Raw genomic sequence first — 72,089 nt, 5'->3', positions numbered from 1 at the left:
CTGTGGGGCTGATGGGGTTCATCCGTCAGAGAAGATCAAATGTTATCTTCAGTCACAGGCTTGCCAAGCTGGTCAAGAGGGCTTAAAACTAAAGCTACCAAGGAAGCAGAACCTCAATTCATAGTGGGCACCTGCTACAGGCTGCCTGCCCAGAAAAACTGTGTATGAGGCCCTCTATGGGCAGACAGGAGCCCTGTGTCCATGTTCTCAAGCCCTGATCCTAAGGCAGGACTTCAACCACCCCAACATGTGTTGGAGGGACAACACAGCAAAGCATAAGCAGGACTTTTGAGTTTGAGGACTTTTGACTGTGCCTTTTTGTCCAGATATAGGTTAGTCATGAACAGCCTTACTCTCCAAGTCAGAAGCCACTTAAAAATCCTTCTTGCTGCTTGCCAAAGGATTTTGATTATTGCCTGCCAGAAGAGATTATTGTCTAGTGAGACTGCATTTAGTGTCACCACACCCCCAAACAGCCCTGGAACGGAAAAAATTTCATTCCCAAGAACTCTGTAATTCCACTTCAGTAAGACTTGATGACAGTTGTCAGCTCATCCCATGTCAAGGCTGCTGGTTGCCCTCCATTTGTGAGTTTACTCAGTGACAATGATTGTTAGGAAAAGAGTAAGTTAATTCTATCTACCAAGATAACTAAAATATATTATTATCATTATTATTAATATTAATCATAATAAAGCAATTACATTTATTTTGCTAAATATTTAACCACAAATAACTAGTCCAATAAATTGCAATGGAAAGATGTTTTATTAAATGGTGTTTCTGTCCCAATATTAGCGGTATTCATTTGTTAGCTCAGTATCTCTCTACAGTGGTATTTTTGAACTTTTTAAAGCAAGGATGGTGAATGCCAATCAGATTCCTCTGCTCTCCAAGCACTTTCCCACAGAGAATGCATCTTACAGAAATGGTCAGAGGCTCTCTCGGCTTCTCAGAGTAAGGGAAGTTATTTCAGCAGATTCTCTCCAATGCTACTCTTTGGATCTCAGCCTTCTGTAAAGAGTAAGTTCAGTTGTAAGTGCATTAAAAATTTAGGTGCCTGAAAGGCTCTGGAAACATAACCAGTGCAACACTGGGAGTGGGCTATGAGGAAGCATTCTCTGAGAGCAGAATTTTTCTATTATACAAAATGGCTATTGGAGATAGTATAGTTTCAACACCCCAAGATTCCTTTCTCTTCCAATTGCTGAAACTTGAATGAAGCAATATTTTCAGCACTGGACTTTACTTTCTCTATCTAGGATGAAGACATAATGCAGAACAAGCAGAGAGTGATGAAATGAAACCTGACACATAACATTCTACCAGAGAACAAGGTGTTTAGGGGTGCAATATCCAACTAATTTGTACGACTCAAGGGATCCACCAACAATTACTCTTAGTATTTGTAAGGCTGGTCCTCTTCTGGAGATCTCCAAGGAGAAGAGCCAGAATATTGTTACTTGATTTTAGAAGGGAGAATAGTTATTATTGGCAAGGTGAAGTGTATCGTATCACAGATAATGGAAGAGCCTGGTTGGCTGATTCCCATGTGCTTTTATGGAAAGCTGTCAGCAGGAAGCTTGGGAAAAACTTCCATGGCACATATAAAGTCCAAGAAAATTAACAGCAAGCTCAAGAACAAAGTATTAGCACTCTGGTCAAATGAAGCTGTCTTGCTTTAAGCTCAGATCTATGCTTTCTGTAGTCTCCTGCCATGCTAAAACTCTATTCTGAAGTCTGTGCTGGAAGTATATATATAAAGTATATAAGAGACAGTGCTTTCTCTTGTTTGAAATTTATATCTTAACTTAACCTGTACTAGCTAATCCATGCAGGCATAAGCAAGGTAAGGAAGGTACTGGGTTCCTAATTTATTAGCTAATGCTTTTAAGTATTATCTGTTTAATGAATATTGGAGATAGAAAAGACTGCTTGAATGTGTAGTCTGCATCTGTGCTTAAGATGGAATATAAACACTCTTATCAGTGTTTTGTCCAGCTTCTGTACTGTTGGAAGGCAAGGACTGTAGATAGGTAGGGTACACTTACAGCCCTGGTGAGAGTGACTGTGGATGCTCCTAGCTGTGGAGGTGGAAGAAACAATGAAAACCCTGCAACTGGTTTGATTTGCCTTCTCAAATTTATTAAGAATAATAATAATAATACATTTTAGTTTTAGATGCTTTTAGTTTCGTGCTGGAGAGGGACTATTCAAAAGGGCATGTAGTTATACATTAAGGCTATCACTAGGTTTCCTTCAAACTGAACAGGCTTGCAACGGAAAGACAGCAGGCGTGGATTAAATATTAGGAATTCTTTTCTGTGAGGGTGGTGAGGCACTGACACAGGTTTGCCAGAGAAGTTGTGGATGCCCCATGCTCAAAAGTGTTCAAGGCCAGGTTGGATGGGGCTTTGACTAATCTGGTCCAGTGCAAGGTATCCCTACCACAGCAGAGAGATAGGAAATAGATGATCTTTAAAGTCCTTTACAACTCATGCCATGCTATGATTCTGTGATTCTCTGATTCCATGACTCCACGATTCTATGAAATGTGCTTTTGGAAGCAATTAGAGACATTCTTACCTCTACATACAGGTAGAGTTTAATATTGTCATTGGCTTTACAGCCTTATTCAGGAGAAGCTGAAGAGTATGGTACTTCTTTAGCACCCACATACTTTCCTATGGAAACACTGCGGGAATTATTCTGAGATGCTACAAAATACAGGACCACTACAGCACTTTATGGGAGCTTCAGCAGTATTTTTTCTACTCTTTGCTGGGGACCTGAGAGAATCCACAGACTCTGCCGTGTCTCTGCCCTTCCTGGAGCTCTGGCTGTGGGTGCTCAGACCAGCTCTGAGATGATGTGGCTGGGCTGTGTGAGCAAGAGCAGTGGGAAGCCAAGGTCCCTCCACTTAGGAGCTGTGCTGGAGTTGGAGCCTCCAGCTGCACTGTGGACAAACCAAGGATTGTGCCCAGCCATGGGCCTTGCTGATGCTTCATTCCCTGGCTTTGCCTTGGGAGTGCCTCAGCACACAGCAGCAGCTGAACAGGAGCAGGGCTGTGCAGAGCCAGTTCTCCAGGGCTGGTCCGACCCACTGGGCACTCCCAGCATTTGGGCCCTCAGGTAGGTATGATGGTACCGCCTCTTTTGTTCAGGTAAAAGCAAAGAAAATATATTTACATGGTCTTTACCTCCTGGAATATATCTCTTCTATTTTGAAATACAGTAAATAAACACATCTTTCATATGGGACTGTGGAGATCAAGCTGATAAGGCGAAGGAATTTTCCCATTATAACAGGAGAATGAAAATAAGTAATATGTAAACTCCTCAAGGACAACATTTAATTATATTGCATACTAAAGAGGCCACTCAATGCAGCTGCATGATAGATGGCAAAGCTGAATGAGCTCATATTAATTCTTATGTCTTAAGCAAATTTGGTGCAATGATTGGCAAAGTCCATTGTGTTGCAGGAAAAGACAGCAGATGAAATAATCTTGGATTTGTAAATTAAGCAGCACAAATTTTCAAAACAATAGCTCAGTGTTACGGTAAATGAAAGGATGTATTTGCTTAATTATGACTTAACCAAACAGTGAACAATAGGTTCTAAAATAAATGCACATATACGGTAACCTGACAAATGGAAAATGGCCAGGGAACAGAAAGTGTAAGAACAATGCTCCATTTAGTCAGAGTCTCACAATTTCAATGTTAGGTGAGAACCTGTCACACCTACTTTCAAGTAACCTATTGGGCATTAAGTTATGGAAAGCAAGGAGGAAGAATTCAGTCCAGAAATCATTTGGAGTTTAGCTTTTCCAACAGCACTCCTGAGCCATGCTTAGATATTGCAGGGGATATAGTATGAGCCTCTGTTTACTCAATTACTGAGTTTCATTTGAATCAACAGTCTTGGAATTGCCTTCTTCTGAACACGTTTTTGAAGAGAAAATAGAATCCTTCATGTTCAGATCACTCAAATGTAGAGACAAAAAAGGGATTGATGCTTGTCTCACTAGACTCAACTGAAAATTCACTTCTGCATATTTTACTTCTTATTTTGAATAGTTGGTATGTACAGTGGAGCTTCAGAGGTATTCAAAGATATACACTGACTTAAAGGCTCTGTTTGACAACACATGTTTTCATTAAGATATATTTAATGAACTTTTCACTATATTTGACTCTTCAAACTACTTGATGAAATACATTACTGCAAATAATTTCTGCCAGCTGTTTACAAAATAAGACCCTAACTTCCTTAGAAAATGTTGTAGAATGTGAATCCTAGTGTTAGTTGGTGCAATTACATTTCCTTTCACAGGTTTTGTAAATTAATACAGCAATCAGACAAAAAAGAGATCCACAGAGAGGCTTAAAAGAAGCCCTTCAGCTATTTGGATGATGGCTGCTGCAGAAGACCTGACAGAGGGTAGAAGAGAGCAGATGTTGAATGTGTGCTTTGTTTCCTTCCTAGGCTAATTGTTTTTATTATGGAATTATTTTTTTAGTCTAAAAAAAAAAAGCATTAATATTTTTAATGAAATATCTGCGGAATTTTTTTTGCCACTCTGCAAGAAGGGGCATCTTTCCCTTTTGCTAATGAGAAGACACTCATTTAATTTAATTAAATGCATTTAATTTGGTTTATATAAGAATCTCTGTGAGGTTGTAGCGTCTTAGGAGGCTATGACAGAGACACAAAGACCTATGCATTGTATGTCATGTGTAAAAAAGTGATTGCATACATATTCATTACTTTGTATTTTTACATAAGAGGAAAAAATTCCATCTGTCCCCCCTGCCGCAGTTTACTTTCCCTGTTTTATATTCTCTATTTTAAGTGAATAGTGAAAGCAACATGCCAACAGTATAACACTGCATAGATTGAAATGAAACTATGCTGCATAAACTAAACAAATGTAAAAGAGAGTGTTTAGAAATAGAAAAGCATTGCTGTTCTCTCCTCCCTCAAGCGACTCATGCTGACATAGTAACATCAGCTGAATCCAAGTGCAAGATTTTATGCAGGCTCCTTGGAGCACACTGTTTTTCACTTTTTGAAATGTTCAAAGGTCTGACGTGGTTGTCCCCTGAGTTTCCTGGTAGCTGTGTTCCTACAGCGACAATGAGGATTTGACACAAAGTTTAATACAGAGTCCAGAGAACTGCTGTGTGGCTGTGCTATAATTAGAGGACGGTTTCACTAAAAATTAATACATGCAACAGCAGCCCTGAAGCACCAGCCAGTTTGAAGGCCTCCTAAGAATGAACTCTGACTCAGCATAAAGGCAGCACTAGTAATCCCCACAGCACCAAAACAATCACAGACAAAATGCACTTTATGTTATTGACTAAAAAAGCCAGCTGTTCTGTGTATCTTCCTTGACTGCCTCGGGACAAGAACCAGAGTGAAAAAAAAACCAAAACCAACAAACAGTACAATGGTCCATTTAATTGTATTTGGTTGAAGATTGGTACCCAAGGCCAAAATTACTCTCTTTAAAACTCTGCTTTGCACCTGGAATAATTTAATAGGCCTCTGACCTTTTATTAATTTACCTTTAAAGTTCAATTCCCTGATCAAAGGCATCACACACTTTCTTTGCTTGATCTGATTGCCTGTAACATTTACCCTCCGTGCTGTCTTTGACAAAATAACCAGTTATAGAAGCAAAGACCAGTTAATGGTATGGCTAAGGTGCTCCCTTGTCAATGTTGTTCCTCTCCCTCTCTTAAGTCATTAAATTTGATGCCTTTTTTTCACCATGATATACCACTAAGAGGGAAAGTAGAAAGTGTCCTTCCTTAATTTAAATAACTTGTAGCACAATACTACAAAAGTTTTTCTAGAAAGATATACGTTAAAGAACAGCAGATCTGATTCTCTCAGTTCCTTGTCAAATGTTTAGTGGGCTCTTTTCTGAAAGGGAGAGCAATTTTCACTCCAGACTTGCCCTCAAAAGAAAGCAGTTGCCATAACCATGTTTTTGAAGCAGGATAATCCCTTGTCTTAGGAATGCTCCGAGAAGACTGACGTCTCCTTCCGACAGATCCTTGTTGCACACCAAGTCAATCTAGGCACTGAATTATTTAACTATGCCAAGGTTGCCTTAACCTGGTCACATAAAAAAGGGAAAACTCTATGCACCAGAGAGACTAGGAGTTAATAAAATGAAATAAAATGTGTTTCTTGATTGAAGACTAAGCAGCTGCCCTTTGGGTGGAGGAAGAAAAAAGGAGTTCAAATTGCAGTTTTGAATCTGGTGCTTACCTTTGGTATAAAAGCATGTGTCCTGTTTCTAGATTTTATACAAAACTTTCCACAGGACAAATTTCAGGGGTGAAGACCCTGCAACCACAATGACATATGAAGAAACCAGGTTCCATCTCCAGCTCTGATCCAAATCCAGCAAAAGCTCTTCTGCCTTTTTATGCCTCTGACATAAACTAAGAAAATAAACAAACAGAAGTTCACAGGACCTGTGGGAACAGCATGATGTCAGTTTGGTGGGATGAGCTTTTCACACCTTCAGTCAGTACAGCTGTCTGGGCTGGCAGCAGCCCTGTGGTACAGCCTTCCTTTCTGCTCTCAATAGGCAAGATGATTGAGCAGTGGCTCAGGACACAAAGCAGCAAGAACTGAATGAGCACAAGAAACAGTAGTGAAGTTTTTATAAAAATATGAAAGAAAAATAAGATGAAGAACCAGCCATAATGGGGAGTGCTTCTGGTCATGCTTAAGTGACTACATGTAGCGTTGTCCTGAGCACTGCCTCTGAGAGCCAAGTGGAAAAGAAGGAAATCACATTGTCATTCTGCCTCCAGGCAAACAGGATTTAGGAAATCAGTGAAATTCAAATGTAAGAAAAATCCATTTAATGGTGTCCGCTACATGCATCAGGGATTAGGAAGGGCAGAGAGGAAGATAGAAATCAAGACTGACACTTTGAAAATGTATTCAGGCCATATAGGCAGTGTGAGGAGAGCTAAATGTTATCTTCAGCTAGGATGGCTGTGCAAGCTTAGGCTGAGCAGTAATCTCCAAACAGTGATCCATTGGCTGTCCCGTCATAACAGACAGACACCTGCACACACACACGCTTGACAGTGAACAGGAAAATAATTCATAACAGGGAGGTGGAAACTGCCAGATCATCCCAAATCCTACAGCTGTTTAAGAAGAGGCGCAAATGGTGAATTTCTATGATTGGAACAATGATCATGGCCAGCAGTCCTGACATCTGCATTCTCTCATGCTACAGTGGGAAAAGAAGACACTGCATTTGAGCAGTAAGAATGGGACAAATGAGAAGTGACATGCTCTAGAGAATGTATGCATGTATGGGCAAGGTCATCAGAGCCCTCCTGCTTATCCTTCCTCAGAGCTTTGCCCCAACAAAATTGGCTGACGCCACATTCAAAAATGGTGAAAGGAATGTGCTCATATACAGTAGCACTAACTTGACTTTGAAGCAGAGCACAATGGTATTTCAAATGCTATTGCAAGACTTAAAAAAGCATAAAATAACACAGGAACCAGCTTAAAATGTCTGGTGAATTCAAACCTTTATGCTCCTTTATGCTTTATATATCACTCATTCCTAGGTTTAAAAAGATGCTCCCCTACATATATTTTGCACTGTTGTCATATTAGACTATTATACTCTTATGATAATACATTATATTGTGATTACAAATTATTATATAGGGAGCTATACATGTACCCTTAGCATCTAGGACAGGCTGGATATGCTACTCACATTAATTCATTTGCCTTTCCCTGCATTTGTTCTGCATTTGACTGTATACACGACAAGGTTTTCACAAAGTAAAAACCAACAGCAGAAAATGAGTAAACAAACAAAAAGACTAGCTTCTCAACTTTAGGTTCAAAATTAGACCATTTTCATTGATTCCTGCATAGCAAAATTTTCTTTCTCTTTTCTCTTCCTTTTCCTTCCTTTTTCCTCCCCTCCTCCCCTCCCCTCCCTCCCTCCCTCCCCTCCCTCCCCTCCCCTCCCCTCCCCTCCCATCTTTCTCAAACATTTGGCAGATACTGGTAAACTTCAAGGAAAAGCCCAAGTGTCATACTGTTATATTTAAATATATTTCAGGATTCAACTCCTATAACACACAAATATTGCTTTCATACCATGGTATTTGCATTTGCAATACTCTTAAATGTCAAAGCTTCATTAAACATGATTCTGCAAATGTTGCTCAGCTTTTACAAAGCCAAGAACAAGGCTAGGCATATACTTAAAACTAACAAAACTAATGAGGTTATACATAGAAGAGTTAACCTTCTTTGATGTAAAAGAGCATAGAAGGATTCAAAATGCTATCTGAATATTAACAAATTTATTAGTAATCTCTGGATATAACTCAGATTTCTTGCAAAGAAAAGGGTTACTCTCAGACACAAAGGTTTAAGTAAAATATTCTGCAACATTGCAGATGTGCTTGGGAAATGCTGAACATAGGGCGTCTGTCTTGGTCGTGCTGTTTGCTGTCTCCATCTAATCGCATTTCAGAAGGTCAGGGTCCCTTGTACAGCACCTAAAACTGAAAGTATTTGTGGCCACATTTGCCCATGAATTCAGTGGTCAATACACTTTCAAAGGCATTGTGGCTCTCCTTAGTTTGAGTTCATCCTCTTACTTCTCAGTGAAAAGTGATTCTCTGGTTTGAGAAATGAAGATTTCCTTGGTTAGAGAAGTTCTTCAGACCACCCAAATGTAACCTCTACAGTCAGGATCTGAACACAGGGCACCACTAGCCACTATCATTGCTTGAATTCACAAGACTTAATTTTAAGTTAAGTAACAAATAGCTTTGCTTTCAACCCAATCCATGCCAATAATTTGACAATTAGAAGAGCTTCCAAGGAAACACAAGACTGTGTTTGGAAACCAAATGCTTAGAAGACACTAGAGGCTAGGGATCTTTCTTCATGTATGAATGCTGAAATTACAACACATTTAAATAACAGTTGGTATCACTTCTTCCACCTGTGCTTTGTATTAGAATGGAAAGCCCTCCTCTCCACCAGTGAATAAAATATACTCTCAGTCTTCATGTGTTGCTGCTGCTGGCTGACAGAGAACATCCTGCAGCCACATTGCTGAACACTCTCACCATCAACAGCAGGGGCACATCCAAACTTCCATTTGGAAATTATCTATGGATGGTGTTAAAGCTCTAACTGTACCCAGAAGCTGTTGAAGACACGGAATGGCCACTAGCATTGGCTAAAACTGTGCCAGGTCCATCCTAAGACATCAACGGCATAGGTTAGCAGCAGCAGCAGCACCTAGAAATGTTCCCTAATATAATTTTTTGTACTTCTGCAGCAAAGCCTTCAAGGACAATTTGGAAATGAGAGATTTTAGTATTTCTTCATTGTCTGTAGAGAGGGTGCAGGAAAACAAGGCTTAGTGAGGTGCCTATTTTAAAGGATTATGGATCCAGACTTGGCAGACTACTTTGGGACAGGGGGCAGCAGAACAGGACATTACAGTGCACATGGGGCTTCTTAAGATGAAACACCAAAGAATTTTTGCCTGAAGATTTTTTACTTCTGCTTATACTTGGACTGGCCCGGGTCTCAACTGGCCTAAGCACACCACACACTTGGATTCAGCTCATGACTGTGCTTTGTCAGATTCAGAAACTACCTTCTACCAATGATTGGATTTGGCAGATGTTTTCTGAAACTCTGTCACATGCCCAACATGTCAACCCTGCTGGCAGGTGCTGTTTTCCCTCCAGGACAGGTTTTGCAGCCTTTGCAGAGCTTTGTGCCAAAGCAGCCAGCCTGCAGTCCTGTGACTGCAGCAGAGATACACCTCAGGGGAGCCACAGGTAAGATGCTTTCCTCCCCAGTCTTATCCATTTATTTTACTAGACAAATGGATTAACTAACTCTGAAGTACTAAAGGTCTCCTTGGGTAGCAAACTGCCCTTAACTTCACTGGTTTCTATGAGAACTGACATTGCTCAGTAACTCCCCAGTTTTGCTCAGCACCTTGCAGTACTATGTCCTAAAGGATTATCATAGATGTGAATTGAGTACAAACAAAGCAAGGCCCATGACATTATGGAAATTCTATCACAGATATATCTTCTAAAGGTGTTACAGAGAAAATGCAATCCATTACAAAATATGAAAGAAAATCAGATACTTTGTCTTAACATTCATTTCTGTCAGAAAAACCACACATGGGAAGAACAAATCTCTAGCTCATATTGACTAAGTTATGAGCATTTTGTTAATTATAGAGAGATAACCTTCCTCAGAGCCACACTGTCTTGTCTTGAACATCTCCAGGGACATATAATAATTTGCCCAAACTCTTGGGACAAATTATTCCAGTGCCTCACCACCCTCATATTACAGATTTTCTTCTTCATGTCTAATAAAAATCTACCCCCCTTCAGCTTAGGGCCATTCCCCCTTATCCTACCACTACAAGCCCTTTCCAGCTTGTAAAAGGTCCTTCTGCAGCCTTCCTGCAAGCTCCCTACAGGTACCACAAGGCTCCATTGCAAGATTTTCCCAGAAATTTCCCTCTGCCTTTGACTGACAGAGAGTGATCTACATAGCAAGATCTCATATAATTATGTCTTTATTCCCTTCACAAGGTAAAACAGGACAGTTATTAGTGTAATCTGAAGATTTATAAATAAAATATTTATGAGAGCTTGAGGAAGTTTCCTATTTATTAAATAATAATAATAATAATAATAATAATAATTTTCAGGCTAATTTTGAGGCCAAAGGCCTCATAGTATATTAGAAAAGGATAGGATTAGTAGTGGCAAATTATCAAGTAGCAACCTCAACCTATTACTAAGATGAAATTTTAATTAAATAATCAATTCCAAAGATGTTCAAAAGACTTGCAAAAACGAGCCAGCAGATTAGAAAGGAAAAGCTTAACACTTAGTTTAAAATCTATTTTTGGGCTTTTTTTCAGTTGTTCTTGTCCTATTTTCTTCAAATTTTCTGTGTGTATTTTCCCTTGCCTTCATTCTCCTAAGTCCATTCTTATTTCTCTACTCAGCTTCAGCCAGGCCCTTTCTGGCCCAGGAAAATGCAATATATCTGGACTGACTTATTCACTGAATGTGCTTTCTTCTAAACCTTCTCCTAAAGCTGTCTGCTTTCACCAGTAATCATGCAAAGCATCAAGGCAACCAGGTTTTCTAGTTTCTTCATAACACCATTTTTAGATACATAAAATGAAAATGACATGAACTTTCCTTCATTATTTATCAGCTCAGCTGGGACATAAGGGCTAGAAGATTTCCAAATCAGACAAAATATGGCCAAAGCATTGGTCACCTGTAGATGCCACAGTGCTGTAAAAAGAACAATCAATATTATTAGTCTCAAACACCAGGTCAAAGCTGGAAGAACAAAGTGGGAACATGGCTTTTCAAAAGCCATGCTGAAGACTGGGGACAGGGTCAGGAACAGGGTACTTGACTAAATCATCAGGCTAATTCCTTATGCCCTATATCAAATAGCCTCTCCTGGCAAAAGTGCTACTTGCTTGGTAGAAAGGCTCAAAAAAGGCCAATATGAGTTTTAACTTCTCAAAGCCTGCAAAAAAAATTGAAGAATGTGGCAGTAAACATATACATATACAAGTATGTGTTGTGTATTATTTATTATTATGTATTTCTCTCTTTCCCAAAAATTTTGGGTATTCTAGATGAAAGGAGATGAAAGATCAGGAAATACCTTACATTGGGAACACAGCCAAGTAATAAGAAATTTCAGCATCTCATAGGTATGAGATATTGAGTACATGCATTACATAAAGGTGGCATTACAGTGAAACATCACGCTTTCTCTAATCCTCTCTCAGCTCTCCCTCCAAATCCAAACATTGCTTCAGGAAAAGCTGGCAGAGGTGTGTATTTGTACAACCTTCTTTTTTTGACTGTCCTGGACAATTCAATTAAATATTACTGATGATGCACTTAAACAGAAATAAATACAGTTTATTTCTGGACTAGGTTACACTTGTGTTTTGAATATTTATTTGCCTTTTTGCTGATTTTCAATTTTTAATCATGTCACATTATTTTAAGAGGTTCTGCTAAACTAAATTTATTCTCTTCTCTGCATTCTGTTAAATGAAAAATACCAACAGAGCTATCAGAACATTTTATTTGTTAGAAAAAAATCTGTATGTTTTGCCTGTGAAATTATATTAACTAAGGTGCCCAAATATTTTTAATGGTCCAAGTGCTGTCCGAACTCCTATATAGCTCCTGTAATTTATATTATGGGTACTCTTGCTTATTTGGATAAAAAGCTATAGACTAGCTATGCTTTTTAAAATTATTGTTATATAAATTAATAGGAAAAAGGGAATATAAATAATTTAGCCAAAATGTTCTGAATTATGAAGCAAAAATATAATAAATAAATGGAGTATTAGCAAAATATTATGTAAAATAATGCTCTAGGTATGGCATGATTTTGTAATTAAAACTGCTGGCATGTCACTTAACAAGGTCAATTTAATGCAATATATCTATGTTAAGTCCTAAATAAATTGCTGAGATTTGTACAGACTATAGTTTGAGACATTAATTGAAGAAATGAAATAACAAATTCCAGAAGAAATGAATTAATATATAATTGCCAGAAGAAATGAATTAGCAAATAAAAATGTTATTGCTGTCACCCTAGGAATGGTGTTGGAGCATTTGTCCTTGATCACAGCTGCCTTTCGGTTTGCACTGGTTTCTGGTCCTGTTCTGTACCTTCCTGGCCTAAGTAGCCATTGGTGGTGCTGGCCCCATTCTTCCTGAGGGCACCTGCAGGAACTGTTTTGGAAGTGGATATAAGAGCACCTAGCTGCCTTTTTGGAGGGGTCTCAGGCCTTTCTCCTCTTGCACCCTAGGACCAGCAAAGAACTGGCATGTCCTGGGAGCCCTGGAGTTGCTGAATTTGTGTGGGTGGCTTGGTGCTGCTGAAGTCTGGTTGTTCCCCTGCACACCACTCACCCAGGGCATGTGCTACAGCTCAGCCCTGCACACATGCATTGCAGTTGGTGCTTCTGGGGTTCACAACTGTTTTCCTGCTCCTCTGCTGAACAGCCTTTAGCCCAATGCTTTCGACAGGTGACCAAGTCATTGCTTGTATAAAAGTCTGCTGCCTCATGAATGTGCCATTTACACTGTGATTTATTGGTATAAAGCCACAGCTGTGCTGCGCAGGTGCAGTGGAGTTATCATATGGAACAAGGTAACCTGCAGTATGCAGTTCTCTCCTCTGTGAGATTGGGAGATTAAAAAATGAGCTACAGCTCCAGACTAAGTTCCATCCGGACTCAGTAACAAAACCTGCAGAGCTTGTAAACCCTTCAAAATCATTTAAATCCATTTAAAACAAAAGAGAACTGAAGCACTTGGTTATCATTAGAAGGTGAATAAAGGGCTCAAAGGGATGCAATGAATTAAATGCATCTCTACACCTACATAAAAAGCCTATGGGTATAACTATCTATGTGTGCATAAAGCTACTCTATAGTTACAAATTAAAAACTCATTCATTTAAGAGCTCTATGAGGAAATCGACTCTGGTTATCCCACACACAACCAATGAATGCTTACAGTATGGAAAAGAGAGCAATGTGCTAGGGATGTCTAAAAACACATATCCAACAACCAAGCCACTCATAACCTAAGCTGGGAAAGAAGAAACACACTTGAAACTGCAAGAAGGGTTCATACAAACTGCTCTTATACTTGTGCAATAGTTCTGACAGTAACGAGCAATCCACAGTGACTCATCCATTTAGCAATTTGAGCAAAAAAGCATAAAAGGAAATGGAAGTCACAGAAAATTATGTTCTTTCCAAAGTCTGTCAACCGCAAACTTCTAAGGAGGTTTTCCCAGTTTTTATCACACTTTTTCTTTACTTTCCATGGCACAAGTCTAGCCCAAACCCAGCTCACTCTGGATTCCTGAGAGTGTGCACTCACTAAGTTGCCCAACTATTGTTATTTTCATGAAGGGAACACCTCAATAGGTAGTAGCAGTACTTCTTGCTATATTTGCTGTTCTTTCACTTTTCTGACAGTTTATGTCTCAACATTATCCTGCTCTCTTTAATCTGCTTCCTTAGATCCTTGCCACCCATGCTCTGACAGACTTCTGAATTTCATTGTGCAATTTCTTGTCTGTAATATTTTTATCTGATTTTCTATCTTGTGAGCAAGTCTTGTTCATGCGACAAATGCCACTTGAGGACACGGGAAGGATTCATGCTCAGAACTTTGCTCTTACTGGCAGGTTGATATCTATTCAGAAATTTAAAACTGGCAAACAATACTTTGGTTTTAACATACTCTCACTTCAAGGTCGTTTTTCATCTTGCACTTGAAACTGGATTTGTCAGTCAGCAAAGTGATAAGAGTACAACCTCTTACTTTACATATTGGACCCACAGGATTTAGTTTTGTGGATAAACACCTGGATGCCATGTTGCAGTCCAGTGCTGAGTTTACATTCCATGCTAGTCCATTGCTGAATGCCCTTTCTCCACCAAAGAAAGATATTATTTTGAGTTATTCTCAAAAATCTTCTCTTTCACTCCACCAGTCCCTCCCTTTTCTTCTCTCTGAATCAATTTTAGCTATTACAAAAATTAGAAAATCTTAAGTGAGGGGTAACTGTGAAGTAAGCAGGAGGCAGCAAGCGTGGGAGCTGGCACAGGGCAGTGAGATTGGAATGCCAACTACAGGAAGAATACATGTCATAAACCCTGTGAATTATAGGAGAAGGGCATGAACGAGAAAAGTAAGAAAAAGGGAAGTTCTTCCGTCACCCCAAATAGTTGCTGCAGTTCTAGAGGAAGAGATTCTGGGAACCTTTTCCTTACATAATCCACACACAATTTGCAGCATTCCTTGGGGACCTCAGGGTCCCTAATTTCTTTCTTGTCTAAGGGAACTTCAGTATTTATATGTCATCCTCTCAACAGCCCAGATGGCATAATTATAGTATCTGATGATAAAAAACACTTCTGACAATATATTTTTTCTCCTGCTTTAGAGAAAAAATGGTATTGGTTAGAAAACCAATTCTTGTGCAGCTGAATCTAAAGCTAAGCTTTAACTGTTCCACTTAGAAAACAGAAACCTCCAGGAGAAAGCTCTGTGAGATTTTAGCTTCTGAAGATAGCTTGTTTTAGCAGCATCTAGATAAGCATGTGACAGTGACAGGATACCCTCTGTGCTTTGCACACAAATTGTCATAAGCAACTGTCTTTGCCTGAAAAACCTACTTTTGATAACTGAACAAATCAGACAGCCAGATCATAATAGATTTGGAATATTCCTTCTGTTTTACACACTGCGGACTTAAGCAATTGCCTGAGGCCAGCAAGTTACTGTAACATAGCTGGGAACTGAATCTTACATCTCGAGTTTCGTGCAAATAATAAAAAAAAAAAATTAGCCTTCTTCTAAGAATCTCACCCAAAGATATTACATAACTATTTTTCTGCATCTGTGGTGCAATAAAATATGCACCAGTGAAGACAGAGAGACAGGGAGAAGGGCTTATGGGAAACATTTATGAATAGCATAACATTTTTACAATGTCATGATTTGGGGTTAATAACAAAAAACCCCAGCATTTCAGAACTACACTCAAAATTTTCCATATATCTTACTCTAACATATCTCTGGTAGAATTAGATTCACATTACATATTGACATTATTGACACTGTACGTTCAATTTATGTTTTTTCTCATTTAAAATGCTTTTTACCTGTTTCTGTCATGTTTTATGTACACAGCATGTTAAGTATTCTTATCATCCATACTCTGGCTTGTCTATTATTTCAACAGATTTTGGTAAACCTTTTAAGGGCCTAAACCAAAGCTCAAAAAATCAAAAATAAGCCCTAATATTCTAATATTCTATACATGCTACAGGTTAAACATTTTGTGAAATCTCAACTAAATAAAATACTGAGTGTGCAGGACTGAGCACATGAATTCTGTATCATAAGACAGTCGTACCTTCTAGGTTTCAAGCACTGGCAGAAAAAAAAGGAACAATACCCCCATATTTTGCATTCTCTGCTTGTTCATTTTCTTGTCATAAGTTTCCATTGAAGGCTGAATACTGGCAAAGGAAAAAACTTTTATAATCATGGTAAGTATTAAAAATTTGCAAGCTAGGTCCAAGAGGTTTTTTATATATTTCAAGTAATCTTAGAATTTTAAATTTTTATGTACTTTTTCATCAATATAGACTTGGCACAGAAATATACTTGAGATTCCAAATTAAAGAAAGAGATCTAAGTACCTGTGAACATAGAATCATATCATTTGGAAAAAGTGTAGTGGACAACATGAATATAATTGAAAAGAGCAAAATTTTTCAGTGTCATTAATTGTTTCTGTATTTACTGAACAGATTTAGTTGTACAATATTTAGTAGTATATTACTGTGGAGAAAATTTGTTTAAGCATTCAATTTTCAGACAGATAAAAGTATGAGCTGATCTACATAAAATTATCAACAAACCCTTTGTATCTCCCCTATACTCCTACATATTACACATATCCAAGATGCATCTATGGGATGTGCAATCCCTCTTTCCTTCCTGATACAAATGAAAGAATCAATATAGATCCCCATAATGAACAAAGTATTTTAACTTAGGAGAACACACTTGCTAAATAATGAGTTGCTAAAATTGACAGCCTAATATTAGGTTTTGTAGATTAATTCAAGAAGCCTCTGGATGAATAAGAAATATGGTTGAAAACATTCCGCTTTAAGAATTAACTACTTCACAACACATGAATAGTCTCACATTGCTGGTGTAATGTTGTGTTCCAGTGAAGACCTAATATATTTCTACTCCCACTGAACTAATTTAATCCAGTTTCTCACCTCACATGTAGCTGAAGATTGTTTAAGCTGTGTTTTATTTCACACTAAAATCGTCTACAATTCCGTCCATAGTCCCTTACCTAGCTTTATCATAAGTGGCAACTAGCAGTGAGCAGTCAAAAAAGTTTTGACATAATGATTAAAGAATTTATTTGCTCTTTCCATGAATTAATCACAGGCTAATTTGCAGAATTGTGCGAATTCTGGAAAAAAGACTTAATGAAACTTAATTTTATCACAAAATAAAGTTGCAGGTGAAATTCAATGTATAAAAATTAATGGGTATATAGCAAAAAGGAGTCATTAACTGGTACAAAGCTCCCCACTGCTAGACTGAAATTTGTGGGGTTATAAACAAATTACATATTTATCTAATTACAGTCTTCTGTGCTGAATCCTCTGGAAGCCCTATAATTAACATTCTGATTCTCTCCTTTACATCTGTAATCTACATTCAAAGGCTCCTGACGCCACAGTCTCTCTGCTAAACTCCAAAACTTGCTGCAATCAAACTGATCATCTGTAGCACCAGGCTGAAGAAGCTACACAGAGGTAGCCTGGACTTTTCTGCAATATGTGGGGTCTACCTCCAGACCCTCTGGGGTTTAGTTTTCATGACACATAAGCAGCAACACCACAGTCTTTTAATATCTTCAAGAATAAATGGCATTAGATCAGCATAGCTTGAGTGGTTATTCCAATGGTGGTACAGAGTTTAAAGCCAGCAACATTCAACTTTACAGAAAGAAGAAAACGAAAATATAATTAGTTGCCACTAAACCAGTTTCTTGCTTTCCAATATGAATATCCCTCTTAATTTCAGAAACAGATGAAGACATTTTTGATTTTCACAGATAAGTCAAAATGTCTTGCAAAATACCTAAAGCATTACATGAAATAAAGCTCATTTATCTCCAAAAATATTTTCTTTTGCTTTCTGATAATCAGTTGTTTAGAGATTTTCTGAGGAAAAAGTTACACCTGGCTTATGAAGTCTGATCAATGCTATTGTGACTTTGTACCTATTATACTTTCAATTTCTACAATATCCTGTAGCAGTACATTTGATAATTTTACTATAGAGTGAATAAACCCCAATGTCTTATTCTGTTTTAATACATTATCTGTAAATTTAATTAGATGACCTTTCTTTGGCATAAAGAACAGAAAATGTTACTGTTCTCTATTAATTTTCTTTATGCCGTTCAATGATCCACTGGCACATTCTGAGGAACAATTTTACTTGAAGTTGAATATTTTTAATGTACATTTTCCTTGGTTCAAATCTCTCTTACTCTGATTTCTGTAATCTTTCCATGTATCTTTTCAGTTCTTTTTTTAAAAAGGAGATAGATAACCAGTATTCCAAACACAAGCATGACACAATAGTATAGTGATATTTTTAATCGTCCTTCCTAATAATATATTCGTTGTTTACTGTATTTGAGATTAATTTTTTTATAGTACTGACCAAATGGACAGCCAAATCAATTTTAAGCAGTAGACCACTATAATGTAGTACAGCTTTGTGCATGTATAGTATATCCCGATACTATACGTGCACATGATACTGTTTTTCCAGCTCTTTTAATACCCAATTTATTACTATTACATAATTAGGTTTTTAATTTTGATTATTGTTAGAAATTGTTTAGCACTAGTGCATATATTTTTAAATGACTTTCTGAACAGCACAAATGTCACAACAGATGTCTTTGGGACCTAACAAGCACCTGCCTGCTGCTATGAAAATTTAATATTTCTATTATCTGTTTCTTAACTTTTAATGGCAAGTAATGTATTGAAAAATTCTTCCCTCTACTTACATAAAAATGTAGTATCTTTTGAAGGCCAAGGATTTTGCTGGAAGCTTTATTGTCTTTGACAACATTTCTAATTGCAATTTCAAAAATGCAATGGATTTTTGGTGCATGACTGCTTTGGAAAACTACATTGGTATCGCTCAATACATATATGTATATTTTTACTATTTTTTTAAAATCAAGGGTGGGTTTCAGACTTGTTTAGAGTTCCAAGCATCCCTCCTAGAAGTCTTTTTAAAATTGGTAACACCTTTGCCCCCTTTCCTTCATGTGCCTACCATTAACTTAAAACAACAAAGTATACACATTTTTAATTTCATACTTGAGTTCCTAGAAAACCCTGAACAAGTACTATTGAGACAGGGTGATTTATTGCTGTTTATTTTATTGATCCTGTCACAAGACTACTTGTATGACATTTCAATGCAGGATATTTCTTGATTAATTACCAATGGATATTGGATCCAGCATGAAAACCTCTAACCTCTTCTGTCATAAACATAGATACAAAACACTTTTAACTTCTCTACCACAGTGTTATCAAAGATCCAAAGGATCTTTGAAAGAGCATTGTGCTACTCTGCTATCTAACTACCGGCACTACTAGCACACTACCAGCTTTCTGTCTGCTTGTGACATGTTTTAGAAACATGCATTAAAGAAGACTCTAGTATGTAGTTCTTAGAAACTGTTGTTTGGATATTTTTTCCTTAATATTGTATTATGTCTTGCATACCATGGTTTTCTGTATTTACTTCTGGTGGATGAATGGGGGAAGGTTAATTATTTAGGTTTTTTTTCTTGTTGTTGCTTGTTTTTTTTTTTTTTTTTTAGGTCTAGGAAGTTGTTCCCTCAAATTTGATAGAGGATTTTTTTTTTAGCTTTAGAATGAATGCCAGAACTTATCTCTTTTCTGGCTTGATCCTTTGGACAGAATCTGCATTTTAAAGTATCTTTTATTTCTAACACCTTTCTTTATTCTGTTGTTTAACTACATGAACTTTTTCCAGGCCTCTTAAAAATCTTTTGATTGATATAGTAATCTGAATATAGTTATACTGCCTGCATAAAGGCTCCAGACATTTTATAATTTTGACATCTCTTAACTACATTCCTCCCTTCTATACAGCTTATCTTTTTCAATGTCATGTTACTGCAGTGGAGTTTTAAAATTCTGATTTGTACTTATTCTCCAATGTTTTAATAAAAAAAAAACCACATACAAACATATGCAAAAAATTCCAAGTGAATTAGTAGATCAGGATGTTGGTCAGCCAAAGGCTGGACCTAAACAGCAAAGCACATGTACCTTTGGTATGCTAGGAGTACAACTAATACGATTTACTATTTGTGTTTTCAGAAGGTATTTTATTTTTTGAAGTAGGTTCTTCACTGACCTGGAATAAAATTTGAGTACTCACCAAGAATCATATATATGAGACAAAATAAGGACTGCAGAGCTTTTCACAAAGCCAATGGCTGGCTACTTCTTTCTTCCTTGAAAAATCTTAGTACTATTTCTCATTGATTAACATTGCTTCCTGAGGTTAATGCCTTCTTTAAAAGCTCCCTTTAGTTCTCCTTTAGAACTAAAGGAGAACTAAACTTCTTCTTTTAGAACTAAAGAAGAATACCCTTTAAAAAGAAGTATTCACTGTTATTAAAGTATTTTGAATAGTGGCAATGGTATTACAAAATACTGTATTATTGAAAAACAGATACCATATTTAAAATCATACTTCTCAAACTTTAACTGGCTATCTGATCTTAATGAACAAGCAATCTCAACTGTATGATAAAACTATTTCCTACCATAGTATATTAGAATTTTCCAAGAAACTTCCATTAAAATCACAACAAACCAACATTCTAATTTTCACTATTCTAAAAATCAACTGAAATTATGGCTGGTTCTTTGTTTGTTGAATCACACTGCAGTTTGAGAAATTAGTCTTGAGAGATCCTGCTGTGTTTCTATAGCAATGACTTCAAGTTACAAAACCAACTCTGAAGACAGGATCCAGTTGTCAGACACATAGTGCTCACTGAAAGCACCTACCACTGTGTTGATTCTATGGAGAGCTAGCACACATACATAACAATAGAAAAATAAAAATTAACTTTCAAAACTTGCATTATGAAAAGATTCCACTATCACACATTCCTTTAAAAATCACAATTTTGGGCATATATTTATTTTTCATGAAAACATTCATAAGCAAAAAGGTCTTCTGTAAATATCACAGGGAATTAAAACCATTGCTTACTTAGAAGTAGCAGAATCCAGTCTGTAATTTTATTACAGTGACATTATATTTTAAAAATCATGACTTCAGGTATATGCACATACTGAAACAGACACATAAACATTTTTTATTTTTATGTAAGCAAATTCATATCTGTCACAGCCATGTAGGGTATTAAAAGAAAGGTATTTTTTATTTATGTTCAATTAATATAAACACACGCTATCCATTCACAACAAGTTCACCTATACAATATGAAATTCATATCAGGCTTTTCTGCCATGCTACTATTCTTGTAGATTCTCTTTACAGAATATTCCAACTATGAAATCTTAAAAATACAGTCACTTTAGAAATTTATAGAACATTCAGCATGCTGGTCAAAAGTAAAAGATAAAAAGAAACAAAACATTGACACAATCTTAATGACACAGAAAGATGAAGACAAGTACTTGAAGGACTGGGAGAGAGATTTTCATCTTATATTCAGTGGCAAATAATTTGTTTATAAATTCTTTATTTCTTCTTTTTGTGTTCATGAGATTCAGAAAAAAAAAAGAGCCCTAAATCACAGTAAGTCCTTACCCATGTGCCCAGAGAGCTGAAAACACTCCTGAGAGATATTTTCAACTGAATCTAAGAACCATGTGTGAAATGTCTTAATTCAAACTATGCAGAGAATATACACACCAATTTCATAACAAAAATTTTTTCACTGAAGAACCTTCTGCTTCAACAACTTCTTAAGAGATAAATCATTGGCACCTCAAAAGAAATGCACTAGACAAAGACGATGAACATCAGTGCAAAACTATATCCACAATAATCTACAGCTTGCCACTAAAACCATAACAGCATCAGCACGTTTGCCCACAAAGTTCAGTGTAAGATTATAGCTCTGACAGACATGCACTACTATACAAGATTTAATACACATTATTTCAGAGTTGATGCACTAAGCTTCAGTTCTGAGACAGCTCACAGAACTAAAACAATTTACTTGATCATAATTCACAGAAGCAGAAATGAACCTATAGATTTTCTTTTGAAAATATGTTCTCTTTTTACCACAAGGAAGTCGCTCCTTGACTAGAAACCATTTACCCCCTGGCAATACTCAGTTGGTAGTATGTGACTGATTACTTCAGGTATTTCTGTATGTGCAGAGGCATAACACGGCACAATCTCTTTTAAAACTTCCCATATCACTTTAAGTACTATGAAATAAAGAATCAAATGCATTTAACCAGTGTAAAAATATTAAAACCAGTCATTTTAGTATTTTTTCCAGTTGGCCAAGAAGTAAAATTCGTGGGACGCCAAAGTTAAATGGGATCTAGATATTCCTAAAATCTATTTCAAATCTCTAAATCATTAGAAATGTTCTTTCCTGCCTTTCAATTTTGGTTGCACACTGGAGTCCCCTTTTTTCCTTACTGTAATCTTAAAGCTTGGAGTAACCACCTTCTTAAATATATTCACTTTTCTCCTCCCTTGTCCCTTTTAACTGTGCCCTTGTAACCATCTTATTCCTTTGCATTTGTACAAATCCTTTCCCACGGATCTATTTTTACTTAAATTTCAAGTATCATGACTGCAGCAACAGTCCATAAGCAAAACTCTCCACTCCCTATGACAAGAAGCAGCACATAGATTTGCTTTAAGTACAGGGAAAGTATTAGTCAGGCAGGTGGGGTAGCTCTAGTAGCTGCTTTCCATCAGATTTTCTTAGGATCATCAAATTAAATTCTCAACTCTGAAATATTATGTGAGGTTGCATATTTATGTTTTAAATCACATCAAGCACATAAATATACAGTAAGTGTTCAGGGGTGATGAATTTCTAGGCACTTAATTTTCAATCTTTTCTAGAGAAGTTCTGCAAATTCTTCTGAAGGTCCCATTAGACGTCAGTGTGCCATGGCCCAAACCACTTCATGGCAATGGTTAAATGATACCTTTACAACAATTCCAGAAGTCTTTCTGAGTAATGGAGATCCATTATACTGTTTTCATAAACTGCATTTTAAACAAGATAGATCACCTCAGTGGTACAATACCATACAACAGATTTCAAATATTTCTATACACAGCAACAAAGGAGTGACTTTCACAGTCACAGAGAAAATAAACTGCCACTAAGAGAAAGTAAGGGCTAAAAGGTGAGTGCAAAGATGTCAAGACCAGTAAAGTGCTCAGAAAACTACAGTGAGAAAAGACCAGTGTATGACAAAAGTTTAAGCTAAGGGAAAACAAAGACACTTGTCCTTTCAATAGGTTTGATTTCAGAAGATTTTTTAATAACATATGCAAACATTTAATTGTTCCCTCACATTTAAAATAAATATAAGGACTCTGGGCTGCAAAAGCATAAACATACCACAAATTATAAAAATTAGCTACATATAGCTATTTAAGGAATTTATAGTAAAATAAGTAATATCAAAAATAAGTAAAATAAAAAAGGAAGTAGTTAACTTGGAAGTGGTAAAAATCTAACAAGTGCTTTTTACGTCTCAGACACTATTTTTTGACTGTGGTCATACCTATGTCCATTTACCCACCTGAGTACAGCAAAACAAGCATTAGTAAACACTTCTTTCAGAGGCATTTCAGACTGCGCAGAAATGCAATACGAAAATGAAAAAAAAAATTTGAAGAGAGATTAATAAGACTCCAGTAACTCTAGAGGCACATTTCAACATGCCAGGTTATATATCTGCCATCCAATTTCTGCATTTTTTCAAGCAGCTGAGGGCATTAGATGACACCTCATCACTTGAGCAAGCACAAAGAAATGACAAAAAAATAAGAGATATATAAACAAACCTTTTTCATACCAGAAGACTTTAGAAATTTATAGTGGTAACAGGTTTACATTTATTTGGAATGAAAAAGTTTTCTGGAAAAAATATAGTAGTTTGGTTTCTGTTTTAACAGAAGTCCTCACATTCACCTTACCATTTAACAGACAGATTACAGTGAGGTCTGAGTAAAGAGTGTAATTTTCATGAGTTCTGTTGACATCAATGGAATTCTAGCTGTTACTAGTGGTCACAACAGTCTGAGCATATGAACTAAAACACAGGATCAGAATCTCATATGCCAATTAAAAAAATAAAATAACTAAGAAAGAATCCACTTTGCTAGGATTAAACATTTGCTGCAAATGAACAAAATGCTGCAATTCCTACTATTCCGAAGTTTACAGCTTTGTTATGAAATTCTATGAAAATCACAAAAAAATGTATTGCTGAGGAGGTATGTCTGTGTGATTGAACCTTTCAAACCTCATAAAAAATGCCAATTAGTAATCACATTTAAAGATGAGATTCCTAGGAATGGAAAACTCATTTCCAGCCACACCACAGTCTTACAGGTAGCATCGGTAGAGTGCTTATGTGAATAACAGCAAGATTCTAGTATTTACAATTGTGAATCCTGGAACAACTAAACTGACTAGATGAAAAAGAGAAATCTCAGATTTCAAATAAATTAAATGAATAGGTAGTTGCTCTCATTGCTACCAAACTAGGTTGCTCCTAAATCAGAAACAAAAAAAGTATTTCCAACAATTAAGTTATTGTAGGATGAGTAAGATACTGGGTATAGAAATTAGACATTTAAAAAAGCACATTGGGTCTGTGTATGCAGTCAATTAGCAGAAAATAAGCAACAATGGAAATTTCAATGAATTTTTTGTATCTTTAGGGGTTTTTTCCCCCTCAAAAATATTTTCCACTCTAATTGCAGCTTTTTTTTAATTCAAAGTAAGAGAAAAAGAAAAAAGTTCTCGGTCAGTATCCATTAATCTGCAAAAGTCTACACCATGTACCAAACAGAAAAGATGTAAGTAAACTAGAAATCTTTCACAGATCTTTGGAACTTTCTTTGAAATACCTTTTTTTTCCAAACAAAACCCAGTGGTGTTGCATCACACATAACTCTTCAGTGCTCTTACCACAAGCTAGTCGTATGTCAAGAACTCCATATGCAAAGCATCAAAAAGTGTAAATGTAGATTATTCCACACACTACAGACATGCATCCTGCAAGAAGCTATAAGGATTTAGATTACAGCATCAGTTTGATTAGAAACACAACTACAGGAATAAAGGAAGGAAGAAACTGTGCCAGTTTTCTGTTATACTTTGGTCATGTAGCGTTACTCCCATGCGGATGTTCTGAAAACTCAGCATGCAAGTTACAAAGTTAAAAAAAGCCACAAATGAACAACAAACAGTTTTCCCTGAATATTTTTGAACTAAAATATCCAGTAAAACAGAACTGCCAATATTCTTATAATCAATATTCTCATAATCTTTTTACTTTTCAAAATTAAAATTCAGTAGTAGTGCATATACATTCAAAAGATACAATAAAGACATTTACTAACAGATTCTTCAGCTCTCAATTTCTTTCCCAATACAGTCAATGCATTAGAAAACAACTGCAGCTGGGACAACTCACATAAGCCACTGTTCTTGTTCTTTTCTGTACTTCTCAGACCACTTCTGAGTAAGCTCAAGGTAAACATTTGGTTTATGGGGTTTATAATCAAGGTAAACCATCTGTCCAGTCCGTTTAGGGACAGCTTTTTCAATCTGAGTTCCCTCGTGCCATTCATTAAAAGATGTAATGGAAATAATTTCTGGCCGCACCAGAAGGGCTGCGCTGAAGGCAGTCTCATAGTACTTCCCATTGACACGGTTCCGGGTGTTGTGGTTGTTCCAAGGTCGGATGCTGGTATCAATATAGCCTGGCCCCACACTTGGAATAAACATTAAGTTGTTACTATCACAAAAGGCTTTTAAACTTGCCCAATTATGATGAGATGAGCCGTAGGAGAAGCCATTGGTGGCAAAGTACGTGTACATTCCATCAAAACCACTTCTGTGAATGTCATGCTTATGTCTTTCTTCTACAAGAAGTGCAATGAATAATGCATCATAGGGAGTATTTCGAATACTCTGGGATCCAGACACAGTTAAGAGATTTGCCCATATTTCAGGGATTGTTACATAAGAGTCATAAACATAAAACATGGGAAGAAGTCTGCCTGTGCTGGTTTTATGTCTGTAAAAGGCTGGATGGCTTCCGTATCTATAAAGCAAACAAGTATTGTTAAGACAAGACTTGCCATTTGGAAAATACTGTTGTACAATCTGAGCTGAAGACTTTTCCAAAAAATTAATTTAAAAAGACAGGACACGGACTCTGAAACACAGCACATCGTATCCATCTTCAGTCCAGTGTTTGCTAAGAATCAAACAATGACTCTTCAAAAAACCTTTAAACTACTACGAATTACTAACTGTCCTGGGTTTGGCAGGGACAGAATTAATGCTCCTAGGAGCTGGTCCAGTGCTGTGTGGTTTTTTTTATTTAGCATGAGAATGAAATTGATAACAAACTGATGTTTTTTCTGCTGCTAAGCAGCGCTTACCCTAAGTCAAGGACTTCTCAGTGTCTCCTGCTCTGCCAGTAAGGAGCTGCACAAAAAGTTCGGAGGAAGGAAGGCCAAGACAGCTGACCTGAGCTGGCCACACTTCAGAATGTCATGCCCATATATAAACTGAGGGAGCTACCTGGAAGTGGACTGAATGTTGCCCAGGGCTGGGCCAGGTACCGCTCTGTAGGTGGTGAGCAATTCATCTTGGGTTCTGTTACTCTCTCTTTTTCTTCTTTCCATTATCATTCTTAATAATACTACTGGCACACTAATTTGTTTCAATCATAAAATTGCTCTTATTTCAACCCACAAAGTTTTATCTTTTCCTTGTGATTCACTTCCCCACTGCTGGGGGATGAGAGGGGAAGTAAGGGGCAGCTGGTGGTACCTAGTTGCTGGCTGGGGTTAAACTGTGACAGTAACGTAGTGTCAAACTGCGCTACAGTTATCAGTTTCCTCTGAAGGGCAATTCTCTAATTCTGCATGAAATAAAGACAGCCTAAGCAGCACTGATAAGCAAAACAACAAGTAGCTGTACAGAATTTGTCAAGATGAATTTAAATCATTAGAGGTCAACACAATCAAACTCTATCTGCTAGTTTGTCATTATCAAAATGTACATTTTATTTAATTTAAAGATCATGTTGCTAATCTGAAGTATCTAAAGTATGATAAATGATATTAAACAATGTTGAAAGCAATTTAAACTTGAGAACCTATGTAAAATTTGCACTTCAGTATTAAAAAAAAAACCCGGATTTTTGCAGCACTGAAATATAAACAAAGTTCTTTTCAGTCTCAGCAGACATTCTCATGTATTTTTACAAGCCTTAGTTCATATACCGAAGTCCCCTAAGCCAGCAGGTAAGAAACCAAGGACACCATTCTGAAAAAACTCACTTGTCAATGATGTACTTGACATTGTGGTACATGCTGCGATCATCTCTGTCTTTGTAAGGTTCAATATGAAAAGTGACCTGAAAGATGAAAACATAACAGCAACACAAACACAAAGTACTGCTGAATACGTGGGCACTGGGTATTAGATGAAGCAAGTACCAGTCAAAAATATAATTCCTTACAGACCAAACACTTCATCAGTCATCTCTATACTGAGAATAATCCAACCCTAATACAACTACTGCACTACTGACATTAGAAGCTTCCGATTCCAGGAAGTTTGGTATGAAATACTTGGTTTTTTTACATTAAAACAGAACATTGCTTTTGTTTACCCTAGACTACAGCAAGTGGTAATCATGCCTCAGAAAAATTAAAAAGCTACAAAACCTAAAACTTAAAATATTATCTATTTGAATGTCAAAGAACTGATAAACCAATTAAACATTTTAATATTTAATTTCTAACAAATGCTAAAGATAATGCTCCAAAGATAGTTTTCAGTCAAAATACATTTTAAGATATGCAAAATGAAAACTTTAATTTAAAATTTTATAGATTTATCAACAGCAACAAGCTCTTGGAACTAAATCTAATATAATGTACTGCTATTGCTCTGAATGTCAATCTTGGAGCTTATGGAATTCATTAACCAGTATGTGTGAATTCCAATGTAAAAATGAATTTGTTTTCAAATAGACAATCATGGAAGAATACATTACATTAATCAAAGCAACAACTTTTTCAGAAGCAATTTTAGAGTAGAATGTATTTAATAAAGTCTTTGACAACTCTGCAACAGTAAAAAATTTCTATTGCAAAGCCAATCTCCCTCTCTATTAAGTAGAAACTATAGAAAAATAGCGTCAGACTAAATCACTGAGTGACAGTAGAGGCTGAAAAGCACTATAATTTCATCTTTCATTTCCAACTATGAAAACCAGGCAAATCGAAAGGGCATATCTTGTCCCAGACTTCTATTTAACAGAAACGTATTTTGTATATTGGCTTTGGTCTACTGAGACTCCTAACACTTACCATAATAACTTGCTAGTGCAAGAATGCTTAAAAACATTACAGTGAAGGTAGCACTTCCTGCAATATCCATACGAATATCCGCATTTCAGTAATCCTTCCAAGTGGTAACAGCAGCTTCATTCATACTGCAATCATTATCACACTATTACACACTACTGTACTTTCCTTGGTAGCTTGTTTTGTTTGGCCTTGACTCCTTTGAGACTTGAATGCTAACAAGTTTTTTAGGTAAGAGCAAACTCTATTAGATGGTCAGAAGATTTTGGGAAAAGATAATACCTTTTTCAGTATTTTAAAATATTTATTATTAGACAGAGTGTAACCCGTACCATATAATGCAAACCACACAGTATTTTTAACAGTTTTAAAATGACTTCTGTATGTATTTTAATCATCCTATTTTCCTCCTGCTTGCTAAGGAATCTACAGTTACCCCCAGTGACAGGAAATTTCACTGAGAATCTGCAACTTGTGTTACCAACTAAAACCAGAACAGATGAACAGGCTGTGTTTTCAGTACACAGTACAGACAGCACACTCCAGAGATGAAATATATGCAGCTACTTAAAAGCTCAAATTTATTACTTGGGAGAGATTAAAATGAAATACATATTTTCATTATCACAAAAGGGAAATACAAGTTTTATTCTAAAAATAAACGAAACCAAACCACAAAGTCTGAACAGCATCTCTCTGACCTTACAGTTCAAGGCAAGTGTTTCTGGTACCTTCTGGAATAAAGACATTTATTCAAACTAGATATTCCAAGTCTGTCTTTATTCCTCATAGACGCTCACTCCTGACCTCTATGTTCAGGTGCCAGAAAGTTATGAAATAATGCAAAATGAAGATAAATCTTTCTCCTTTCTCAAAGGTTCTTAGTTTAAAGCTCACTGTATTTCACAGTATTCTGGAATATGTAATACTTCCCTCAACTTCCAAGACTCACTGGAAGACAACACAATGTGTTACTTTAAAAACTGTTTTCTGAAAAGAAATTAGAAAAGAGTAAGAATCCACAGCACTATGCCTTAGATTCCGCAAGCTAAAGCAGATTACAATATTTATTCTGCTTATAAGGGAATATTACTCAGGTCCCACCAAAGTTCATTGCAATTCAAAGACTTCCAACCAAAAAGAAGTGCAGTATAATAGCAAAGTTTACTTTCCCTATTGTCCTATTAAGTGTATCTAGAAATACTTTACCTTTAGGTTATATTTGTGTGCATAGTCCAAAACAACTGGTACCAAATCATCAGTTGGCTCTCCATTTTCATCAGCCATACCTGGTGGGTACCATGAAAGCACTATTACACCTGAAAATACAAAATTTGAGTTTTAAATCATATTGTTTAACATATTACAGGTATACTGTAACATTGTCATGAGTTACAATTATTGATGTGAAATCTACATAAAATAAATCAGAATCTCAAATTACTTTTTAATCAGTTACAAAATCTCAGTATTCTCAGAATATTTGCAGTCCTCTCTTTATAGGACTGCAAAACAAACGGGTTAGATCACTCGTCAAGGGAACAAATCTGTACTCAGTGTCCTTAGCCTAACACTTAAGAGCTGTTTCCTCCTGCTTTTCAGCACAGCATTCCAACCTTTGGGTTGGACAAGAGGAAAAGTGTGCTCCCCTCTAAGGCATGATAGCTACACCATGATACAGGCAGAGACTATCAGGATACATGGGGGATACATGGGTTATAGAACAGTCAGGAGACGACACTGTGCATGTGGTGAAGGAGATTCTTATCTTATGGAACTTTATTCCCTATCTTATTTCTTCATTGTACCTCTGGCTCAAATACAAAACAACCATTTATTACTAGAAGCAGTGACTTCAATCCCACAACCTTCTTTCTTGCTGCTACAGTTACTATGGTGTAATCCATCCTTCCAAGCATGTGAAATTAGTTTTTAAATTTATTATCTTCAAAAATGCTTGAGTAACTCTCAATAATTTAAGGATGTTACCAGTGCTGTGGAGAAAAAAGACAACAAATAACATGTCTTCATACTGTAAATTTTTCTGATGCTCTCCAAGAAAGCAAAAGAACACATTATTCAGAAAAGCAAAACTCTTTCCTTCTGAAATAAAATGATGTCAAATAAACAGATTGGATCTTTTGGTTGCACAGCTGGAAACATATCAAAAAGAAGCTAAGTCTGAAAGAAATAGATGAAATACTGATGTAGGAATATTTTCCTAGCAATACTATTTAGAACATACAGAATAAGTCAATGCGGTTCTTTTTAACTAGGTAATAATTTAAGTAAATTAATAAATCCACTGAGCTGGGGAAATATATATTGTAAATTCCACCTATTTTACTAACATTATAACATTTCTGACCACCAATTTCCAACAAACAATTCCAAAATTATGAAAAAGAAACCATAAATTACAGTGAATACATAATCACACAATATCCAAACCAGAAATTTGTGCTCACCACACACAGAAGGGAGTTAAACTACCCTTAGGCACATTATCTCTGCATTTTATCAAAAAGAAAATCACACATAACAGGTAATCACAAGAGACAGTCTGCTCAAGGAAAGCAAAATGCAATATTTTACTGCATTTTATCATATTATCTTTTATTTCACACAAAAGGACTAAATGCAAGTGAGTAAGGTGTAAAGGACAAGCAGAACAGCAACAAATCTGGATATCCTGAATACCTCTGACAAGACCCTCTTTTACAGCTTTAGGAAATACGTAAAAGTTCAGGAGACAGAATTGCTAATCAAGGAACCTAAATTCCCATTTGCACTGGCCTGTTCCTGAGAAAGACTACTACACATTTTCTTTCCTGTGGTTAAAAAATAAAGTTACGTACCACTTAAAGAGTCAAAAAAGAAAAGTATGGACTTGACACTAAAAACAATGTCATAAATGTTCAAAACAGAATAGTCACTAAAAACAAAAGTGGACTATCACAAAAAAAAGGCTGGTGCAAAAAAAAATTTCCCTAAGCAATCTCATTAATAAAATTTACTGTAATTATCTGTAAAATAGTAGGAAATTATTACATAAGAATTGTAAAATATAAGAAGAATACAGGGAAGCACTGCATGAGACTTCTGTAGCCCCAATCTCTTATATGCCTAGAATCATTAGAAAATATTTGCTGAAAGAACCACTTACCTTTCTCTTTTTTCATAAGATTCTTGATAAAGTCTCAAAAATGGCTAGAAAAAATGCTTATGTGACTGTAAAATACAGTCATGGATGAGACATTGGGTAAGAGAGAAAAAAGAGAAACTGTAAACAGTCAGCCTCACTGTACGCGAAAAACAAAGAAAGTATAATTCTTAAAAAAAAATTTGATGATTTATGTTAGTCAAATCTAGATGGAAGAGGCCAAATTCAATTGTACTTAAATCCTTAAGTCAGAATAACAGCAGGAAAATAGTGACTCTATAAATATCAGTTATGTTATAAAGAGTGTCACAGGAAGTCTGAACTACTCATTCACGTTGCTGAGTTTTAAATGGAAAACTAACTGAAGATATTAAAAAAACTGATTATGCAAAGCATTTTCCTAATACTTGGTACCCATTCCACCAGCAGTTCAACTTTTTTAGACATCTGTATTGAGAGGATGAGAAAGATCACATATTCTTCTAAAGTGCAAGTGCCCCCCTTGCCTTCATCACACTATCATAAATTATTTTGTTCTAGATAAGACCAAAACAGTGCTTGTATCTGAGGCAGCTTGTATCTGAGATTTTTCTATAACAGTCTTGTTACTCCTGTTGATGGAGTTATATCACTGAAGAGGGTGAGAAATTTCCTGTTTGTATTAACCCTTGGATAAAATAAAGGTTAGGTTAAAATCCACAAGATGACAACAACCAAGAAGTAAACACTACACAAGTAAACATCACTAATGAAAATATAACAATTACGTTAACCTAAATGATTAGGTGAATGAAGGAGATTCAATACAAGGTCATTAGCAGTATCAATCAATAATGCTACGAGCTTTGGTCATGTTGTTCCAACTATATTTACAGAAGCTACTCAGAGTTTAGTATTAGCCTATATGACTGCTTATTGCAAAGAAGATTAACATAAAAAGGACCATAAAGCCCAACAACAAGGAACGACATAAAAAAAAATTTGATTCTTATGTATACAGTTCACCTTATTTAGAAAAAGGGAACACCAATTTATACTGAAAGAAGATACTTTTGAACAGTAATGAATTAATACATAATTGTTATTTCACACACATCATTCAGAGAAAAAAAACCTACTCATATTTGAACATGCTGCTCCTTAACCGTATTTGTGTGATTTACTGAAACCTGTTCTTTAAACTGAAGTATTCATCTCCAAAAATAAAATATACAGACAATGTATTCCAGTCCAGGTTTCTGTTTTTTCATTTATGATATCAGTGTTTAGCAGTAAGTCATGAAAAACATGTACCTAAAGTATTACAAACACCATTCTTACGTTTCTGTGTCATCAGACACAGCCCTGAAGATGTGGGTTTCAGCTGGGGTTAAAACTCAGAGATATAAAGACATTTACTAGTTTCAGACCTTTCCTGAATTACACAGAAAAGCAGGATAGCTCAGTTGCCCTTATGCACAGATGTAAGGCTGGATAAATGAACAACATGCTGAAACGTTAACATTCATTACCAGTTGAAGCTGTACGCATTTGCTTCATGTGGGCTTCTATGACAGTAGGGTCTTTGGAACTGTAAGATCCAAGTTCTGGATAAAAGTTGGCCCCAATGTCCTCAGGAGGATTATGCCTTCCCTTCGGATAATTGTTTGCAATTTTGGGATCCCAATGTGGCAATAGTGGATGATTCCAGTGAATATATTTACCATCAAACTGTGGATTCCCATACCAAGTATAGTAGAATATGTGAAAGTTATAATTAGGAGAAGAAAGCTCCTCTTCCAGCTTTTTTACTGGAGACATAGATGCTTTCATAGTATTAACAGCAATACTATGCAAATTACTGACACGTGTTACAGTATCTCCTTGAGCCCTATTTAGCAAGTTCTGTTTACTGTCTAAGAGCACTGTCCGTTGTTGAAGCTCTGGCAACAAACCAAGTCCAAATGGATCCCCAAAGCCAGCTCTGTCAGGTCTCAGAGTCTTCAAAGCCATCATTATGGAGCAAATAAACAAAATAAAAAGCAACAAAATGATGCATGTTCTTCTGCGAAATCTTGCCATGATGTCATAGTTCAGAATCCCAACAGAAGGATTTTGGCCGGAACTGATCAAAAGACAAATATTTTCAAGTCAGATTTCTTATTACCTACTATTCAGCAGTATGAAATGCTTCATAAAATCTCTATATAATAAAAATAACAAGAGACAAATGTGATGCATACACTGACCATAGAACTAACAGGCTTTGTGGAGGGTGGGGCACACAAACAAAATCCCATTTCTTTCTTTGAGAACATGTGTCACATTCTGAGGTTCTAACACCAAGGACTCATATATTTTTTAAAGTATTTTACATTTGAACTTAAGCTTTATCCTCACCCAGATAAATCCCATGAAATGGAAATTCTGGTTACATTATTATGTTTTGAACTATTATGTTTTGCAAGTGCTATTCAGGTAGAATTAATAAAGACAATAGAAGAAAAAAGCAGAACCTGTGAAAGGAGAATAAAATAACAGAACAAGAGTAAAAAACAAAATAGGGTATGACAGAACTACAGCTTATACTCAGAATACAGGTTTCATTTACTAACCTATTTACTGGCTTGAAACCAAGCACTTTGTGTTCTGCTAACCAATATATTAACAAAATACTCAAAACTAAATAACAAACAAACCCCTAAAACCACTAAACAACAAAAACTAAATTTGAAACCATGATGCTTTACAACTTTACAGATCTAGAATTTTAAATTCTTTTCTGAATCATGTAAGCAGACAACAGCATAGCATTAAGGATGTGGCTCAAGCAGAAAGCCTGCAAGTGAGCTGCTGGCAGCCAGTTAGTACAATGTCACAGCTGCCTGACACTTCATGTAATGCTCCAGAGCTAAATTCAAAACAAGACCAGTGGTACACAGCAAGATTTGAACCATGAAACCAGGGGGAAGAAAATCAATATAATGGAAGGCCTGATTATTTTATTTATAACTTAAATTCCTGTACAACATTATCACAAGAGAACCAGAGAAAAGGATTAACAAAATTTAGGTTACCACAGAATTATAGGGAAAAAGATTATGCATAAAACTGGCAGCACTAAACTGGAAAATCTAAGAATAAATTTCTGATCCAAGGGTCATTATACACAGTATAGTTGTGATATGTATTTCTATCACTGACCTCCGAATTTTAAAATCTTATTTTAATTTACTGAGATATACACAGGTAGTTTTAAAATACTTGTAAATTATTTGACCTTAGTTTCCTGCCAGTGTTATAGTGCATTAACACAGAGCTCAGTTCTCACAATATGCTGCTTAATACTGCTATGATAATTTTAGATAAGCAATTTTAGAATATTTTTTTAACAATACAGCCTGAATTGGATTAGCACTATAACACTTCCATTTCCAATATTAATCCATTCATCCTACTGTCTGTTATAACTTCAGGGATTCATTTGGTTTTCACAGTAAGGTCATTCATTTCCTTTAAGAGCAAAACCCAGTTAACATTTCAAAAACAAACAACAAAATCCCAATGCACTTTTACCTTGTTAGAGAGTGAAGTCAGTTGAATCAGTTGAATGAGAATCTCAGCACTAAAGCCAAGAAAGAACAGATGGAACAAGGCAATACTATGAAAATGATGTTGTTCATTTTGCCCAACTGGATTCTGAAACCATACATTTGGCTACTGCCAGGGAAAATGATTTTCCAGTATAAATGCTTACAGGATTTCACACCGCTTTACGTCAAATTACAGGGTTCTTTTTCTATGGCTAACAAATCCATTCCCATGACTTTAGAATTCTGTCAGAGATTGTTTGAAGTACAGAGCATCTTACTTCAATAAGAAATTAATTTTAAATACACTCAAACTGCTCCTGATATTTTTCATTACCTTTTCAGTCTTTTTCCTAGTATATTATGCTACCTCTACCTGGTAATTTAACTCAATTTTCAGATTAGATAAACTTAAGTTTTCTGAAGGGTTAGGATTTTTTTTAAAGGAAACAATATTATTCATCTGACTAATGTATTAATATATGCCATTTAATTTAAATTAAATGCCACTGATCTTCATTAAACAACACACAGGACTGTCAGAGAAAAACTGTATCTCCAATTATTACTTTATCTCTTCTGTGAAAAAGAATTCATGACTGCAATGTCAAAAGGTTTGCAATTTGTCACTTGCGTTTTCCTATTCCATTTCAGAGAAGCTGTTCCTTTTTATTCTTGGTTGACATATCAGCTACTCAATGCCTCCTGTTCAGATCATGACTTCACTACCATTAAGTAATTCGTCTGAAGTGTCAGGAATTGATCTTGGTGCTCCACATTATTATTTTAACAAGTATTTTTTTACACGCAATATTCACCATTGAAGTATACTAAAAAATGAGCAGAGTGCCCACTAGCATTTGATTAGCGTTGAGACAGACCTTGGTCTACCATATCATATTATGAACTTCTGCTATGCTTACACAGAGACTCAGTATCAAAGTGAAAAATTTCTAGAACAAGTAAGCGATATCTATGGTAAAGGCTTGTGTTTTGGGGACACATTGGTCTCAATGATGATAACATAATTCAGACCTGGCATAGACACCTATACTGTACAAGCTGCATCGAAGGGGTACAGGTTGGCAGTGCTTCACATGTCATTTAATCTTGTTCAGATCTACTTTTCAGAGACAGTGACAGATAAACTACCCTCATCAGCGCTAGTGCCACAGCAGAATGGCAATACTGGCGAAAGAGACTGAGCAAACATGCCTGTGAAACAGCTACATGAAGTTATGCCTATCCTTGGAAGCAGAAAAACGTTAAAAATGCATTTCTGACTCAACAGTCATTAGACAAAGCATAGCTGTGATTTTGCATTTGTCATGGACATTCAAATTTTAGAGTCTGACTGCAATTTACTGAGGCACACCTCACTCCTATAGACTTAGCAAATATCTTGCCTTGGACTTTTGGGCGCACTTGGATCTAACAGCAATTGACTTTCTCAGTAGCAAAAAGGCTGAATAACTTCAGCTTTATGAAGGTTAAGATCTTACATGCAGCTACCCTGACTCAGAAGCTTTTGGATTCAAACTTCATGTTTGTTGACACATATAGGTGCACCAGACAAAAATGCAAGCAGTTTGGGCTCTTTCTCTTGCCTACTCAATGAATTTTAAAAGAAGAAAAAACCTATCGGTAACAGGTCAGAGTTTCTCCTTTAATGAATACAGATAGTAGTTTCCTTCATAACATGAGAAGAATATGAAGCTTTACTGGGAAAAGTTAAAACCTGTATTTCCTCAACACCTAGTTCTCTTCTTGAAAAAAACCCAAAACATCTGACACAATGTTTTACTTTTTAGTTTGTAAGCAACTATACAGAATTAAAAGCACAAAATACATGTAAGTCTATCCCATTATGATCATCTCTGTTCCAAATTAATTTGGGTTTCTTGGTAATAAATAGCATGAAATTCATCACAGTAGGCAAAATTTCCAGATGCTCTTCTTAAAACAATTCCTTCATGAAGAAAGAAAAAGAAGGGTCTATGAAAAAATCTGAAGTATTTTCCTAACTGTTCCACACAATCAACTGAATGTCTCAAGCTCTTACCTAACAGCGATTTTTTTTTTCTCCCCCACTACTGCTTTTTATACCCTTAAGTTACTGTGCAGGGAAACCTTCTGTTTGACCTTTCCACTATATGAAGAAAAAAGCACACAGATGTACAGATGATGAGCTTTTCTCCCCCTGGCATGTTTCCCCAAAAAAGAATGTTTCTTTAGTCAGAGAAGAAAAAGCAATTTTAAAAAAGTGGTTGGAAGTGATGACAGTGCTTAATTACTCAAGATAATTTTGGTTAGGCAACTCAAGTTTCAGTGCCCTGCCCAGTGGGTTGCTTTTTTCAGTTTTACAAATTCCAAAAGAGAAATACACTATGCAAAGAATTAGTTTAAGATAAAAAAGATTTATCTAGTTTAGCAAGAATCAGCAAATACTATAATTTATTTGCTCTGATGTTCCTTAACCACAACAAATGGAAATGCAATATAGGGGAGAGCTCTGAAAATCTGATTTTATTGATCAGGTCATCCAGAAGCCACTGAGGCTGGTAGCTCATGGACGGGATCAAAGCTTCTCAGCTATCTAAAGTGGAGAAAACGCTTCTCAGTTATCCAAACTTAGTTTCTACTAATTTTTTCCAGCTCAAAGAAACAGAAAACTCTGAAGTGACAGATCAGCTCTAGATCTAGACCTTAAAGCCCTGATTCTGGAGCTACAGTGCAGATGTGCACCTAAAAACACTAATTCAGTTTCCAAGAGATTGACCAGGTGAGGACTGGTAAAAGTGTTAAAAGCACCATATTTACACAGCATATTCTGATCTGGAGACCACGAAGAGTAAAAAGCAACAGAAGCTGACCATACATGTGGGAAACTCTTCTAGTATTTCTAGTATTAGAAAGAACCAGGGAACTTCTCAAAAGCTCTCTGTATATGAAAAGTCTTTTTCTAAACCCTTTTCTAAAAAATAGTTTGAAAATCATTAAAGATGTAAGAAAACATGAGGTATAACATGTACACACTTCACAGCTGTGTTACATGATAAAAAGGTATCTTTTTAAACACTTCCAATAATATAAGATTTCTTTTTGGTCTACCCAATTTAAAAAAAGGTATTTTAAATCTGACAACCAGAAAATTGAAATTGTGATTTGAACTTAAGAAAGACAGCAGCAGGAACAAAACACAATCCTTCTGGACTCTTTGCTGTAAAAGTGGTAAGAGAGCCTCCAGCATTTACAGCATTTGCCTTCAACATGCCAGCCTTCTCCTGCTTGGAAAGGACATGGGAACACACAGCTAACTCTGGGCGGCTGCACGCCACGAGAAGAAAGCGACCTTTAGCCGGTGCTCACCGGGAGCTGCCCGGGGCACTTCACAGCCAGGCTGCCGGACAAGAGTTGAAGGCAAGGGCTGGCAGCAGACCCAGCTCGCTGCGGTGCTCCCATCCCCTGAGCAAGGCACCGAGTTCCGAGCGCTCACACTTCTCTCCCACTCCGCGGAACCAAGCGCCAGCCCCCGCCACCAGACGAGCACCAGCCGCGGGCGGGAGGCGCGGCGAGCCTTCCACACGAGGGAGGAGGGAAGGCGCCGCCCGGGGGCCGCCGCGGCCCCTCTGACGGGCGGGGGCGGGCGCCGTGCCCGCCTCTCCCGGCCTCTCCCAGCCCGAGGAGCCCTTCCCCAGTGCCCGGGGCCGGCCGGGGCTCGGGGCCGGCGCCGTTACTCACCCGCGGGAGGCAGGGCCGCTGCCGCCCGGGCGCGCGCGCGCGGGGGGTGCCCCTGCGGGAACCGCGCGGGCCGGGCCGGGGCGGCGGCGCGTGCGCCAGCCGGGGCGCATGCGCGGGGCGGCCGGCGGCGGCCGGGCCCCGTTATCCTGAGGGGAGAGCGGCGCCGCGCTCCCGCCTTTTCCGCTGGGAGCGGGGCACCGGCGGGTGGTGGAAGAACAGGGCCTCCGCTGGGCTTTCATATTGTGTTTGCTGGGGTTTTTATTTTTATTTTTTCTTTTTTTTACTCGAAAGGCCTAAAAACATCTTTCAGTTCTTTGAAAGCCTTTGCTGGATTGTTGGTTGCTTTTCAACTGCGAAATGGTAGTCACAAAATCAGTTTAGTATGAGATCGTCGACTCCAAGCTGTCACCGAGCGCTTCCCTGTCAACTAGACCGTGGCACTGAATGCCACATCCAGTCTCCTTAATCATGTCCAGGGATAGCGGCCCCACCGCTTCTGGGCAGTCCGTTCCAATGTCTAATCACCCTTTCTGTGGGGAAATTCCTCCCAATGTCTACCCTGAATCTCTCTTCATGTCATCCTGTCACTGGCTGCCTGGGACAAGAAGCTGACCTCCCTGCCTGGCTACAGCCTCCTTTCACCCCTTGAGCCTTCTCCGGGCTAAACAATCGCAGCTCCCTCAGCTGCTCCTCATGGAACATGTGCTCCAGGCCCTTCACCTGCTTTGGTGCCCCTCTCTATCCTGATGCCCAAAACTGGACAAGAAAATAAAATTCTATAGTAGTCAGACAGCTGCAGAGCAGCTATTTGTTTATTCAGTGCTGGGAGTGAGGGGGATTTTTCTGCCAAAAACTCTCAATCCTCTAGCTTTCAACTACATTTTAAAAGTCTTTCCACACAACATCATAATTACAATGTATCATTAGCATACTCATATTTGCATAAAGCTGTGTCACAGTTTTATAAATTTTTCACTTCTGCGCATGCATTGGTTCCTTCTGTGGTGGTCATCAGTCTCCTGATGGTCTTTTGATGAAGGCTTCTGTAGTCTTCCTCATGGTTGAACTTTTCAGCTCTATCTTCAGTGCATGCTTGGTACTTCTTGTTTTTCAGTCTAACTTGTTTCTAGCTAATTTTGCAGTTTGCAGGTTCTATTAAAACTTGCTCTCTTGCTCTTGATGGTGCATGTTATCTTGTTATCTCACTGGCTTTGTTGTCTGGCTTGCTTTGCTACCTTGCTTTACTTGCACATCTTGTTGCAATGTGGTCAGCCTTTTGCTACCTACAACTTAGGATTCAAGACAGAGATGCGCAAATAATAGCTGGATAAAGCCTGGGGCTTGAATCTGTGTGCAGTGTTGGGTATGGCACCTCTGCACCCTAAGAGTTGTTTTTCAATTTTACATTAGAGAAGAGTGTTCAATACAGTGATACATTGAGAAAGTCCATGCACTTGGGAAATTGCCCATCCTTATACCCTGTCATACCCTATATGGGCATAAATCAGGAGAAAATATGTGGATAGAAGTTCAATAAATAATATTAATAAATAAATAATAATAACTTATGTAGTAATTTCGTGGTTACATATAACTGCAGTGTTGTAAAAATGGTTTTACTGATGTTTCATACACTAAGATTTTGTGTATGCTTTATTCTCTTTTCTTAAGCAGTGAAAATGGACTATGAATAGTTGTTGTGATGAGATTAATAACCAAACCAATGAAAGAAATATATTCTCGTTGTCTGCTGTAACAGCAGAAGTCTGAAGAACGCTTGTGTTATGAACACTGCAGATTGACTCAATGCAAATTGTTGCACTAGGTAAATATCACAATATTCGTATTGAATCAAAACATTTCTTCCCTCTGCCATATGAAAAATGACTCTAATGAATTGGATCCCTGTGGTGTAGTTTGTCTGATTTTTTGTTAAGAATCTCTCTAAGCCATGAGAGAGAGTACAAACACTGATCAAAATTGTAGTTTCATTGAAATCAATAGCAAAAGTCTCACTGATTTCAGCAGAGACAGGATTTCACCTCATATATGAATGAAAAGACTTGGAATGAGTGTCTCATACTGTAGATATAAAGAAGTAAATTCAACAGCTCCCATGGTTCTCCTTGAGTTCTGAGAAAATTGAAGGAATTGTGACATGATGTTTTCTTTCTGGTGTCGGAATGATCTTATGGGGAAAAATTTTGCAGTAATTCTAATTTCTAATATTTCTTCCATGTATCTGAATAATTTCATTAACGGAGTTTGTTGTAAGTGATTCAGGAATGTCATGCTTTAATAATAGATTTGTTGGCATATGAATAGTCTAGAGATCAAACCTTGATATCTGTTCTATTTCCTCACAGTATCCCCAATTTCTTCTTTACTGTTTTCTTTCTTTTGTTGTCTTTTCCTTTCTTTTTTTTTTCCTTCTTTGCTTCTCTCTTTCAAAAGAAAAGGTCTTGTAGGAGTGGTCTTCACTGCTATTTTGTGGAGGATAAAGCTTTAATTTTCACTTCACCATGTGGAAGAACCTCTACTGAAACTAAGAAAATTTGTTTGAAAATAAGATATTTAGAAAGTTAAAGAATGTAAAAAGTAAATCTGAAGTACTTGATAACGTTTCATTAAGAGTACATGTTTACTAGGCCAAAACTATACTAATGTTAGAGAATAAGCAGGAAAAAATTCATTTAATGAGAAGGAAAAAATCCTAAAAGTTTTTGTTCTGGCATAGTTCCATTATGTTAGAGGATTTTTTCTGATCAGACTGAATCTACTGGCTTAGGTTTCAGAAAGCAACAAAAAGAAACCCAAATCAAACAACTTCCTCCAAACCTTTTTGCACAGTAAGGAAATGAAGTAGTTATGTTCAAGTGTAGATGGAACAAGGGATGTTAATATAACTGTGTTAATATTACTGATTAACTTTCTTTTTTAAAGTCTTGCATTATATTTATTTTTCCTCTCTGGTCTTGTGATTGCTAATTTTTACCTGTGTAAAGTCAAGGTGTACTTTTCCCTAGCCTGCCTTCTGATAGTCTTATCTTTCCCGTAGCTTCCATTATTTTCTCCTCCATTATATCTTGTGTCTTCTCACTTGTACTGTATTAGGATATTTCTGTATATGTACTGTAATAGGATATTTCCTATTATATTATGGATATAATAGCTGTGATACGCTGTTCTGGCTTCAGAACAAACACAGAAGAGAGAATAGTCTGTGCATGTAGCCTTTCCTTCTATTCTCAATTCGCAGTTCTATCCTATCTGTCTCCAAATCATGAATCTCTCTGTTTTCCTTCCGGTAGTCATTCTTAAGCCAGAGCTCCTCCTTTGCAGTTTTGTGAATCTCTGCCACTTTAGCTGATACATAGCAATCTCTTTGAATTTTTCTTCCCAGAGCCTTTTACTGCTGCATCCCATATTTTTCCTGAGCAGAAGCTAAAGACAACCTTTCTTTTATGCTACAAAAAACAGTGGCAAAATGATGGTCCATTTTTCACTGGAAATTTTCAGTAGCAGTAGAAATACAGTAACAGTTTGGGTCAATTTGGATAGCTATACTCTTGCTTCTTTAAAAATCTCAGAAGATAACTTTGAAGCGGTAAAGTCTGACTACACAGATTTAGAGCAATGAAAGCTTTGATTATTTGACTTCAGTAATGCACAGAGGAAGTACCTGGCTGCCATCCTAGGACAGCTATAGATCTTCAAACTGCAAATACAGAAAAGCTTTATTAAAGCTCATACTCATTTTCTGTCATGCAACTAAATCTCTGGGTGTATTGAATAGTTTCTTGAATTCTGTTTATGTCATGGTTTAACCCCAGCCAGCAACTCAGCCCTACACTGCCACTCACCCTCTCACCCTGGGGGGAGGGGGGAGATAATCTGAAGAGTAAAAGTGAAAAAAACTCGTGGCTTGAGATAAAGCAAGTTTGATAAGTAAAGCAAAAGCCATGCACACAGGTGGAGTAAAACAAGCAATTAATTCATTGCTTTCATTTGGCTGGCAGGTGTTGTGCCATTGCCAGGAAAACAGGGCTCCATCACATGTAATGGTGACTTAGGAAGACAAACACCATTGCCCCAGAGGTCCCTGCTTCCTTCTACTTCCCCCAGCTTTATATCCTGAGTGTGACATCCCATGGTACTGGAGATCCCTTTGGTCTGTTGGGGTCAGCTGTCCCAGCTGCGTCCCCTCCAACTCCCTGTGCACCCCCAGCCTCCTCACTGGTGGGGTGGGGTGAGAAACAGAAAAGTCCTTGACTGTGTAAACACTGTTCAGCAGTACTGGATTACAGTTACCAACACTGTTTCCAGCACAAATCCAAAACATAGCCCATACTATGTGCTATTAAGAAAATTAACTATATCCTAGTCCAAACCAGCACAACGTATTAGAGATTTGTTCCAGCCTTTCAGAAAGGAAACTATTCTATATATGTAGAAGGTATGTCATAGTCTATTGTAATTTTGGTATTTAGAAAACGTGGGTTTCTCCTTCAAATACAGTGGGGCTTGCATATTTTTTAATTTGTGTTGTAAGATAAAAAAAAAATCCAGCAAGATAAGCTAGAAAAGAGAGTTGTAATTATAGCCACTGATAATGCACTGTACTCACATTAGAAAGTTCCATTTACTTTTGTATGTGAAGGTAAGGTGCCCAAGTAGAAATTTCCTTTACTTACAAAGTAATCTAATGTAGCTAATTGTACAAGGTCAAAATGTTGTATGCTTTGTTAATACAGGAGTGTCTACCAGGCTTATTGAACTGCATGCAGTTGTATATATTGGATTTGTGTGAAGGTTATTGATTGGGCAATGAGTTCAGAAAATACATGTTACATCATTTACGTCAGCACGTATTTGGATGTGCTTTTTCTTTTTTTCATACTGTTTTAAGACCTTTTCTAGAAGGGTATGGCCAGATAAAACATAGCTCTTTCTAATACTCTTTTGTTAGAAATAAAGTTATATAACAGAGAGTAAGGGAAAATAAATTGTTCTCTCTGCTCATAAAGAAAATTGTACAGGAAGGATTTATGTATTGTTTTTAAGATTTCCCCTAAAGTACATATCTATCTGCAGATGTATTTTATTGGGATTCTCATCTCCTTCAGAAATTAGAAGTTTCCTCTCAGATTAAATGAACTGTGATGGGACAATGATGTTTTCTTATTCTTGCAAAAAACTTAATTCAGCTCAGTAGTCTTGAGCACTCATTTTTCCTTTCTTGCTTCTTTTTTTCCCTTTTTTTGGTTTTTGTTTTGTTTTGTTATTTTTTTCAGCAATTGTAGAAGAAAAATAGTTCTTCAAAGGAAGAGAGGAATTTTGAGATTAGGGGGTGATGAATGCTTTAAAAATATCTGAATTAAGTGATACTGATTAAAAAAAGGGGCCAAATCAAGGGAGAGTTTAAAAAAACAACACACATAGCCTGTGGGTAAACATATACATTTGGATTCAGAGTGTTTAAATACCATTTAGCCATCCTTAGCTGGAGTAGTATTAAGAAAGGAAATAAATTCTATTTCATCTCACTTCTAAGACTAACCAAGTATTTCAAGCATTTCAGTCTCTGGTCATGCATTAATGGACACAGACTTTAAGAAGAAATAAGTACTCTTCTTGTTGAGGTGCAAGGCAGTTTACAGGTAAAATGGAGGCACACAGGCATAGATTTCCCTTGCTGTGCGTTCACAGTGCTTCTTGTAGTTTTAAGAAACCTTCTTTTAGAGTGCCGATTAAGTTTCTAACAATACAGCAGCCTAGTGGTTTTGTAATGTTGTAAGGATAGCTCTTCAGGGTGAAAAAGAGTTCTTCTGGTCTTGTAAGGGGCCCATAACCCTCTCCAGGGTTAAAATAACTACCACCACGGTTCAAAACTCTGAGGTTTAAAGGGACCACATACTTAATTGCTGCCTTTTCAAATCAGCACTATCATTAATAGTGTGACTTTTTTTGTTTGGTGGAACATCAGGATGCAAATGTAAAAGTATCAAATAATGTATCATACTTTCACTTCCAACTTTGTACTATCTTTTATTTTAGGAGTAATTGATTCATTAATACATTTCCCATTGAAACATGTAGCAGTTATACAAAAGTGAGTGCATTTTCATTTTGACCACTAGGTACATGATTAATCTATAGGTGAGTAAATGGTAACAATTATACAATTTTTTTAAATTTAAGGATTGCTAGTAAGCAAAGATATTTATCTTCTTTCCCAGTAAACAAGTTTAAATATTTTCATTTATTAAGTATAAATATTGGCTCAGGATAAGCCAAAGGTATGCAGTTTCTTAAACCACCAAAACGTATTGCATGAGCTGATAATGGTATTGCAGCTGTGATGACAGAAGATTACAAAGCAGTGTATATTCTGCCTAATTAGGCTACACTGTTAAAGATGCTGGCATTGAAGCAGTCACAAAGAAATGGGAGGAAATATGTAGAATTAGACAATGGAATGAGAACTTCCAGTAATGGAAGCACTGCAAAACACAGATTTTCCTCATAAAGAAAATAAAAGAAAGGTGTATTTTTGTTAAAGTATTTCTGTCTTCCATTTCAGTTAGTTTGAGTTCATAAGCTAGAATGGGAAGTGTTTTACCATTTTTATTACAGTGTTGTTCTATAAAACAACCTTTTTTTCCATCTGTATGTCTGTGTGGGTATAATTGAGATGCATAACACATTAGGAGCATTTAACAGGCATAGAATCTGTATTGTTCTTTCAGTTATTTTTTATTGCACTTGGAGAGATATTCTACCTACAAAAATGTTTCCCTGCATTGGGCATCTTATTTTGGAAAATTGATAGAATTTGGAGTAGCAAAAAAAGATCGTGGAGACCAGGAATTATTAATTAATGCATCAGTTCACAAAAAAACCCCCTGTTTTTACAGTAAAGCTAAGCATTAGTGCCTGAAAAGTTGCCAAGTGAGTGCAGTAATTTCCATAATTCTGCAGTTAAAACTGTCTTCATCATGAAGGCATCTGATTAATTTGAAGATCATATTATCTTATAGGGTGAGAGAGGATGAACTTCATGCAGCTTGTTAGTGTTGCCTCAAGACTGTAGAAAACTTGTCATGTGATTTGTCACTAAGAGGAACCTTGGCAAAGCTAGCAAATTATAGACACTGCAGCCTTCAGTATTACCAACGCTAACAACTTTTGACATTAGATTATTAAGAGTGTTCTTTTAATAATAAAAATAAGAATTTATTACTGTAGCACCTAATTGGATGAAAGTGCTTCTCAAAATAGGTGAAAAGAGACACTGCCTATCCTGAGGGCTTCTCAAGCATGATTTAATGTGGTGTTAAAAGTGAGGTGTAGTCATGAGCATCGGTGGCTTTATCCTGTATAACTGTCACTTGTAGATTGATATTTTCAAAAATGGAATAAGACACCAGTTTTAGTCGGCTGACTTCTTGTAGGATCTGCAAAATAAATTGGTTTGAATAAGGATCTTAGTAGCACTGCAGGTCAGCTCAGAAGAAAATATATGTAGGATATTGGAAAATACAGACAATTACATAGATGAGTGTGGAAGCTGTGGAAGCAAAATACCAAATGAAAGCACAGATTTCGCCTTTTTGTTGTGGTTATTCTACTAAAATATAGTAGCCAGGTGTATAGTTGTTTATGGTTTACTCTAAGGAAAAATACTGTCAAGAGATGACATGCCAGTTGGGGCTCACTTGGAAATATTTAGACTTCTTGATTTTTCTGTGGAGTGTCTTTCTTTGGAGAAGAACAACTTTTCTCTGCTCTTTGTAATGAACCATATGGACTGTTCACTTGTAAGACTTATTGTAGGATTCATTTTCTGACCATTTCTTTAAAATCATCTTATGTGAGCCAAGAGGTTAATCAAAATACAGTTCACAACATAGATGAGGAATTGAAAATCATTTTGTAGTTACTGATTTTCTATTTTAAAGATAATTAGCCTGGCTTAATGATACAGTATTATGCTGCAGGCAATATAGATGTTGATTGGCAACTCTGCTCTGGGACTGAATTCCTTCTATGAAGTCACTGGACATAAAACAAGCATGTTTTATGGAATCAACATATCCCTTGATTAAAGACAGTCCAATCCATTTCATAATTTTGCAATTTTCCTACAAATAAGTAGCAGATCATGAGAAGTTACACTTCCTGTTTTGCTGAGTTAGAAACCATTATAAAAGGCTTTTTATCCACAGGAGTCAGCAGAGGGTCAGGTATGCTATGAAAAGCTGACAGCTGCAGAAGTGTTCAGGTAAGTTCTGAGCTGTAGGCACATTTCAGCCTCTACTCTTGGTTCAAGGACATTGCTTTACATGAACTTGTAGTATGAAATCTGCACAGGTGATTAATTCTACTACCTTGAACGTGTTCTAGGGAGTAGAAAGCTTTTTAATGGACATGAATGGTCATCATAATATTTATATGTATATTTTCTTTTATGTTTCAGGGATGTTTTAGTACATATTTAAAAAAAAACCTGCAAAGCAAAGACTTGTTTAACTAGCACAAAAGTCACTGAATAAAGATAATAATTTATAACCTATCTTGCACCGTGGTATCATGTGAAGCAAAAACAATGCAGCTCAAAGAGGGAGAAAAAAGGAACAGTTTAATGTTAGCACTGATGCATTTCAGTCGCTGCTTTCTGAAAGTTAGATTTTGGGATTTTGATGGCCTTCTAGAATTCTGCTGTGTTAATTTGTCAGTAAAAGCAGCAGATGCTTGGAAACAACTGTTTGCCTCAGCCTCCTGCGAAAAATGGATGAGAAGAAAGGCAAATAGTAGTTCACTGTATTTGCTTTTCTTAGTGGTTTGAAAGTGACCTGTTTTCCAGTTGGTACTGAAAAAAAGAGAATAGCAACATATGTAAAAAAATATATATGAAACATGATATAGTGTAAAGTGATTGATTCTTTGTATGCCTATTGGAATCAGGGGTCAAGTACACATTCTGACTTTTATGAGTGGTTAGGAATGTGCTGGGGACTAAGTTACATAATAGTGCATTAGAAAATAGCACAAAGAAAAAGCCCTTCTATTTATTTATAATTCATTATTTATTAGAAAAGCCTGGAGGACCATGAGCATTAAAATTTTAGAGAGCAGGAATGATCTTTGTGTTCTGTACATGCAAACTATGCAGAGTAAGCTGTGTTGAATCCTTGGTTATAGCCTTTGCATGCTTCTGAAATTAAAATAATTGCATCATACAAACATGTATTTTCTGTCAGTATTTTCTTTCATTACTTCTGTTTTTAGTCTGAAGCAGAACATATTTAGTTCAAGTCCTCAGCCATTCAGTTTTTGGGAAGTGCTTTAGATAGTTTCTGTACTAGGTTAATATACCTCCACCACAGCTATGACAAAAATATCATCAAAAGATTTAAAAAATTCATTATTAGCACTGAACCTTGTGATGTTACCTAAACGAAGACACTCAGTGCCATTTTAAGATCCACTAAATCATCATAAAACTCCCATACATTTGGAGCTGGAAGTTTCAGCACATCTACAGACTTTTTTACGAGGTGACTAAATTCAAGCTTTGAATCTTCAGTGACCTCCCTGGGCAGTGAACCCATAATTACTTCTTTACATGTTACTTATTTTTTATCCTTCCTTAAGGAAAGATTGTTAAGATTTTGGTCCATCATATCAGATTCTCACTGCCTCTTTCTGGTAAAACATCCCTGTCTTAGAATTAAACATACTGAACAAGAAGCCATCACAAGACGGAGTATGTTTAGACAACTGAATTCCTCTTGCATTGCCTCCCTAGTATTTTGTACCTTCTACATGGACTGCAAGGCTTCAGTCCCCCCTTCCAAGGGTGATGTAGATACTTCTGCATTCTTGAAATCCAGGTGCACTCTCTGAACAAGGTTAACTATAAGGCGTGTCATGTTTCTTTCTGCATTCACAGTTCACCAGGTACTTTGAGCACTTCAGCATCTCAGCTCCTGCATGCTGATGTTGCATCTGTGACATTGAATGAATGTTAGTATCAATGGGTCAATATAAAATTCTTGTTCTTGAGTCTAAATTCATAGTTAAACATGAACATAATTTTTGTATCTGTTTCTATAAATGTATATGTCCTGTTAAAGTCCTTGGTAAATTATTTTGTTATTTGTTAAAAATTTGTGCCCTTGTTCATTAGCTGTTAGAGTGCCTTGTATCCTAGTCTGCTGCTTTGCAGATCCCATTACTTTTGAAATTTACATTCTTCTGGTGGTATGCTGGGGTTCCTGCCCTAAATCCCGGCTAGAAAAATGGGCAGCACGCTTCCAGCAGTCCCAGGGGGTGGCTAGCGACAGCAGCGGGCGATAGCTCCAATATGGAGTCGAGCCTGGCAGGCTAGCCACCTGAGGATGTGACCCCCGCGTCAAGGCGGTAGGCTTCACACCTCGAACCTCGGACGAGGGATAGAGAAGGCCGCCAACGAATGCCAGTGAGCGAGTAGAAAGGAGGCAGCAGACCACCTCGGCAGAACAGGGTAGGTTTATTAACCAAGGAACACGGAGGCGAACAGGGGACCGGCTGAGGAGGTTTGCCAATGGAGATATAGTGCACAGAGTTTAAATACAGAGTAGGATGACCTAAGCTAGGCGAAGATGATTGGGTACACCGGGAGAGTGGCAGAGCATGAGACAAATGCAACAGGCCGGGAGGAGGTACAAGGGTGTGGCTAGGGATCATGGACCAACCACGACTCAGTCAGGGAAGAAGCTTCTGGACCCTGGGCCGGGTTGGGAGATGACAGACACACATGGGGAGGGGCGGGCACTCGAGACAGGCAGGCGAACTAAAGCACAGATTGGACTATACAGGGGAGAGAGAGCATGAGTGATAGGAGGCAGCTTGCTCAACCATGGGAGGGGCTGGCAGGGGATGAACCAACTTTGAAACAGTGTTAAAACCAGGGGGGAAGAGAGAGAGGGGGGAAAGAGGGAGTGGAACAGACCATTGAACAATACATAAAACTGAACCCGTACAACAATCAAAACTAAGAAAAACGCACGCACCGCAACATCGGTAGAGAGACTAAGTCTCTCTTTGTTCTTTTGTTTGATAAGTTAAATTTTATTCATACCTCTAGAAGAGATACCTCACATGGCTTTGATCATTCTTGTGAATCATTCCCAAGTCTTCTCTGTTTATGTGTAGTGTGAACTCCAGGCATAAGAACTAGATACATTATGTTAACTGAAAACATTTTTTTCCAGTGGCATTTTTTCCCAGAGAAAATCCATCTTAGAGGGATATATTTACAGGTACATTTGATCACTGGAGTTATAAATAGCAGTAAAAATGGTTATCTTGTCCTTGGATACATTTTGTGCATGAGGACAGAATATACTATAATTGTGTCACTCTTAAAGGCTGATTGTAAAAGATTTCCTTTAACAGATTGCACAGCCTTCCTAAGCAACCTGTTCTTGTACTTCACTGCCCTCACTCTTCAAGGTATTTTCACTATTTCTAATTTAAATCTCCTTTTCTGGAATTTTACCTTATTGCTTTTTATTTTGTCTTCAGACTATACAAAGATGAATGAATTTTCTTCCTTAAGACCTCCTCTTACATTCTTAAAAGTTTATTGTATATGTTGTAGGTCAAGATATGTATACCAATTATAATTTCTATTTGGTTATTTTGGACTGTCTCAAATTATTCCGTATCCTTCCTAAGCTGTGTTCCTTCAAAATAACATCAACGACAACAAAAAAAAAAAAAAAAAAAAAAAAAAAAAAAAAAAAAAAAAAAAAAAGGCCAACAGCTGCTTGAAGAGTACTGACATGACAAAAAGACATATTCTGAATGTTTTTAATGCACCACTCTTGCATATAATTACCAGAATTACATTTTATCTCAAGAAAATTATATTTTTAAATTTTGTTCAGAAGCTGTGATCCAGTGTACTATTAAATCATTTTCTGCAGTATTGATGACTATTCAGTGTAGTCTTGCATTCTTCCTTAACAAAATAAAAGTTGCTTTTATTTTTGTTATCTGACTTGAAACCATATTAATGCCACTTTTATGATGATCAGACTGAAAAATGTTTTGTTCCCCAGCAGGCTAATAGTAGTAGCAGTTTCTTTCAGGTCCTTATATGTTTACTTTTAAGGTGAAAATTATAGATTCAAATGTATATTTTTTCTAGAGTACTCAACTTTCATCCTTCCATGTGAAAGGTAAAAATGAGTGTTACTCTTGTTCTAAAGCCTCAGGACTAGGCTTTACATATTCTCTGTGTATAATGCTGAGGACTATGACATCCTTAGAAATTTATTTCATACTTTAATAAGGAAGGAGAAATAGTTCCCTTCCCTCGTTTGCCATAAGCAGGGTTGTATTTTCCTGTTCTACTTATTGCTTTTAATTTGATAATCTTCATTCAGCCAGTAGTCCCACAGAGGACTTGTTCTTCTTGGAACACTACTATGTGGTACATACAGTCAAATAGAGGAATATTTAAAAGTATCAAGAAAGAGTTGAAAGAGAGGTACAATAAATTAAATTTTCAGTCACTAAGAAGTTAGGAGAAAATATATAAATTTAGATTGTTCAAGTAATCTGTTTTCCATGCTGAGAAATGCCATCTCCCAAAGTAGGGAAATTCAATTCTTCTGATCTTTTTGTATGTGTTTATTATGATTTGTTTTATCCAGCAGGACAATAAATCACTTTTACTGTGTAGCAAATCTACTTCACATAACTTCTAAATACCAGAGATGTTGCTCTTTTCTGTCATGATAATAAGTAAATGCACAATAAATTAATGTTTTGTTGTTCTTATTTTTAAACTAGTATGACAATTAGGAGAAATTTCATACAATATCCTTAGCACAGTAGAATCCACAAATCTTTTGCACAAATAACTGAGAGGAGTAGTTTTTATGTATTTTTATTGCTTTTATGTGCCTCTTCCCATCCCTAATAGTCAACAAATAGTTTTTCCTATAAATTACAGATTTGTTTTAGATGTACAGACCTCAAAGTAATTTAGGCTAAAGCTTTATGGTGGATCTGCCCATTTTTCCTGAGATTATTTACATTAAAAAAGGGAGGGAGGGTTCCATGGCTAAATAATATTTTGTTAAAGTAGGAAAAGATAACCAGAAAAAAAAAATCACTGCATTTCTACACTTAAAATGTGAGTTTGCAAATAAATCCTTGCATGCTGCTTTGCAGAAAAGTACTTTCCTTCCAGGTTGCTTCTGATAAAGGGGCTTTTTTTTCTTTTTGTGTACTTCACCATGCTCTTGACAATCCACTTTCAAACTATTGGATAAACTTCTAATGTGGCTTGACAATGACTGCTTCCTGCCAGCATTAATAGTGACAATTTTTCCCCTTCTGTTGCAGGTTGTTTATGTTTTGAATATCTGCCTTCTTGAATAATCTTGGATATATCTATTGCTTTTCTTTGAATTCCAGATGGTGCTTGCAAATGATCGTAATCACATGCAGCACAACAAAGCTCTATGTTCTAGCAGCAACTTCTAAAGTTAAGTAAAATATATACAGTACAATGCAAGTTGCAAATAAATAAATAAACTAGGTATCATTATTTGTGAAGCTCTCACATCTTTTTTTTGGTTGCTACCTAGGCAGGATTTCAGAAAGTATTTTTTGTGCCTAGGTTTCTTTAGTCTTCAGAACGGGAGATGAAGTTGGAACCTGACAGGTGAGAGAAAGACTTGGGCAACTGCAAAAATGGGTGGATATTGTTGGCAATTTGCAAAGCCTCTGCACAAGCAGACTAGAGCAGATAACTTGGAGGAGAGTATAGAATTGGGTTATGTGAATTCCCAGCTGAGATACTGCTGTTCTGAGGCAGAAGGATGCTGTTTTATGGATAAATGAGCTTCAAGTCTGGGAAAGAGTGCAGCAGTGCTTAGATGTTGCCACACACAAAAGGGCTTCTTGAAAGCATGTGACTCACAAGGCCAGCTAAAAAATTCAAACAAAACATGGAAATAATTACTTTAGGAGGATCAGTGGTTGAGAAGCAGCATGAAAATAATGAATACTAAAATTAATGGGAAACTTAACAATGTATTCAGGAATGAGAGTCTATTAGTTAGGATTTCTGATGCAAGATAATACAGAAAGAGAAAAAGAATATTGTGGCAGGAAAAGAAGAAAATAGGAATTGAACTTTTCTCTCTTAATTATCTTCAGAGAAACACATCTTTAATTAATAAGCAGTTATAACAGTCTTCCAATATTTTTGCATTGCTTTTGTTACAACTAGCTCTCCTAATGAATAGCAACCGAACCCATTACAAATTTACTCCAAATATATGTAAACCCATGATAGGGCAGAAAACTAGATAATAAAGGGACTAATGGAATAATTACAGTAGTATAATAATAAAGGGAATAAATAGATCACATAAGAAAGGAATAAGCATTTTTTCTCTGTAGATTTCTCTAACATGGTATTTTCTCTGACAGATTGAAAGGTGGAATGTACAGTATCACATTGTCTCTAATTTCCTGCAAGATAAATATGAATACGTCTGTTGAAATTCTAACTGTAGTTTGCTAAGTTTCCAAATCCACAATTACTGTTATTTCATACAGTATTTCATAAGACTTAGTAAAATCAAATACTTTAAGAAAGCCATTGAGGCTTCCTGAGAGGCTTCAATACCTAACAGCAGAAAGTCTACTTTATAGCAGGGTATCATAATGATTTTCTAAGCCATTGTCTTAAGAAAGACCTTAGAGTATCCTTTAGTCTCACATAGATTGTTATACAAAGTAGCCTCAAAAAAGGTATTCTATAACTTGATTTTTTTTTTCTTTTTGAATCAAACAATTATTATGGTATGAAATAACAAGTTGATTCTACCTGTGTTGCACAGGATGCTATGCTGTTTGTTACTATAAGAAAAATCCTCCAGTGTTTCATTAACTTGGGGACAACATATGTGCTACTTGATTCCGTTTTCTTTCTCTCAGTGAAAAATTGTATGCCAGGTTTTGCCCTGTTATTAGGATTGCAGCTGTGCTACTGTTTAATGCACATGTTGTTTTGTACTAATTTAGTAGAAAATAAGTTCAGAAGAAAGTACTTGTATTGCTGCCAAGTTTTGCAATTATTTTAACTGCTGGGGAAAATTATATTTTGCACATCTGAGTTGTGAATTTTGTAAACAACAGGAGGAGTAGCAAACTGGTGACATCCATATTCTCTCCAGAACTTCAGAAGAATTTGATCTGATCCTCCTCAAGGATCAGGCGTGTGGTAATTTGATATGCTTCACTCTTTTTGGTACTAGGATGGACAAAAAGTACCTTTCAGCCCATGTTGTCTTTTTTCCAGTGACCCGTTAATTATCTGAATCGGTCAAACCTATCCTGAGTCCCCTAGAACATTCAGCTTGCTTCCAGCAGTCAGCCCTGTACCAGACACTGTTCTCACAGGCTTTTCACGATAGATTTGTCAATTTAACTTTTGAATTGTTTTCTACCTTTTCTTTTATACAATTGATTTATGTAAATTCGTATAGTAATGTGGTTCTACGCTTCAACTGCATGTTGCATATGTTAGATGGAAATTATTTAATTTTTTTAAAGAACCTCCAGCTTGTTTTCTGATAATTTACAGATTTTTTTTTTTTGATCTTGCACTTTGAGAAAATGGAAAGTATGTATTTCAGTTTCATATGATTCATGATTTTATAATAATTTATCATATGTCCCACCAGGAGTCACCCCTCCAGCAGGAGAGTTGTTATCAGTTTGATTCTTCTTGTAAAGAAGCTCTTTTGTTTCTGTGTTCCTCCCTGCCATCTATGTTATTTTAATGTTTTTATTAGAGCTCTACTGAGATGTGGAGATCAGGACCACACACAATATTTGTCATAGGTGCTAATTCTGAGTTGACATCATGGGATGATGCTGGTTTTGTGTTTTGTTCTTTATTTCTTTCTAACATGCTATTTGACTTGCTGATCTCTCTTAAGTGACAAGTTAGATTTTTGGTAAGATTATCTCTGTGGCCCATTTCCTTAGCAATAAATAGCTAGTTGGTTTTGGTATTTTGCTTTTTTTTTCATTACTTTTTCAGTTTGTTGTGTTTTGTTATGAATTTCTTGATATAGACTTTTGTCTGATACATTAATTCCCAGTCAGCTATTATCATAGGCAATTCTTTTCATCAGCTTTTCTTTTAATAATCAATCCTCTTTTAATAATCTACCCACTTACTTTTAAAGACGGTATTCATATCTTGATATTCTTTTGCTATCAGCTTCTAAACGAGTGAATTTGAATAGTCTCTAGACCAACCACATTTTCCTCTTTTAACCAGTTGTTTAAAATAAATTTAATTGTTACAATTGTTACAATCTTTTCAAAGGCTAAAATATTATTATAGTGCATTTCTTTAACTTTTAAATTTGTTAGATGATATAAAATTTGAGTATATTACTATCTTCAGGTGTCACATTCTGTACCAAATCTTATGCCAAACGGATGACAAATTTCTCTTCTGTGTTCCCTCATTAATCACTTCAAGGAGTCATAAATAGGAGACATAAATGTCACCTCCAATGGACATAACTGTTATGGAGTCTACACATGCCAGCCAAATTTTTCATTAATATTGTCCCTGACTTCTTAGCAAATTGTTCTCATTGTTACCATCATGGGTGTTTAGGCAAGATATTTTCCTTTATCTATATTTCCATGGGTTTCAGTATGCTTGTTTTCTGTGTTCCTTATTGATGTGGATGGTATATAGTTAACATGATTTAATGTATAGCTCCTTTCCTCTCCTGGTTTAACCTGTATTCTGTTTCTCGATAAATACCCTGTCATGCCATTCATTATCACCTTCTAGTAAACGTTTGAGAAGCTTGACAAATATTAATTTAAGCAACTGTTATATAACGTCTTTAAATGTCTATGTGATAAAACAAATTCATAACATATGTAGGCTTCTGTCTGAATGAATTGACTTGTAAACTCTTTGAAAACTGGAGCTGATCACTGCAGCCTAGACTTTTTCATTCTTTGCACATTTTAACTGAGGAATGGCTTAAACTGTGTAAAGCTGAGAGACAAAAATAATTTTAGTAGCTGGTTAAAATGGCTAAATTTAACACATCTACTGGCACTATCTTATAGAACTGAAGTTAGTCCCTCAAAATGAAAATCACTCAGGCAACCATAGAAGATGATGCTTGTTTTGAAATATTTCTTCAGAGGGTTATCTTTAGGCAGTATTTGTCCCCTGTGTCTTGCAAGTCCCTGTGCTACAGCTATCATCTATAACTGTAATAGTTGTCCTTTACAGAGCCTCTCACATCCTCAGTACACTACACAAATAATAATAATATTCAATAAGTCCATCTGAGGTAGAGGTATGTATTATTAAGTAGTTTTTCATTACATGATTAGAATATGTTCTGACAATGCAAAGCACTATCTGAAAATTGTATAAACTTTTTTCTTGCGCACTTGGAGATTGTTTCAGATATTGTTTAACATTTTAACTATTAAATAACTAAGTGACTTTTTTGGTTTCTTTCAAAAGCAAAAGGAAAAATATTAAACAGGCTTTCCCAAAAATTTAGGAACATGCTTGATAAAGAAAAAAAAAATTTTACTGAATCTATCCAAGACAAAAGGACACCTTGTCAGGTCAAACAGATTTCAATTTTTTTAAAAAGGCTCACTGAAATCTGTTATCAGTGGTATTTGTTGATAAATGTATGTATTTAAGTAAGTGCTGAATCCTTCTGTCCTTCATGAAAAACTACAATTTTTCTGAAGACTGAGATAAGCCAAGAAATTCATACTATTTACAGCTGAGGAAAGTAATGCATATTAAAAAAAAGTGAAAGTCAAAATGGAATGATACAGAAAAGGTTAGCATGGGTCCCACTCGAAGACTGCCTGCAAGTTCGTGGACAGAGATGAGACTATGACACTACTCACCTGAAAAAACCTTTTGAAAGGCAGGTTGGCCAAAAATAAATGAGAGAAATGGGGATGTTGGAGAGAAGGGATGTTGAACAGGAAGTGAGCACTGACAGGTCTTAGAGGCTTGGAAGGGAAATATGAAGGCATGAAAAGCAAATGGATAGACAGTATTTAATACAGTATTAAAAGTCACTGAAAGTTCCTAGGATAAGGACTGAATCTGTAAACTTTCAAACAGGCCTGGAAAAATTTGTTTTCAAATCCCTTGTTGATCTGTCTCAACAAGGAGAGTCACACTTAGTCCCTTTAAAAGATAACTTGCTCTAATTTGTATTCTAATATGCGGGCATTAAAGATTCATAGGGCCTTTGCTGTGCTTGCTTTCAGAAGAAGTTGTTAGCAACTCAGCCTATACATTTGATCTATACATAAAACAAAATTCTTCAGGGTGGAAGCTACAGCTTCTCTGTGTGGTGATGCTTGTTAATCTTCCCTTGCAGTAAGAGCACTTTGAAACATTAGGCATTTCACTGTGTAAGACATAATTTCTGTCCCTGGGCCAGGCAATGGAGTTTCTTGATACCCTTAATGTTCTTAGGTGTTGTACACTGTCAGTAAGCAGATAAGTATCTAAAGTAACAGCCTTTTTCAGCACTTTTTCATCCAGATGAATTTATTTAAATAATGAGAGACTGACTGTGAGAAAGAAGATTGAGTTGAGAAAACAGTAAGATGGATACTTGTGTTTCTTGTCCATTAAGTGGAACTTTTTGTGCACAAGGCCATTAATCTATTTCTACATTTCACTGTGTTCTCTTACAGATTTAACATAAATTATAGTCTTTCAACACTTAATGACTAGACTTGCATTACCAGCACAGGTATCAGCATCAGCAAACTTTTTTGTCATGTGGTTCTTGTGCAGTTTTTATTAATAGTATAAATTATTGGAAATGTTGATTTGAAATCTCTATGTACAACCAATTTAGAACCACTCATGATTTTTGTTTCCCACCCCCCCACCCCATGGATATCTTAGTATTTTTCTGTATATGCATAAAATATTTTATTATTGCTGTGATTAGTATTTAGAAATTGGTGCCTACAAGATGACAGACCTCATCAGAAGAACTAAAGCCTCTTACTATACGTACGTTTTGTAGCAAAATGCAGGTCTTTTGTGTTCCTTGTGTCTGTTTTTCAAGCACTAGAAATCAGCACATGGGTTTTAGAACAAATTTTAAATTAAGTGATGCACACATCCTTAGAAAAATGATTGCTGTCATGCTTTCCAGTAGACATCATGCACTTACTTCAAATTATGCTTCATTAACAAATATGGAAGAGTACACGTTAAAAGCAATGGTATTCCTGAAAGCTTTTAAAGGGTAATATGTCACTTGCTAATAAGCAATGGTATTCCTGAAAGCTTTTAAAGGGTAATATGTCACTTGCTAATGAACTTGATATAATTTAAATGTTTAGAGAGGACAAAACTGCAGCCTTAATACAGATTACTATTACAAATTAGAACACTGAAGTGTTCACAGATGCATTGCAAGGGATTTGATTAAAAAAAAAAATCTCACGATTTCATTTGGTCAGTTAAACTCTGTTGTTCATACAATTTTTGTGTTTAATTGAACTCATGGTTCCAGTAAACATTAAACTGAATCATTCTATTCAACAATATATAAAAACTGACATTTCATTACACTTGTAGCAAAATTAGGAGAGATGTTGTAAGTTTAGTGAAAAATTTCTAGAGATGATGATGTGCTATTGAACATCATTGATATAAGCTAAAGGATTAATTGGTTTCACTTGATCCAAATTTGAAATACTATGATTTAACATTTTAAGGAAAAATGGGGGAAAAACTCTATAGTTTTTTTGTTTACGATCATAGGGGCTGAAATGAAATCTTCTTGTTTGGGTAGGTAAACCTTGCCTCCTAGTTTTGCATTTTGCTGGTTGAGTGACACACAACATTTGGTGGAGACTGACATTCTGTTCCTGCAAACCACAGTAAAAGCTGTAAGTGGTTTCTTTCCGACTAAATTCTTCTCACTGTAAATCTTAGAAGAAAACCTAGCTTTAAACAAATGCGTGTAAAAATTTTGGATTTCAATCTGGTGCAACAGAAGCTATCTGTAAAAGGCTGTTGCAGTTATTGCCCACATGGGAATTTTGAGTCATGAGGCGTTAAGGTCATGAGTGACTCATGAGTATGAGCGCACACTGGATTAGCAGTGAAGCTGGAAAGGGAATCAAAAGTCTTCTGTTCTTTGATCAGTGTCCTGTTCAGTGGACCACAGCCTTTTATCCTTGCTCTTTCCACATGGGAATATATTTAGGTGCATTAGGCGTTTCCTTTACTTTGCTCTTCATGTTACTCCTTGAGCCTTTGTGACAGGGGGAATTTGATGGCACTTTCCACTATCCATCCATTTTGTGTGGTGTCATTATAGTGAAAGCAGAGAAACATTGATTTATTTTTTCTCTTGACCAACGAAAGGGAAAGAAGTATGCTGTGAAATTTTAATGGAGCCCTGACAGGAGTCATTGCCAACATCACAACCCCTTCACCTTTTTTACCTGCCAGCAAAGTCAGAATTTAGGAAACCTCACTTGCATTAATGGGTTGTGGGCTTAAACTGTAACTATGAATGCTTGAGTATTGAAGCTTATTCAAACTTTTTGAAGGTATTGTCCTGGAAAGAGATCTCCCAGGAGCAGGGGTGAGTGGTAGGTGCCACTGCATCTGTGCTTTGATTTTGTGGACTGGTGGGAAATAACAGCACTTTTCCCCAAAAATCTTGTACTTGCCTGCTCTTGGGAGAAGCAGAAATGAGAGTCAGATCTGCAGCAGGAGTCACAATATCAGCTGATGAGAACTGTTTTACCTCACCTTAGTCTGACCCCAGCTAACAGGAGTTGTTCTCCATTCTCCTGGTTTTAGGAAACAGCAGTTAACAGCTTTAAAAGAGCTTTCTAAACTTGCTTTTCAAAAATATTCACCTCCCATATCCATTTGGCATGATGGCCTGAGATGCAGGATTCCATGGAGTATTCAGACCTATCTAACAGTGTACAAGTGCAAACCCAGAGTCAAACCAAGTTTGAATGTGTGATATAGGTGTGATTTATATGCTAGCCATTTGTTTATTTTTTAGATGTGATTAGCTGTCAATAAGCCAGCACAGATGCAGAAAAGGGAGAGGGCAGGGCAGTCTGGTGATTGAAACTTGATGGGGAGAGCAGGAGGATGGCAGAGGAAATAATTCATATTTCCTCAGATACATAAAATGACCCTGCATTTCTTATTCAGAGTGGAGTATTCCTGCTTCTCCCAGCACTCAATGCTTTACAGTATAGAAATGTGAATCCTGGGGATGAAAGAGACTGAGAAATCCTTGGTGATAGGATAGGGAGGAAAACGAAGTTCAGTGCTATGTATGTGATATATGCATAACATATTTTTTCCTGAAGTAATTTCTGATGTGAAGATTTTATTTTTGAATTCTATATTCTCTATGAATAAAGATTCATTCTAATTTCAGCAGAAAATGCTGCTTTTAGGCAACAGGGCATTTTTTTCCACATTCTCTGAAATTTTAAGAAATAATTGTCACTACTGTGGAAATCATGTCTGCAATATTTTAACACAGCATGAACATCTGACAGCATGTATTTTCCAAAGAACTGAGGAAGGAATATACACATCCAAACTGTCAGTGGAATTGTTTTGGACTCTCTGTGCTTATTTTCCCTGTCTCCATATCTTCTGCCTTAGTAGTCTCCAATCTGTGCACACACTCCAAAAAACCCCAAACCAAACAAAAAAACTGGACTTCCCCCCCCCGCCACACCTTCTCCCCCACAAAAAAATTAGGGAAAAGCTGTGGACAGAACTGTGCTAAGGAAAAAAACCCAATGCTTACAATACTAAGGAAAAAAAGAGCCAAAAAAGTATTGAAAAACATGACTAATTTCTGAAATAAATTTTTGAAAAAGTACATGCCTATTCTTTCAAAATAAAAGGAGGTGATTATAAGAGAAAAAAAGTTTCTCATCTGCTGTTTATGAAGGGGTAGAATTTAGCACCACTTCTTTTTTTCTCAACAAAATATTGCTTCAATTCTTTAAATTTTTTGATTAAAATTCACAAAGATTATAAAAAATATATGTATCATACATATCATACATATATCATACATATCATACATATATCATATTGAGAAGCTCCATGGGAGCTTCTCAAAACCTCTAAGGGTTGTAAGAAATTTCTTTCTCTTCCTTCATTCTATAGTCATGGTGAATTCTCCAAAGAAATAAAAGTGAAAACTTTTTTATAGAGCTGGGCAGTAGATGAGGTTTATTTTAGAGACCTGTCTTTTTATTTTTCTTTGCTTTAACGTAATGGAGACCTTGACATTTTAAATTTTAAATTTTTCAATATCCCCATAATAAATACTCTGATTCTGTCCACATAATTTCAGATTTTCTGAACTTCTATTTTTTTTGTTAAATATATGCACAACCTCATTCTGTGTACACCTTTGGTTGCCTTCAGAGATGCTTGAAATGTAATGGAATTCTATATACTAGAGGGTAAAAATAATTGGATAGAATTAGCAAAGAGTATTTTAATTTCCATCAAGATAGAAAATGAAAGGGCTTCAGTTACAAGAAGCAGGTTGTGACTGTGGAAGAACAGCTGCTTGCTGTTTACTTTAATTAAAAAAGTTGGAACAGCTAATGGATAATTTAGAAATAATTAGTTTTGAAAGCGATTGAATCACTATTTTGATTATCAATAATTGAACACAGAAATCCCAAAAGGGAAACTGGAAATTAAGTTTCCCTTCAATACTTTTTATTTTAGCTCCTAAACTAGGAAAACTATTGAATTATGCACAAAATACTGCTTGTGATTATGTTGTATGATAACATTACTTTCTAAATACCAAAGTTTCAACCACTGCAATTAGGAGCTTCTTTCTAATGATTCTATTTTTTTTCTTTAAATATACAATTAATTCAAACAAATTCATAAAAAATAGCTGCATAATAATCAATCATTATAAAATTTTAAAAAATAATATGATTTTTACAGGAATATATAGCTTGGTTATAGCCAAACTATCCTGCAAAGGCACAGGTGCAACATACACCAAAGGGTGAAAGTCAAGGCAAGATTCAGGACTAGGAAGCTTCATATTTCTTATATATTATCCATTTCACTGTAAGATACATTTTTATAAATAAGATAATTGCGATGTAATAATTTTTTCTTTGAGCCGTTTTGTACTGTGGACCACTTTCTCTTGTTGTTTTCTTGTTATGGGGAGACCCATGGGGGATTTGTGGGAGGACAAAGTCTTTCAGATCCCTCAAAACATCTCAGAGATGTCTTCAACATCTGGGAGCCTTTGTGATGTCCATATGTTTTGGAGGCAGATTACTTTTCAGATGAGATAAGGCAAATCTAAAGTCTCAGATAGAATGGTTCCTGGGGGCTGAACATTGAAATTACTCAGCCAGGTGTATGATTTGCCTCAGAGGCCTGGCTAGGTCCCAAATTACACCAAAAGAAGCTTGAGCTCACCATGCTGTCTTGTTTATGCAGTTAGCATCAAGGGTCTCAAAGAGATGGAAAACAATATTTTCTTGAAAAGTATTTCAGATCCTTTTCTTTCCCTAAATATAATTGGTGAAGAAATCTTTTTAGCAGGGAAAGTCAAGCCTGACTAGTTAGCCTCAGGTTTTCTGACTTTAACCAATTCCATTAGAATCACTAAAGTTATTGGGTAATAGCCAGCTTATCATAGAGAACAATTAGCGTGACTTGCCTTTTATTTTGGTTTCTGAAGGTGGAAAACATCATTAGCCTGAAGCTATGTTTCTTGTTAAAATGAAGACTTTCTGACAATAACCTGATTTTTTTTCTAATTATATATGTGTATAATCATATTGCCTTTATAGATTGTTCAATTTTGTATTAACGGAAAGTAATTTAGAGATATAATAACTTTGAAGCTGCTATTCCTGATATTCTATAAATATGATATCAGAACATACATATGGAGCATATTTCTTGTCACTGGAACTACCTGAAGAGCTTGGAAAATGAGAGGAAGAGAGATAGGAGATTATTCTTCCAGATTTAAAAAATCTTTTTTTTTTTTGGTACATGTTAAATGTGATTTAGTTAGTGTCACTACTATATGCTTTCTTTCCTCCTTGAATATTATTTTTTATTTCTGCATTCTGCCTTTTGAAATTATATGTGGCGTACCAAGAAGTTGAGTTTTTTGTCATAATTCTCTCGTGTTCATAACCAGTTTTTACTCCTTGTTGTTTAAATCATGGAGTATATAGTATAAGTTCTTTATTTCAAATTAGAAGCTTTGTCCCAGGTTTAAATGTCTAGAGTGTTGTTGTTCAAATATATGAAGACTGGTAACTAGAAATGGGGGAAATAGCACTTTATGAACTATGGTATGTGTGTGGCAGCTGCCATAAATGTGAGTTACTTCTGTATCACAGATGTTTATTTTGCTTTGGAAATAACCCGTGTGATTTCTGTGCTGTGCAACTTTACATATTGAATTTAGTTTTAAACTTAACTTCTCCTCTGGGAATGATGAGTGTTGGTGAGTAGTGGTGTTGAAGATATTATATTGTCTGACTTTAGTTGTGACACCTAAGATTGGTGATAGTACTCATAGATTCAATAAGGTTCGAAAAGACCTCCAAGGTCATCAAGTCCAACCTTCAAACACCACCACTAAACTAAACCATAGCACTAAGTGCCACATCCAGTTGTTTCTTGAGCTCTTCCAGGGAACACTCCACCACTTCCCTGCACAGCCCATTCCAATGGCTGTTGACCATTGCAGTAAAGACATTCTTCCAAATGTCCAACCCGAACCTCTCCTGGCAAAGCTTGAGGCCATTTCCTCTTGTTACCTGGGAAAAGAGGCCAATTCCCACCTGGTTACAACCTCCTTTCCAGTAGTTGGAGAAAACAATAAGGTCACCCCTCAACCTCCTCTTTCTAGACTGAACAACCCCAGCTCGCTCAGCTGCTCCTCACAGGACTTGTGTTCCAGACCCTTCACCAGCTCTGTTGCCCTTCTCTGGATACTCTACAGCCCCTCAATGTCTTTCTTGTCATGAGGGATCCAGAACTGGAGACAGCACTTGAGCTGTGGCCTCATTGCTGAAAGAAAAAAGCAATTTTTTACAGATTCAGTTTGTTTTTTGCAGAGATGGAGGTTGTATCAAACCTTACTGATTTGCCCAAAATCCAGCCTGTCAGAGAGTACAATCAGCCCGTTTTCAGGGATTTGCCTAAGTCCTAAAAGGATATAATAATTTTGGAGTACTGTAAATGTTTGGCCCAATCCATAAAACAATTTCTAGGACAAGATACATTCTTCACATTCTTACATGTCACCGCCATACCGCCATATAGCTATCATTTGTCTTTTCTTTTTAAGAAAGTATGTACACTTTCGTTTCTAATTCCATAATGATTCTGCCAGGAAAACAGTTGTGGTTTCAGTAGGAAGCTATGATTCAGTATGGATGTTTATTACACACGTTCTTTTTTTTCACTGGATGATGAAGAGAACAATTAAACATTGGATATGTTTAAATTAAAGACTCCTAAACTGAAGAATAATACTTTGGGTCTTTTTTTAAGCTTCTCTGTGTCTCTCAAGATAATGAAGACACCCTGCAGAGATTAACAATCAAAGACTACCGCAACCTAGGTGTGCTGTTGAGTTTTATAAGGTTAAAGAAGTTAAAAAAGCTCCCATAAATTCCTGTTACACTGCATAGATCTTTCTACTATGAGGTGAAAAGCCAAGTTTTCAGGCTCTTAGCCCAATGCTCAGTTGAAATATCTTGATGTATCCCAAAGAATTCAAATACCTAGCTGCAAGATTTAACATTTATATGCAATTTTTAATTGAAAATTACTCAGAATGCTAGAATTCCCTCCTTAGAAATTGCACAATAATTAATGATTTCTGTCCAAAATTTCTTCAAAAAAATAAACTTCATTATATTGCAATATTTTATTAACAAGTGTTAGATGATAATTTTAACTGTCTGAACTACGATATTGATGCTTTAGTTGCCTTATTTTGTTAGGGCACTATGACATAAAGAGTTTGGATGTTCTCAACTTTGTGCAGGAGATGCGCCTGTTTATAAATAACAGACAGTTTCTCATTTGAATAACTTGCTCAACATAGAAGAGAGGTAACAACCTGGGCACATATCAAAATGGCATGGGGTAAGAAACAGCATATTTTTTCCTTTTAAGTGGATGAAGTTAAACAGAAGGAACATTTTATTCTATTTTACTCTAGCTTTACATTCCCTAATGTGGCATTCACATTCTCTGAACAGACAGAAACATAGTTTTCTCTCTCAGGACTTTTCCTGGGGAAGCACAGAGAGAAGAAGGGAAAACAATTCTTATCTCTACTTGCTGTTCCTGTTGTTTTTGCAAATGTGGAACATGTTAGGAAGATTGTTTACCTGAAGTGATTTGTCAATTGGATTCTGCTGAGGATTGTTTTGTTTCCTTGGCCAATTGGAAAAAGCTGTGTCCTGGCTGTCTCAGACAGTCACAGGTTTTTCTTTACTAGTATATTTTGTATAGTATATATAGTATCTCTCTAATATAGTATAGTACACTGTAATATAGTATAGTTTTAATAAAGCAATTGTTCAGCATTCTGAATCAAGGAGTCAGATGCCAGTCATTCCCAGACGTTGGGGTCACCTGGCATTCAATACCCTAACTTTATTCTTAAGTAATTTTAGAGATTCTAAGTATCCCACATGTTCCAGGAAAAGATACATTGAGGACCAGATAGCATTTTCCCAGGATGAAATGGGAATAAGCTTTGTTCAATCAAATGGATAATCTAAACACAGAAGTTTTATTTCCACCACAGCTCTTCAGCCTAGTGCTAAGCTGGGCTCAACTTGGGAGCTCTGTTATGAGGTTTGTAAAGACCTTTTGGTCTTCATTATCAGAGCAAGTAATGATCAAGCCTTTCCTTTTTGTTTGACTGATAGTGATACATGCTGCCTGCTCCTTATAGGAACCATAATACAGACACATTAAAAAAAGTAGCCTAAAAGGGTAGTTCAGAGGCTGAAGCACATGTGTTAATAATTTGACAGTCTTGTCAGTGGAGAAGAAAATGTTTGCATTTATACTGCATCTAAAGCAGGCATCCTAAATTTCCTACCAATATAAACTTATGGTATTAAAAAATGATAATGACATTTTAGAAATAGCTGTTGTATTTTTTTAATATATTTCGCTGTATGTCCCTGCAACTTTCTTAGCTGTGAGATACTACATAGTAAAGATTCAAACCTAATTTTGGCTAATGCAGGTGACCTAAACTAGATTGCAAATTCCAAGATATCTTAATGTGTTCTGCATTGCTTTGTCACTCTTCTATCTAGAAGAATATTACTCTACTTTCTCTAATTATTTGGTTTATAGGACTTCAGAAAAAAAGGACTAAATATTGAAATTAGACTGTGATCAATTAAAGAACATCAAAATGAAAATTGCAGGGGAAGAAAGAAAGAAAGTAGGGCAGAGGTGAAGATAATATACTATGTTACTTATAGCAAGAACAAAAAGACCTTATCTGTCTGCCCTTGTATTTCCTTTCCTGAATAATTTAAAGCAATAAAGTATAACAGCCAAGATGTTATATTGACTATCTGAGTTAAAGTGGCTAAAAAGAAAATCTTGGTGTAATCAATATAAGTGAACTATTAAGCTGAGAAGGGTCTTTCAAAGTCATTGTTTATTAAGCTAAAGTACTGCTGTATGTAAGCTCTCTGATTTGTATTAATGAGGTTTATTTCATATGGCATCATTTTCCAAGGGTCAGATATCAGATATAGCTTAAATTCATAAATCTATCATTTATTATAGTTTAAAAAGTTAGATTTAAAAATTCTGACATTGAGAACCTGCTGATTTTAACTGATATTATTTTGCTTTGCTCCAATGATCTTTCCAAGACTTCTACTTTTCCTAGGTGAGTGTAAAATAAGCCTAAAATCTTGGATAGATATACTGCAGGAATGCTTCTTATTTCCTAGTAGAAACATGGCACTAAAACTTTATAATTGTATTCCTCTGGAATACGTTACGTCATGTGTTAAATTAAGTGTGATAAAAATGTTGCAGATATATAATTAGAATATAATTGCTTCACTGCACACCTGTCTAAAAATGTATTTGCCATAGTGATGTACATAGATGTACCTAGTCTAATAATCTGTTTTTTTCCTCATAATTGGATCTCCTGCAGCTTAAATGACAGCACATTTTATATTAACCTTTCCTAGGCTAGAAGGTAATATGGACATGCATGATGGAAACCTATTTCCACTGCTTTAGATGAGGTCTGTTGCTTTTGCTGAACACTGAAAATAACCACTACTTTGCTTTGATATTAAGATTGAAAAATGCATGTGGAACACAGATAACGACCTTCTCAGGTAGAAGGGTGCAAAAGTGTTCTAAAATACATGAAAAGAGCACTTTTGTGTTAGAGAGCTAATGAACAAAACATTTTGAATTGATGCAGTTCAGACCAAATATCAAACAAAGTGGTAAAGGACTGAGTGTTGCTGTAGAGCACAATAGCAAAACAGGTGAGGTAGCATTTAATACTTACAATTAAAACTGGAAGTGTATATCTCTCCAATTAAATCAGTGGTAAGGGATTGGGACCATACACCATTTGTCACCATTGATTCCAATTAAACTCAGGAGTTCTCATTGTAAAGAATGGGGAGTAATCAATGAGCAATTAAGAGAAGAAGACCTTGAAAGTAGCTTATTGTACTATATCTGGTATGGAAATGTGCAGGCACATTGCCATTAAACCACTTACAACAGTGATAACCTGCTGCAGGTGACATCATTTGTTGCTCTTTTAGCCTAGACTGTAGTGCAAATAGCTTTAGGTTAAACTTCTTAAATTCCTGGGACAACAAACAACATCTCTCTGTAAATCCTGGTCTGGAGCTTGCTGGTTTGTTCACTCTAACCAGCCACCAAGACTCCTATCTTTATTATTAGTGGCTTAGAAAATATAAATCAGGTCCTCCAAGATCATGTAAGGTTAAAGTTATTAAAGGCACAAAAGATGTCAGTACAGGGAGTGTGAAAGGTGAATTTCAAGAAAACTGTAGCAGAAGGTTGAAATATATTAATTTGCCCTTATGTGCTGTAATTACTTTTTATTCCAGGACTGAGGAAAGGAAATAAGGTTAAATTAACTTCTGGCAAGCATCATGCATGCAAACATGATTTGCATAATAATTTAAATTTTATTTGTCAAATACAATATTTCTTTAAAAGGCGTCTTGTCACTTAAAAACATCTTTGTCATGCTGCCTCTCTGTAATCTTGTTCAATTAATAAATTCCTTTTTTTTTCCTTTTAATTGCTTCACTAACACCTAATTAATCTTGTTCATGATTGTTCATTTTGCTTGTTGGAATTTGTACCTATAAGGTCAGGGGCTGTTTCCTCTTGAATGTGTACATGTTTTCCCAGGCAAAATACATGTATGGAAAATATAACGGTTTGTATTTATCAACATAGTTTGGATTTGTGATCTTGTCACTTCAACTATCCAAGTTAATTTAGAAAGTTGTTCTGCAGAGTATCACTGCATGACTAGGGGCTAATTAATGATTGGAAAACCGCTATGCTGTCTGTATGGCTGGACACTTTTATCTTTATCTTCTGATTTGTATATTGTTTTTCATGTTACAGCATTATGTAGCCTTTAAATTACATGCCTGTGTATAACCTACCAACCATAGTTGCTAAACTCAAAATCTTGCTATGGACAAAAAAGAGGGCATACATTAAATGTAAACCAAGGAAATGTGTTGTTTATTGGCTTAAAATGCTAACAGATTTTACTAAGATGCAACAAAGATATTACGATTACTCCAGTTGAAATGATAATGGCAGTTACTGTCCAAATTAATATGAAATAGATGCTTAATGTGTTTAAAATGGTTATATCAAGCTTTGTGGTCATCCTTTTGTTGCATCTCTGATCCTAAATAAGTCAGGCTGGGGTTTCAGTGGGTTGTCAGGATCCAGAATTGAAGAAAGGGAGGAGTTTGAAGCTGGTGATGATTCTTTTCCTCCTCTTTGAGGGACTATATTTTTTTTCCTTGTCATTCCAATGTCTGCTTGAAGTAGTTTAATGTTTTCTAAAATTATTTACATCTTGCTTTTTTTCATTGGTCTGCAACTCTATGATATATCTTAATTTACAGTACATAGTGTATTTTATGTAGGGGAGATATTTGTTCTTTATTTTGAGGCTTTGCTCATTACTCAAACAGCAGTTTTTGCACACCTCTGAAGTCTACATTTCACTGGTGACCCATGAGCTGCTTAGAGTCTTGGGGAATCCAGTGTTACTCTTTCACCTTGTTTTTAAGATAATGTTTTACACATGAGAGAAGAGATCTCCTTTTCTTGATATTCCCAGGCCATCAAGCTACAATGACAATAAATTATTTTCTTATGAAAAGTTCTGATAATATATATCAGTGTAGTTAACCACTCTCAGTTTATATGCCTACCAAGTTGAAAGGAAAAAAAAATACAAATACTGGGGTTTTTTTGTTTGTTTAGGGTTTTTTGTTTGTTTTATAGTTTTAGTTGTTTTTGTTTGTGTGTTTTGGTTTTTTTCTGTTAGTTGTGGGTTTTTTTTGTTGCTTTATTTTTCTTTTTCTTTTTCTTTTCTTTTTCTTTTAAAATAGCTCATATGCTGTTTGGTAAATATACAGGGTTTTTTGTCACACACTGTACACAGGATTCTTTTCCTTTTTTAGTTGGGATATTCCTTATTGGACTGATGATAAAATTATTACTAAAAGTGAAGATTTTTTTCTTCCATAGTCACATAAGTCATCCAAATTTGAAAAAAAAATAGAGATTATATATTTTTTTATATCCTCTTACTAAATGTTAATATGTTTAGATGGAAGTATTTTTACAAGTCTGGCAATGAAATTACATACAGAAAATTGATTTGAAAGAGTTCATTGGCAAATCAAATCCTCCCTGTTTCAAATACATTGGTTTGTTATTTTCTCTGGCAGAATAATTGCATTTGTATACCCATAAATGGGGTCATAACGCTGGAGAAAAGGAGGATGTATGGTTTCTCTATAAGGTATTCTTTAATCGGAAAATGAGAATTATGTGTGTTGACAGATTTATGTGCATTCTGTCTTGTAGCATATGGTGGTGCTGATAAGAACTTGTAATAGTCTGTCTAAAAACCTCACATCTTTGCAATGCAGTGCTAAGTGCCTGACATCCTATGCTCATTTTGAACTTCAGTAGGAAGAAAAGTGAAATATAATATTGGAGATTGAATGACAGAATTCATGACACTCAATGTCTTTTCCTGGACAAGACTGATAGGGTGAAAAAAAACCCACCATGACAAATCTCTTCAGTTACTTTTGCAGAGTCTCTTCTGTTGTGCCAAAATAAAATGTCTTGATTTAAGCAGAGAGAATTGATTTACACATCAAGTAAAATTATTTATGATAATGTTTTTTAGATATCTTTGATTTAGGTACTACAATTTTCCTGGTGTCTCTGGTGCTCTCAGAATATATTTATGCTAATAGCACAGCTTTGTCTTGCACAGCAATTTGTGTGCATGCACCAGTGTAGCTTAGCTGCTCCTTCTCTAAGGAGCACATTCAGAGGCAACTCCATTTAAAATGCAGGCCAAAAAATTTCAGGCTTAATTCAGAAATGTATGGACTCATCAAGAGTGCTAAACTTGAAACTCTAATCTCTTATGCTGTGTTACTGCACAGTCATGCCAAATGTAAGTAAGGGACTATCATCAGTTTTAGTCTAAATATTGATTTTTGATGTTATGACATATCCAACGTAGGGGTGGAACAAATGGTGCATGTTGAATGGTCTGCCGCTTTGGGAACTCTACGCCTCTTAGAGAGGTGTGAGTGTTGAGAAGTTGTGAAAACAATTCATTGAGTTTGGATAGCTTTGGGCTGGAACCATAAGCAGGAGCAGTGAGGGGGAGTTATGGGTCAAGCAGATGCCAATAATTTTGTCCTTGATGCTGGGAAATATTGAGCCCTTACCTGAGAAGTCTCCAGAACCTATAGAAACAGATTTGTTTTTGTGAATCCACCATTTTTTGCAGCATCTTGGATTGCCTGTCAAGTTCAGATCTTGTAATAAAAGTTTCTTCATTTTGGGATTGAGTGAAGGCAAGCAGGGTTGTCAGAGATGCTTACACTTCAGGAAATGCTCTCATTGTCCATAGCATATGAGAAAAGTTTGGCATAAAGAATACTCACCAAGAAACACAAAGAATAGCTGTGACTGTTTGTTTTTTAACATAAAAATGGGTAGAGCATATGAGAAAGGAAAATTTTAATAGTATTTAAAGGCAGTAAAGTGGATGACATATAATTGATCAGGTCATTGTTTTCAGCATAGAAGTCTCTCAACTTACTTGAAGGAAACCATTTCAAACATATCTACATTGATTTGTAGTCTGGACATGAAGATACTAGGTAATATTGAAGTTATCAGGATGTCTTTTGTAAGAATGCATTTTTTGTTTAACAAAGTGAGGCAATATTGTTTTAAGGACATTTTGTCTTGTTTTACTTGTAGTAAATAAGGAGAAACATAAGCCTTTATATAGACAGTCATGCTATCTATTACCTCTTTAGATTACTTGTCTATATCCTTTTCAGCTTTTAATGAGTGTGACACTATTATTTAGGCATTATGTTGTGCACAATGGATTTTCATATTTTTAGAGGTAGGAAACCCATACATGTTGTGAAAAACTTAGTAACTTTTGTATATTTGTTACAAGGTACCAATATGCTGAGGACTACACATAAAGATACCCAAATTTCAGGAAATAGAACTTTTCTAAAATAATAATCAAAGAGTAACACTGTCAATAGAGACAAATTCCAATATTCCTAGGCATGAGCATTCACAAACTAAATAGAGAGCTTTAAAATTCTGGGTAGAGTTCTCTTCTCAGACAGTTACCCTTTGCTGGGGTTACTTTAATCAGTTCCATCTCACTAACATGAGATGGTGACCCTTTTTCTTA

General features: G+C 36.2%; 1 protein-coding gene across 2 annotated transcripts; it reads right to left on the bottom strand.

Moving 5' to 3' along the window:
- Positions 1-20,943: 20,943 nt before the first annotated feature.
- Positions 20,944-38,950, bottom strand: MANEA (mannosidase endo-alpha). 2 transcript variants are annotated; one of them, XM_030945308.1, is made up of 5 exons: positions 38,884-38,950; positions 33,085-33,677; positions 29,620-29,729; positions 27,376-27,452; positions 20,944-26,126 (listed from the first exon to the last, which is right to left on the bottom strand). In XM_030945308.1, exons 2-5 carry the CDS (start codon positions 33,632-33,634, stop codon positions 25,490-25,492), a joined length of 1,374 nt encoding a protein of 457 aa, XP_030801168.1. In that variant the 5' UTR covers positions 33,635-33,677; positions 38,884-38,950; the 3' UTR covers positions 20,944-25,489. The 2 variants fall into 2 exon arrangements, with proteins under 2 accessions (XP_030801168.1, XP_030801169.1); XM_030945309.1 differs by lacking the exon at positions 38,884-38,950 and adding an exon at positions 35,129-38,708.
- Positions 38,951-72,089: the final 33,139 nt, after the last annotated feature.

This window comes from Camarhynchus parvulus, chromosome 3 (assembly GCF_901933205.1).
Source record: "Camarhynchus parvulus chromosome 3, STF_HiC, whole genome shotgun sequence".
In the NCBI taxonomy this organism is placed as follows: domain Eukaryota; kingdom Metazoa; phylum Chordata; class Aves; order Passeriformes; family Thraupidae; genus Camarhynchus; species Camarhynchus parvulus.
The sequence above is the reverse complement of the archived record's forward strand: the minus strand, read 5'-3'. Positions and strand labels throughout refer to the sequence as shown.

Bases quoted from the DNA above. Each gene is read 5' to 3' on its own strand.
- MANEA (XM_030945308.1), bottom strand. From the start codon at position 33,634: ATGGCAAGATTTCGCAGAAGAACATGCATCATTTTGTTGCTTTTTATT. The intron at 29,730-33,084 runs GTAATGAATGTT...TTGTATTTTCAG, and splicing joins AATGCGTACAGCTTCAACTG to GTGTAATAGTGCTTTCATGG. The intron at 26,127-27,375 runs GTGAGTTTTTTC...TTTGCTTTATAG, and splicing joins GTCAAGTACATCATTGACAA to ATACGGAAGCCATCCAGCCT.